The 72,089-nt window shown below is 43.7% G+C and overlaps 2 protein-coding genes and 1 non-coding gene across 3 annotated transcripts; 1 reads left to right on the top strand and 2 right to left on the bottom strand.

Moving 5' to 3' along the window:
* Positions 1-8,124: 8,124 nt before the first annotated feature.
* On the bottom strand, positions 8,125-21,552 carry Ptchd3 (patched domain containing 3). Its single transcript, XM_021178422.2, has 4 exons — positions 20,548-21,552; positions 19,722-19,843; positions 15,314-15,459; positions 8,125-9,954 (listed from the first exon to the last, which is right to left on the bottom strand). The coding sequence occupies exons 1-4, from the start codon at positions 21,502-21,504 to the stop codon at positions 8,459-8,461; spliced, it is 2,721 nt and encodes a 906-aa protein (XP_021034081.1). The 5' UTR covers positions 21,505-21,552; the 3' UTR covers positions 8,125-8,458.
* Positions 14,294-14,436, bottom strand: LOC115032680 (small nucleolar RNA SNORA48). The gene has a single exon (XR_003838309.1). It is a non-coding gene; the product is annotated as a small nucleolar RNA SNORA48 (small nucleolar RNA).
* A 10,499-nt stretch (positions 21,553-32,051) lies between the features above and the next one.
* Positions 32,052-32,936, top strand: LOC110306269 (homeobox protein NANOG). The gene has a single exon (XM_021178447.2). It carries the CDS (start codon positions 32,091-32,093, stop codon positions 32,934-32,936), a length of 846 nt encoding a protein of 281 aa, XP_021034106.2. The 5' UTR covers positions 32,052-32,090.
* The last annotated feature ends 39,153 nt before the right edge of the window (positions 32,937-72,089 follow it).

A 72,089-nucleotide genomic window follows, 5' to 3' on the forward strand; every position in this document is an offset into this window, starting at 1 on the left:
GACCCTGTCACCTTGGGGGACTTTACCTCCTGTATCACCAATGCCTTCTCATAGTTTAAGGAGTGGGCGGGAATTTTGGCCTGGGGAGCAGTGGTCCTCTTGGGTTGTGTCTTTTGTGTCTGGCAAACGAGAGCACGCTCAATATAAGGCAGTGGTGTACCAAGCATTGATGGCAATTAAAGAGGGCGTCTCCCCTGAAGTTTAGTTCCTCTTTTGTAGAGTTCGCCCTAGGTCATTTAGCAGTTACTGTCACATAGCACTGTGGTATCCAGAGACGGGCAACTTTCCTTATGCACAGACCAACCTAAGACACGGGGCCCAGTGGCGATAGGGTAACCCTAGGACAGGTAAGGCTGTGACATGAAAGGATCGACCTAAGACAGGAGCCGTAGCCGATGGACAGACTTGCCCAGACCTAGTCCAGCATCGTATTATTAAACAAAAAAGGGGGAGATGTAGGCAGCCGCACGCCCAAAGATGGCGCCGACCTCCGGTACACCGGCGCCGTAAACAACGCCATTGCAAACAATGCCATTGCGCAGGCGCCAGCCCGAATCTGGCGCCAACCCCTCCCGAGCGGGTGTTACATATCAAAGGGGCCGACAGACTGACAAATCCCAGGAGGACACGTAGCTCTCCCCAGTGGAGGGGTGGAGATAGGAGTCCTCCCGGAGGTTTTCCAGAGTTCCCGAGCAGCATGGAGGGGTTCCAGAAATAAAGAGAGCTGTTGAGAAGAATCCAACCGTGTTGCGTCTTTTCTTGCTGTACAAGGTGAGCACAACAGAAAAATCCGTGGCCTGCCATAATCTATGACAGGTTAGCTCTTACTAGCAAGGCTGTAAGAGACTAATTTTAGGAAAGATTCCTGCTATTAATATGCTTTTGCTGTTATTATTAAACATATATAACAATCACTAAGTAGGAGCACACCCCCTTTGGAGCAGATCTCTGCAGATCTACGAAGATGTACTATCTTGTAGTGATGCTATATAGGCAAATAGATGACTTAAGTATTAATGATGATCCTATAAGAATTCCTAAAATTATATCTGTGATTATTAAGCTCTTTTATTAATGGGGCTGTTATTAGGTCCTTTCCTGATAGTCAAAGCTGCAATGAGAACTCTGCCAGTCTCTCAAGTGTCCCCAGTTAGTTGCTCTTAGATGGTAACCAGACTTTCTCCTACTCAGAGCACATTCCAAGAGGTTGTAAAACAATTACCAAAGGTCACTAAAAGGGAGCTAATGATTTATTATAGGTGCTAGGACAGAAGATAAATTATCAATTATCTATACAAAGCTTCACTAATAACTTAGTTATGGTTTTAAACCTTCAATGAACCTGTGGAGCTGAGACAGGTGATGGATGTTTAGTCAGATAATTACTCCTAATGGATATGCATGTAAACATTCTCTGTTGTAACATTCTATTTCAATTTATGATTTGATTTTTTGTGTGAACTTGTGATGAAATCTTTAACACGTGATCATGTATTCTGAATAATGTTTAAGAGCTGAGGACAAAGAGAAGAGTCAGAACTGAGGGACTGGGGTGAGAGAAATGGAGGTGAGAAGAACTGAGCTGAGGAGAAGTTTTTAGACAGAATACTTTTTAGAATAAAAGGAGAATGCAGAGTGGAGTAACTTAGAAATTATAGGTAACATAAAATACTAAGAGAGCAATGTACAGAATGCAGAGGGAAAGAGGAAAAAAGAAGATGGAGAGAAAGAGCAGGCAGGCTTCTCCTTACCATGGGAAAGAACAGGTCCCATGATAAGGACAAGGCAGGTTTAGTCTATTAAAAGAAACAAAGCTTCTTTCTTACAATCATGGGTTTAATTCATTTAACATTAAAAAGGTAGAAGACTTATCTTTCTCTATGTAACAAAGATTGGAGGTCATTTTTCATCCAGAGTGAGTGAATTCTTTCCGCACCAGTGCTTGGTCTTTTGCTCCATATGCATATGTAAGTATGGATGTATGTGTAAGTATGTAATTGTGAGCATGTATGTGTGTGTGTGTGTATGTGTGTAAGTATGTAATTGTGAGAATGCATGCAAGCTGGGCCCAACTGGGTTTGAATGAAAGTGAATAAATGAGCATGAATGAAGCTGAATATGAATTTATGTCAGATTATGCATATTTGCTTATGTAAAAGCTTTTCCTTCTGCAAGTGTTGTTCTCTTCTCCTGGTTCAATGGAAGTTTATTGCTCCAAACTTCCCCCTAGCCTGACAAGCAAGAGGCATCTGGAACAATAGGGAGAAGGCTCTAGCAATTAATCCTTTACTTAATCTCCTGCTGTGTTAGGATGAGGTGCTAAGTGCCAGAGACTGCAGTTCCTGGCCTCAGAGGATCACAGAAGTCAGGTCAGCTACAATAGCACAGTAACTTAGACTTAGATAAGTAAACTTTGTATTATACAGCAACCTTAAATTTCTTGTAAGACAAAGTCTTACCCCAGAAACTTATAAGGCAAAGTCTTACCCTCTGCATATGTTCCTCCCCCTCCACTGCCTCAAGAAGAACTGACAAGAAAGAAGAAAGACCCCACACTGGGGCTGCCCACAGCACTTGCCCATTAGACAGTACTATGCTTTTCTCAAGAAGAAAACTGAAACTTTAGAGCACACTAGGCCTTAATGTTGATGGTGATCCTGTAATGTCTCAGCTAGCAGCTTGTTAGAGGCCTGCTCTTTGATATCTAGGGGATGGGCCTGGAGGCTGGTTGTAAATCAGGGTTGTTTCCTTTGTTATGGTTTAGACCCATGTTTCAGGACAATCCTGGTGAACAAACATGTGTATCCTAGCAGTCTAATCTCTAACAGGCCTGGTTAGCACATTACTTACTTGTGGGGTGTTTTACAGGCAGTCCTCCTTCAGCTAAATTCTACTTGGTGTGACCTACTATCTCCTAGCATTAGTAAATCCTTTACATCATAATTCTGCTCCTTTACACGACAGCTTAATAGTGGACTGCAACCCAACACATGAGATGCCTTTTACGACCTCCACAAAACTAACTCCAAACGAATCGTACACCTTAATGTTAAATGCTAAGGACAGAACTTACAGAAACTAGCGCTCTCCAAGTTTAGCATCCTGCCAAGGATGTTTCTACACACAAGCCTCTGTTCTAAATGGTCTGGGCAGATGCAGCCCCCAGGGTGAAGTTATTCAGAGGCTACCGCTGGGTCCAGGGAGCGGCTTGGATGACAAGGGTCCTCACAGGTGGCCGCATCTAGCCACAGGTTCCCCCAGCCCCAGGTTAGACCCACCACACCAGCTGCGCTGCTCAGCCCCCTGCTCCTCCCCGTTGTTGGCAGTGGCCTGTACTCACCATGTCGCAACTTCAGCGCTTGTCCGAGCGGACCTCACAGCGCACAGCAGCAGGTCTCACAGCACAACACCAGTGAAGCCGGCTCAGCGACTAAGCGGAACCTGCCGCACCGCACCCGGAAAACCCGCCTCTTCTTCTGACTGGGCAGGTCCGTCTGAAGGCTTTGATTGGCCAGTGTGTCCTGAGCGACATGAGCACCTCCTTTAGGCTCAGATGCGATGAAAGACGCAGCACAGTGATTCCTGGCTTAGACTTGCAGCCCAGAGCCAGACCTTTTCCAGATCTGCAGGGATTTGCATTTCAGTAGCACTTGTGCCTGTCCTCCAACAGCCTACCCAGTCCGGGGGAGGACCCACCGCTCCAGCTTCCACTGTTCAGCAGCCTGCTCCTACCCTTTGTGGGCAGTGACCCTAAGCTCACCTGGTGCAGACTTCAGAGACTGCCTGAGCTCCCTTGACAGTAGGCACTTCCCCTTCTTCCTCCTAGGATCAAAGTAGATAGCTTGCATAGATAGCCCCCTTAAGCAACTTGCAGTGGGAGTTGGTCCGACAGGTGGAAGGGTGCCCGGAATATTAACAGTTAAAGAGATTTTAGGAAACGAGTTTTGTTTAGTAACTTCATGCTGGGTAAACTGCAACTATTTCTCACCTGGTGGGTATGAGACAAGTCTGGGAGGAAAGCAGGAAACAGATGACAAACACTGGGGAGCATTACTGTCCGTTGGCATCATCCTCCGTGGGAAGGTGAAAACAAACAAACAACCCCACAACAGTATTAGTGAAGCTTCTCTAGATGAACAGAACTGATAGAATAAGTCTGTGTGTGTGCAGAAAGTGGATTTACTAGAATAGTCCACAGGCTGTGCTCTAACTAGTCCAACAATGACTGTCTACCAATGGGAAGTTGTAGAATCCAGAAGTGGCTAAGTACATACATGTTGCTGTGTGTCTCAGTTAGTCTTCAGTATCTATGAGAATTCCAAGGAAGTGGGTTCTAATGCCAGTAAAACAAAACAACCTTCCATCACCACTACCACCACAACTAAAAACTTGCTAACCAGATGTAGAACAAGCAGACAAAGAGAAAGAGCTACTACACTGACTGTCCTCTTTACATGTAGGTTACTACCAGAAGCTGTGGCCTAGAGTAAAAGTACATTTCATTGCCTTAAAAAATCCAGGTTGAAGAAGGGATTTCCCAACTCAAAAGCTATTACAAAACAAAACAAAACACCTGCACACAAAATCTTTCAGTTTTAGTCAGTTCCACATGTAGTCAGTTTGACTACCAAGAATTGCCATCACAGCCAAAACAGAAGAACTGAGAAAGATCTCTCACCTCTAGTCGCAGGAAAAGAAATCATGGGAATTGTTTCCAATGCAATGCCTTTCTTCAAAGAAGGGATCACTGGTATTTTACTGAGGGAGTCTAGATACACTTGCATATAGGTATTGCTACTCCCACACATGCTCAGCTAAATCCTCTCCTGAATATGGTCACAATGTCAAAGCAGCGATATTTAAGGGTATTCTTAGCTCAAAGTTAGCAGAAACATATGATCTACACACACACAAATGTAAATGTAAATCCTTTACATCATAATTCTGCTCCTTTACACAACAGCTTAATAGTGGACTGCAACCCAATATATCAATGTATCAATGCAACGATTTTCACATATAAAAGGACAGAGAACACAAATTCAGAAAACATCAAGGAAAACTCACCTATCTGGACACTTTTCTTAGAGCAACAAGTTTGCTGAGTTATTCTAACCTCACAAGAAAGCTGCTCTAGCCTCTCAGCAGGCTGGCTCAGAGGAAGGCCACAGCTGCTTCAGTGCAGGACCAGAAAGCCTTCATTTTAATTAGCTCTGGCAATATGCTGCCTGTCTCAGGGCTGTGACATCACTATATAAATTTGTTTTTTTTTTAAGATTTATTTTCATTATATATACATATGGGTGTTTGCTTGCATGTGTCTGTGTACAGTACCAACATAGGACAGAAGGCAGTAGATGCCTAAGACTGGAGGCCCAACAAATGCTTAGCTACTATGTGATTTCTGGGGATAGAACCTTGGTCTTCAATAGCAACACCAAACTGCTCTTAATTGCTGAGCTATCTCTCTAGCTACTTTTTATTTAAAATCTATTTTTATACATCTTAGTTAAAATATACTACATCACTTTCCCCTTTTCAGTCCTAGCTCCACCTTTCTCCAAATTCTTGCCAGCCAATTTCTTGTCAAGTATGTGTGAATAAGTATACTCAAATATATGAATAAAAGTGGCTGGGTCCATTTCTGTTGGTTGTGCGTATATGGCTTCAGGATTGACAATGTTGCATTGGAGCCAAATGGGGCTCATCTTTGCCCGAGGCTAACTTTACTTGCATAAGAGATCCGCTCCTTGATGTACAACACTTTGTTGCAGGCACAAAGGTTCTTTTATGCACAGATCATTAGGGAAACCAGGAATGTCAAGCACGCAGGGACCTCTTCTCAATAAAGGAAATAAATTGCAAAAGACTGAGAGTGGATTTTCTTAATGACCTAGTGCTATCTGTGGAGGCCAACTTCACCTACCTATATCCAAATTACCTTACCCAGACTCTTTATTCCCTGCACTGTTACCCATCCTTAGGGGAGATGTCACAAGTACTTTATGGCCAGATGACCTCTATGCTATTGATCAGAGATCACATTAAATTCTAGGTCTTTTAGCTATAGAACCCTCATGCTTTGTAAACATATGCACATATACACATACATACACACACACAAACACACACACATACATATATATATATATACATATCTAGTCAGTGGATGGAACAAAGTTCCAAAGACTTTATTTTTTCTCCCATAGCTTATGTATCCCACAAAAACCTTTCAAGCATTAGAGGATTAAAATGTAATTGCATTTTTCTTCTAGTGAATGACTATGAAAAAACAGTGTGTTCCCTAATACCTTCACAAGAAATAACATTACATAGTATAGGTAAAGAAAATAAATTATTCCTAAGAACCCATGTACATTCATAAGTAAGCAACTCATTAGAGATTAACAATGTGAGCAAGCAAGGGAGTTTTCTCAGCCACTTTCTTACTGGCAGGCAGCAATTTGTGGTTACAAAGAAAGGATTATAATATTATTTATCTTTAAAAGTAATCTCATAAGACTCTTAAAAGAATTGCAAATCTAAACTTTTATATGAATATCAGTAATATCAACTTTAAATCCTCTGACTGTATATCTACTCATCAGCAAGTTTTATTAAATCATATCAGGAAGCTGATGGCAAAATCGGTTGTAGAGAGTTTGGGGGTCACTTGGCAGGAATCTGACATTGGTCAAGGACAAGGAAATGGGGTTCAGGCAGGAATCTGACATTAGGCCATGACAAGGAAGTAAGCTCAGGCAGAAATCTAATTTTAGGCTAGAACAGGAAAGTAAGTTCAGGTTGGAATCTGATTTTAGGCTAGAACAAACAAGTAGGCTTCAAGGCATGAATATGACTTTGGGCTAGGACAGGGAAGTAGGCTCAGATATCTCGGTCATCCTGATAAGCCTCACAGGCTGGAGAGATGGCTCAGTGGTTAAGGGCAGTGACTGCTCTTCCAGAGGTCCTGAGTTCAAATCCCAGCAACTACATGGTGGCTCACAACCATCTATAATGAGATCTGATGCCCTCTTCTGGTGTATCTGAAGGCAGCTACAGTGTATTCATATTCATAAAATAAATAATTCTTTTTAAAAAAAGAAAGAGTGATCACAGGAGTGATCATGGGACTTTGCTTATTGCCTTGCTTGCTCCTTCACTATGTGTGTTTATTGTACTGTTTACCCTTATGGCTTGCATGTAATTAAAATGCTATAAAAGCAGATTGGGAAAATAATAAACCTGCCTTCAGTCTCAGAGCTGTCTGGGGTCATGCTACAATGTTGTCTAGTTGTCCTTTTTCTTTTTATCCTCACTACTGCTCTGGAGAACCTGTTTGACTGAGCTGTTTTGGTAAATGGGTATAAGAAATCAACCAACCATAACCAGTCCAGCTTCAGTGACAGTCAGGTCAGCAAGTGCTACCATTGGTCTTGTTCCCTGACCTTAAAAAGTCCTTGGCTTAACTGTACCTTTCTGAACTATGAATTTCTCCATAAGATTTTCTACATCAGAGCCAGTATCAAAAACATCTTAACCTAGCTTCATCAACAATTTTATTTTTCCAAATGCTTTCTAAGGGTGGTGGTCATTTCTTACAAGCTACATTTCCAAGTTCTTTCCTAGGGTGGTGATTGAATCATTAATCTGCCCCAGCAGCAATGCCTGAAAGAGGTCAACAACTTTATTAGTACCAGTGATACTGCCCAGAGAGACGCTGGAAGCCCCTTAGAGTTTTCATACAGTTCTTAGATTAAGAGGGAAGTGAAGGCAACAAGCAGAGCAGAACTGCATAACAGCATGAAGTCCTCAGAACACTTAGTCCTCTGAGCCAGCTTCTCCTAGTGAAACCTATGACTTCGAAAGCCCTGCCACTCCTCTTGTGTGGCCCTAGGCAATTTATTCAGTTTACCATTCAATTATGCCCCTCTCCCTCCTCTCCTCCCAGTCCCATCCTCCCACCACCACTACAAAGGTGATTTCGATCATGGTCTTTACTACAGCAATAGGGAAATAATGGAAGACTTACTGTAGACATTAGAATAAACATAACACTTTTCTTAATTTGGTAAAGAAATTTTAATTTTTCTCAGAATATTTAAAGAACAATTTAATGGGACAGTGGCTATTTTTATTTTTAACACTTTCTATGTGCTTTCAGTAATATATTAATTCATATTTTATTAGCATATACCAATTGCACAAGCTAATGGTTTTCACTAAGACATTTTCATACATGTATACAATGTGCCTTGTTTATATTCTACATTACCCTCCCTTCCCTCTCACCCCTACCCCTGCTTCTTCTTACCCCATAATCACCCTTCTAATTTAATTTCTATCTTTTTCTACTGACCAATCTTAATTAGTGCATTTTATAATCAGACTGGATTCAGGCCATCAGGAATTGTATAACTGGTTAGGGTTATTTGTTAATGTGTATTCAAACAAACTTTCAAAAAAAGGTTAAGAATACAGGAATAAAAATTAGGCCATGGGCAGCCCCAAAAAACATAACAAGAAACATAATCTTAAAAAATGTCCTGAAAATGTAAGCTTTAGCTGCAGATAAAACACACACCCCTATTATTGTTGAAATTGCACTTTGCAACACTGGATAACCTAACAGATATAATGCCTCAATAGACTTTTTGTTGACTGAAGGCTCAGTACTGGAAACAAATGCATAGGAGATGTGTGCAGAAAAATCAAAAGAAAACCCTATACAAATAACAAGATTAATCATGGATATGGAATCAAGATTAACATTCCAGAATGCCATGAAACCTGTCACTCCCACAATCACAGAAGCAATAGCAAAAGTGACCCACAGGGAACACACTGGATGAGGAATTAACAATAAGGAAACAATGAACATAGCTGTTGATGCAATCATGACATTTCTAACAGTGTTTTCGATTATTGCAGCATACTGATCAAAATATATGAATGCTTGGTTATATACCATTAAGGGAACTTCACAGTTTTCAGCTATACTTCGTAACTTTAATAACATTCTTTTCTTATTGCTTGAGGATGAAACATCTACAATCTGGATAAAGCCTCGGGAAGATGTGATTTCATTTGATGAGGAGATATTAATATCATATGTAAAAATGGGGAAAAATTGTAAAAAGCCTGCAATATTATTCATAAAGGTATTCTTGTCATTAGGATTATTTCCGCTGCTATTCATGTATTGCATATATGCCTCCAACCAAAACTCTGTGAGATTTTTATCTACATACTCATTTTCTTCAAATTGTGTCATACATTTGTCCAGTTTCTGTCTTACGTCATTATCCCAGTAGTTAACACTTTCAGTAACAATGACCATAACTCTTGGACCATAATCTGAAAAGTAATCTTCCTCTACATTGAAGTAGGGTGTGATATAGGAATCATCACTTGCCAGGTTCCGAAGATCTAACCCTTCTTGCACTTGGAAGCACCCATATATACTGCTTATGATATAGAAAATGTATAGCAGCACCACAATAAACTTGGCTTTGGAAGTGGTAAGAAAAGGACCAAAATAATCTCTAAAGAACAAATTCATTGGATGGTTATCTTCTCCATGTTTGTCTATCAGTGAACCGAATGGGACACAGCAGGACTTTTTAAGTGAGGAATATTTTTGGTCTGGCTTTTCCAGCCAGCGGGACCATGCAACTTCTCTTTTACCATCCAGAGCCATAACTGCTCCAAAACAGGTAATACTATAAAAATAGCAAAAGAGCAGGGTTGTTCCTGTATAGATGCAAAAATACTGTACAGATCTGAAAGAGCTGGTGATTCCTGTATAGAAAGCAAGGACATTGGTGATGGTGGTGATCGTAATAGACACTGCCACCTTTGAATATGAATTGGAGAGTCGTTCTCTTATGCTCTCTGAGAGGCTGGTCTTCTGCCAAGCAGAAATCATGATAAACATGTCATCAACACCAACACCTGGAACAAAAGAACAGGCCCTCAAATATATTAATAATATACAAGTTAAAACCCGGAGCATTTTCAGTTGCTTGCCTTGCAAATCTCTGCTTGAACACTTTTTGTTCAGGCTGTTTCAGGACTTAGATCAGAATTTCTCACTCATTCCTCTGTAAGAAGTCTCAGCTCTGTACATACCTGTTGTCTGTGCACAGCATACTCTACTGTTTAACCAGGGTGCCTTCATGATTAAATGAGGACATCTACCTGATATCCCTTACATACTAGTTGAAGCAGCATCAGCAATCTTTGATCACATGAGTAATTTCAACCAGTATACAAATACATCTATCAAACATTCTGTTACTTGAAATGCAAACTGGCAAGTATGTTTATAGATAGCATCAGGCCATATTTTTAAAAAAAGCCATTTGGATTAAAGCACCTACTTTATAGAAATACACACAAATCTAGTATCCCCATGTTGTGGGAAATATTTTTAAAATTCTGCAAGTTCCTACGCTACTCTCTGCCTTGCAGTCTCACCACCTCTGCCTCTTGGCTATCCCGTGTCGGCAGTCTTCCCTTCTCTGGTATGCTTACCTTCTTAGCCATCCACTGCCTATGGTCAGCAGTCCCAAATTCCAGTAACTCAGTGAATCAAAACTCTAGAAGCTTATAATTAACCAGTCAGATTTATATATCAATAAAAATCTCAATTCACAAGGTGCTCACACAATAATTTCAGAGCCAATTGATAATGATACAAGCTGTCCATTTAGATTAGACAATAATACTGCAATTATACTATCCCTATATGATATTATAGCTACCTGCTACTATTGAAAGCCACACAGAATCTGCATCATCCTGTTTGTCCTCCATCTTCCTCTTTCTCTTTCTCCTGTGTTGCTCCCCACATCTGCAACTCTTAGCCCCGCCTCCCTTTTCCCTGTCCAATCACAGGCTTCTTGTTGTATTAATATTTAAATTAATCGGACAAAGAAAATTCTGCTACATCCCCACTTGCATTTGACCCCCAGTATGTGGTAGACACAATGTTTCACTGGTCCTGAGATTAGAGAGCAGTGTAGAACAGAAAATTTCAGAATCCTTGCCATGATGCTTGAGAGCTTTGACATTACTAATGTAAAAAAAAAAAAAAAAAAAAAAAAAGGGAGACAGAAAAGGAAGGAGACTAGACAGTCCAATCCTGCTGCAATGAATTCACTTGAGACTACAGCTGGGTCTGCTTGCACTTGTGTGTGCTTTTATTCCCATGTGTATTTTACAGTAAGTCTTGGAACTGCAATGCTGATCTCTACTTCTTTTTCATAGATTACAAGTTAAGGTGGGAGATACTGGGAATCACAAACTGGCCTGTAGTTCAGATATTCATGTACATGATGGAGGGAGAACGATCCAAAACTTGCACAAAGATAGAGGGATTGTCATAGACTGTATAGTGGCACCCCAGGACTAGCAGCTCTCAAGTCTCCAGCTGAACAAAGGGAACAATTAGAGACACTGAGGACCAAGAATGGAATACATCGGTCTCTTAGATGTTTAAGAACCGACTTTATTACTCATAGAATTTTATTCAGAAATTCTCCTCATAGTTCTTAAGTTGCTGGAATCACATATACAAATCTATACATACACTCCTGTAGATACAAACTGTACAAATACAGTGATTACAGACTGACTTGCAGTAAACACATCTCCCTTAACTATAGCTACTGATGACTGTATAGAAGCATCACATGTCAATAAAAAAACCTATGGCCAATGAGCTGAGGCAGGAAATAGGAGGTGGGAGTTCCAGCAGAGAGGGTGAGGGATTCTGGGAAATAGTCAGGCATGGGAGATTCCAAACACTGGAAGAGACTGACACATAAACCTGAGAAAAGGTAACTACTCTGAGAAAGTAGAGTAGAGTGAACTGGATTATTGAGATATGAGCTGCTCGGGGAAGGGAGCCAAAGCTTATGGCCTAAGCGCTTATTCATGAACTATTCAGTCTGAGTCGTGATCTCAGGGCACAAAGCGGCTGGGAGAAAAACCACCAACTATAACTGTGGGCACACTAGCTGAGTGTACAAACATGAGGGTGTATTCTTTTTTATTTTTTTTTAAAGTTACGTGACCTCACAGTGTCACTTTTTTTTTAAAAGATTTATTTATTTATTATATGTAAGTACACTGTAGCTGTCTTCATACACTCCAGAAGAGGGCGCCAGATCTCGTTACGGTGGTTGTGAGCCACCATGTGGTTGCTGGGATTTGAACTCTGGACCTTCGGAAGAGCAGTCGAGTGCTCTTACCCACTGAGCCATCTCACCAGCCCCGAGGGTGTATTCTTAAGAACAAGGTTAAGTTGATGTACAATATAAACCCATTTACTATCTACAGGAAAAACATTATTTCTCTCAAATGTGTATTTGTGTGTGTGCATGCTTACTCTTAAATTCTAAAAACAGCATAAAAAAAAAAAAAACAAACCCTATAATCTCCCTGTCAAGGATAACCCTGAAAAACTTAAATATTTCAACTAGAATTTGCTCTATGTAAATATTTTATTTTTGTTTAACTTTTATTCTTTGTTCTATATCATGCACCTCATTCTTTTTTTTTAAAGATTTATTTATTTATTATATGTAAGTACACTGTGGGTGTCTTCAGACACACCAGAAGAGGGCGTCAGATCTCGTTACGGATGGCTGTGAGCCACCATGTGGTTGCTGGGATTTGAACTCCGGACCTTTGGAAGAGCAGTCGGGTACTCTTACCCATGCACCTCATTCTTGCTCATCTCCCCATTCCCTCATATCTGCCCTTTGGCCTTTCACCTCCCCCCCCCCCAATTAAAAACCACAAAAACAAACTAAAAACAAATCATAGAGAACATGTCATCATGGACTCTGTAGTGTGTCACAGTGTGTCTCACAATATATCCCTCTGTCCACACATTTTCACTTTTAAACTTTCATTGCAACAACTTATTGGTCTGGTTTGAGGTCTCTGGCTCCAGTAACACAATCAATACTGGCTTCTCACCAGGCTTCCTCCCAGTTGTCCTGCTGTTGCCCTGTGTCATGGAGATCCTGCAGCTTTGGATCAGTAGGATTGGCACTTTCAGGCATTCCAACCATTTATAGATGATAATTCGGGGATGTGCCAACTCAGAGCCCTGGGTGGTAGCTGAGTTAATAGTCAGTGTGCCAGTTCTTCCTTATCCATACCACCATTGTGAGCTCTCCAGCACACAATGCTGCTCCTGCTAGGCCACCCAATGCTACATCATTAGTAGACAGGACAGTTCTCCTGTTCATATGCCCTTGAGGCTGGCCCCACCTGCACCCCTGCCTCCAGGGCCAGCTCCATTCTGCTGCCCAATCAAGGCACAGGGCCTACTCTCCCAAGTGCTGCAGCCTGTGAGGAGCTGGACCAGCTCTCCAGCTCCCAAACCCTCAGGTTTGGCTCATCTGTGCCCTTACCATCATGGCCAGCTTCATTAAGCACCCAGGCAAGGTACAGGGCCCACTCACCTAAGGGTTACAGCTGGTAAGGAGCAGGGCTAGTTCTCCCACACTAATAAGCCTATGGGTAGCTTTCACAACTGCAGAAGGTGGAATAGGGTTGGGGTGGGAGGTGGGAAGGGTATCACCTCTGTGCCACCACATAGCAGATGCATCCTCGATTCAGCTCTCCCACACTCAAACCCTTGGGGCTGACTCACCCAAACCCCTGCTATCAGAGTCGGCTCCACTGTGCTGCCTGGGTGAGGTACCCTGCAGGCCCACTCTCCCAAGTGCTGCAGCTGGTGAGAGATGAGACCAGCTATCCAGAACACTGCAGCCAGTGAGGGGCAGTTCTGCATAGCCCCTGGACATCCATGTAGCCCCCAGTGGTTGCCATGACCAGGGATACCCCCATGTTCTCTAGTTGTAATATGAGCCATGGACATTGACACTGACCCCTGCTGCTACATAAGCAAGGACCCAGACATGGCCCACAGCAGCAGCTTGGGCTGGGACTTCACGATGGCCCCTGGTAGCAGGGTTGGCCACTCCCAACAGGCTATTCCTCTCCTCCCTCAATCTCCAGATCCACCTCTCTTCATAACACTCAAGCTGCTCCACTTCTCTCTCTCATCTGCCCACCACACACTTGCACATTGTGGTGGCTCCTGCTACAGGCTGGCCACATGGCTGGCGAGCCCCTGGGTGACATCTTCCAGTAAGTGGATGTCTATGGCCTGCTTGTGAGGTGCACCAGAGGGCAGGTCTTTGGATGGCATGACTGAATGCAGGTCTCTGTCTTCCTACTTCCACTGTGCTGCCTGGATTTGATTTGAGTTTTATGTGTCCTAGGCATAAAACAGCTTTGGCCACTAAGCCAGGCATCAAGCTAGGATGAACAGAGGACTGCCATCTGCTCTGCCTTTGACTGAGATAAGAACACCACGGCCACCAAGGTGCCTCTTTGCTCATTGCCGGGGGATGGGGGGGGGGAGTATCTTGTTTTATAATGAGAAATTTTCATTTAATTACATTTGTATTTTTTAAAGGTTAAATATGGTTTCAATGTTTTAATATGTTTGATTTGACAAGTTCCATATTGATATGGGATCAAGTTGCTTTCAATATTTTCTTATTCAAAACACACCAAAATAAACCTATTTATTCTATTTATGATCAGTCACATTTATCACATAAGTTTTATAGAAGTGAAATTCCTTGTCTATAGCTCTCCCTTTTTAAGTTCTTTTATTTGCTACAAACTTGGGGGAATGAAAACCAATTTAGGGCTGGCGAGATGGCTGAGCGGGTAAGAGCACTGCCTGCTCTTCCAAAGGTCCTGAGTTCAAATCCCAGCAACCACATGGTGGCTCACCACCAACCGTTATGAGATCTGATGCCATCATCTGGTGCATCTGACAGCTACAGTGTACTTATTTATAATAATAAAACAAATCTTTTGAAAAAAAAAGAAAAAGAAAAAGAAAACCAATTTATACTTTTCCTGCAGTAGGCTCTAGAAAGTGCTCATTTACACAACATCCCAGAATGATCTCACTTGTTTTGATGAATCAAGAAAAAAAGAACACTTTTTTGTTTTGTCTTTGTTTTTTAGATTAATGTGTATCCCTTGGTACAAAATATTTCTTCTTGTATTTTCAGGGGTTTCTATTTTGTTTTCTATGTGTGAACTAATGGCCATATTTCTTTCCTCTATTTGTCTAGGGCACTATATTTTCCAACTCTTAAGACAGATAATGTATACTTTCTGTTGTTTGAGCCAGCTAAACAAAATGCATTCCCATATCCACTGAACATATCTACAAATTTAACACAGCTTCATATTTTTTTTAACTCACCAAGAATAAGAAATGGTGAATTTGCAACTATGATCACAAATGGGACCCCAAGGTGCAGCATCAGGCCAAAGCCACTCACCACTGACATGGCAACAGAAAACACTCCAAAGACTGCAACACACATTTTGTTTCTTATACAGTCCAACCTGTAAATTTAGAGGGAAAAATAAGAACTTATGATGGTGGCTTCCATATTGTTTTAAGGCTAGAAATTGCTTCAAAACAATGACTGATACCCACACTTACAAATATAAGGAAAAGAAAACCGGTGAGGACCCTAAATGTGAGGATGAAAACTAGGAATTCAATGACGTTGATCACATTCCAAAAGGTAAAGAGTTTTTTACCTGCTCTCATTCCAGCAAGGAGGCTGCAGTCCAGAATCATCTGGGAAAGCAAAGCCTTGCAACATCTCATAGACCTGCTAGGAGGAGCCTGGAGAGCCAAGCCACTGAGAGATTGGATCCTCAGTCTGCCCAGCGGAGTTCACAGAGAGCTCTAGGATGTGTCTTTCATAAATCATCACCCATGTTAATCTGTGCTTTCTGGTGATGCAGATATTCTTTTTGAGTCATCCCTGCTCCTATAAGTATCCCCAACCCATACTCCTTTTAGGAATCCCATTTAAAAACTCATTACATCAACAAACTAACTCTGTTGCAATCATTACTTTGATCTGTTGTGTTTCCCTTCTGGGTGGATAGATATGTGTTGTGTCTTCCCAAGAAAATAATGTCATACAATAACCACAAATGATGTTTCAGTTAACAAGATTATTTGGGGCAGTGTAAAATGCATGATCAATAGGAGTTCCAGAAAATAAAAATGGGGCTGAAAACATGTCACCTAGTGAGTGAACAGGTAAATATGAAGGAAAATAAAAACTACCACAGAATAATCTTCAAGAAAATTCATAGTGAAGGACTTAGTAGCTATTAAGACCTAAAAAAAAAAACCAACAAAAACAAACAAACAAAAAAAAACCAAACAAATCTCTTCCTTAAAGAAGTTAGAAAAGATGCTGGAGAAATGGCTCAACAGTTAAGAGCACTGGTGGTTCTTCCAGTGGTCCAGTGTTTGGTTCCCAGCATCCACATAGTGGCTCATCATTAGGTGATTCACCACCATCTTCTGTCCTCCATGCACCAGTAATGTATACAGCACATTGGCATACATGCAAACAAAATACCCATATACAAGAAATAAAAAAATTCTTTTAAAATTCACTAACTTATTTCATCAATATATTTATTTAATTATTTATCTTTTGTCCAATATGCCACTTCGCATTCTTTTATTTATTTATTTACCTCTCAAGCACTGCCCCCCTTCTGGTCCCTCCTTCAGTAAGACTCTCCCCCATTCCTCCTCCCCTTCTCCTCTGAGAGGGTGGGGCTCCCCCTGGGTATACCCCCACCCTGGCATGTCAAGTCTCTGCCAGATTAGGTGCATCCTCTCTCACTAATGCCAGACAAGGCAGCCCTGTTGGGGAAGGAATACCATAGTCAGGCTACAGCTTTAGGGAGAGCCTCTGCTCTAGTTATTGAGGGGCCCACATGGAGACTGAGCTGCACATCTGCTGCAAATGTGCCAGGAACCTCATTCTAGCCCACGTGTGTTCTTTTGTTGGTGGCTCAGTTTCTGAGAGCTCCCAGAGGTCCAGGTTAGTTGACTCTGTTGATCCTCCCAGAAATAAACCCACATACCTATGGACACTTGATTTTTGACAAAGAAGCCAAAACAATGCAATGAAAAACAGAAAGCATCTTCAACAAATGGTGCTGGTCTAACTAGATGTCTGCATGTAGAAGAATGCACATATACCCATATTCATTGCCCTGCACAAAACTCAAGTCCAAGTGGATAAACATAAAACTGGATACACTAAATCTCATAGAAGAGAAAGTGGGAAATAGCCTTGAATGAATTGGTACAGGAAACACCATTTCCTGAACAGAACACTAATGGCTCAGGTGCTAAGATCAACAATTGATAATGGGAAACTGAAGAGCTCCTTGTAAGGTAAAGGACACTGATCGTAGGACAAAACAGCAGCCTACAGATTGGGAAAAGATCTTCACTAACCCTACATCTGGCAGAGGACTAATATCCAAAGTATATAAAGGACTCAAGAAATTAAACTCTAATAAACCAGATAACACAGTGGGTGGGTGGATGGGAGAGCACCCTTTTAGAGGCAAAGTGGGGGTGGGATCGGAGGTTTGCAGAGGGAAGACCAGGCAGGGGGACAACATTTGAAATGTAAATAAATAAAATAGCCAATACAAAAATAAAAAAGAAAAAATGGAATACTGAGCTAGACAGAGTCATCAGGGAAATGCAAATTAAAATGACACTGAGGTAAAAAAAAGTTAAGAAAAAATTATATTTAAAAACCCCACAAAACCTAAAACTAATAAGTTTTCATCAAGAGAGGTTTAAGGCACACAATTTACTTGCAAGCAAATCAGCAATTAAATGAAAGAAAGAAACCAAGCAAACATGCAAGGGTCCATCTCACAATGGCAGCTGAACTTCACAATACTGCCCACCTACAACTCATTTTGAAGACAAGAAAGATACAAAATTGATAAGATCACTGCTTTTCTTCCACAGTCTCAAAGAACCACTGAGTCCAAGCAACATATGCCAAGGTCAGAGTACCTGAAAGACCATTGTGTGAAGCTGTAAAGGTGAAGTCTAGAATGTTTTTGGTTTGGTTTGGTTTGGTTTGGTTTGGTTTGGTTTGGTTTGGTTTGGTTTGGTTTGGTTTGGTTTTTCAAGACAAGGTTTCTCTGTGTAGCCCTGGCTGTCCTGGAACTCACTCTGTAGACCAGGCTGGCCTCGAACTCAGAAATCTGCATGCCTCTGCCTCCCAAGTGCTGGGATTAAAGGCGTGCGCCACCACCGCCTGGCTGAAGTCTAGAATGTAATTGAGACTTTAATGTGTTGAAGATGTCAAAACCATAATACATATATCAAGGAGAACTGCATATATTGAATGGAACAAGCCCAAGAGAGGGACTCTAGGCAACATAACTATAATGGCTGAGGCATCCAAGTCCATTGAACCTGAAGTTCCAGATTCCAGACATATAAAGTTTGTGTTTGCACTTCTGGGTTTCAGTCTTCCCTTCCTCCACTGTTTCCTCACTATGTCACTCTGCCTCCTTTTTGGAAGAGTAATGTGTATTCAGTCCCATTTAATAAGGGAAGTATATAATTTATTTTTTTAACAGGGAATCACAGTTAAGAAGTTAACTTGAGTCTCAGAAGAGGCTTTAACTTTTTAACAGTGCTAAAAGTTAAAACTATGGGGACTTTAAATAAAAGATTTGTAATTTTTATTTTATGTGTATAATTTTGTACCTCAGTTATAGTGATGAGAAGGGAGGGTCAGGCCAACTAGAACTGGAGTTACAGGCAGTTGTTGGCCACCATGTTGGGTGCTAGGAACTGCATCCAGGTATTCTGCAAGAGCAGCAAGTCTCTTAACTGCTGAACCATTTATCTAGCTACTACTGTGGGAATGTTTAAAGTAGGACTAGATTTGTCCATCATAAGATGGCCATGAGCCTTTTGGGACTGGGGGCAGAAAGTGTTAGTTAGAATGAAATAAGTCCCCCCATGGGCTTATGTGCTTGAGTACTTGGTCCTCGGTTCCTCAACACTTGGTACTGTTTTGAGGAAGTTATGTAAGGTTTAGGTTGTAGAGCCTTGCTAGAGAAAGTGTGTCACTGGGGCCCAGCTCTGAGGGTTTGTAGCCTTACTCCACTTCTTCTTGTCTCTGTTTCCTATGTGTGGATGGAACATGGCCACCCAGACCCCTGCTCCATGATCAATTGTATCCCTCAAAAAACAAGCCAAATGAAATCTTTATTCTTTAAGTTTCTTTTAGTCATGGTTTCTATCACATGGAAAGTAACTAATACAACACTGTAACTTATGAAATGAAGTGACAAGGCAAATATATGACAATAAATTTCTACTTTTTTAAAAGAGAAAAATTCAATTTAATAATTTGAAATCTGTAAAACTAGGAAAGAAAATAAAAACTAAAGCTGACAGAAGTTTCTTCGTCTTTTCTGCTTTCGATAACAAAATGCCTTAGACCGAGTAACCTATAAAGAGCAGAAGGGTAAAGTCGGCAAAATCAGAGGTATGAAGTAGACTAAAGTTTGTCTGGGTCTCTGGAGAGGGATAAGCAGGTATTGCATAATGAACATGGAGCCGCTGTTAAGAGGGATGGGAAAACCTTGTGAAGCAGATACTAGTGTTGGATAAACAGGATGGATATGGTTAATATTACCAAATTGTTCACTTAAAATGAAATATTGCAAGGTGTATATGTTCTATCACAATATTATTATGAAGTAAGAAGTTAAAAAAAAGTTAGTGAGAGTTTTACCTGGAGCATGATACAACTGCAAAGAGTATGATTAAAATGTATGCCAAGTGAAACAGGGGGATCACGGTCTTGGAGGTTGCCTCAAACTCCAGCTGCCTGGAAAGGGATGTAAAGTAGACCACCTGCAACAAAAAACATGCCCAGGAAATAAAGTCAGGTTACAGATTCTGTCAACGCACGGGCACTACTGATGCTTCAGCCTGTTGATGGGCACACTGTAAAAAGTGGACCATTTGCCTCTTCACATAAAATCTGTAGCATGCTTTCCAATGTCTCCTTCAAAATGCAAACAACTGTGAAACCTTGTCCTCCTTCACAACTGTGGAACGTGTGGCATTTTATAAATCTTGTTAGATTGCCATCTTCTCATATTTTAATATCAGTATCTCTTTAGGAAACACTTGGCCTTCCAGTAAGCATTCACTTTCACTTGGGATTGCTGGCCCAGAGATTTATCAATCTGTCTTCTAAAATAGCATGACAGACCTTGAAAGTTTTGTCTTTTCATTTCGTTAGATACAAACAGGCTTTAAGGACTCCTAGGAATAAGAGGAGGGGTCACTAAAAGAAGTAATTTTCAAGTGACTTAATTAGAAAACCAAACCCTACAGCAAATGTGAAAATCAGTTTCTATACGAAACGGAATTACTGACACAGAATTTGTGTAGAGACCAGAAAGATGCCAACACATTTATGATCTCTGGCACCATCCATGTTCCAATAGGTTTTCACTCTAAGCACAGTAAAGCATTCCCAGCTTAAATGCAAAGGTCACTTTGTCTCTGCCCTTAGTGGCCTCCCTTGCAAACCCTAACCTCCAGAATACCTCTATCTCTTCCAGGGTCAGACTGCTCTTCATGTCATTAAAATGGTCAAGAAAGTGAGTCAGCCATGCCTGGCTACGTTCACTGTCTTCGGGGTCCTCCGTCTTGAGGTAGTACAACAGTCTCATTGCTCGGGACTCCACGAGTCGTTGACTTCTTCCAGTCATTTGGCCCAAAACATTTCCCCCAAAGAAGCCCGCTAAGTAGATGAGCTGGGTGGGCGTGTTGTGGATAGGAAAGGTGAGGTCAGACAGGTTCAACGACGAGTTATGCTGCCAGGAAAACAGCAGAGGGTTGGGCGGCACGCACAGCGTCTTGTACTTGGCACACACCTCTTGGTATAGGATCTGCGTTCCATTTTCCTGGACAACTTTCAGCGCCTGCACCGCCTGGTCCAGCTTGCTCACCTCTTTGAATATTTCCGGCTCCAGCAGTGAGTTGGCGAGGGACACCACCAAGATGGATGCAAAGTTGGTCTCGGAGCTGGTCCTGGAGGCAGAGAAGCGGTAAGTGTCATTGGTACTGAAATGACCCTGCACAAAACGCCGCTCTGCCTTGGCCGGGCTGCCAATCGGTGTGTACTGCTCCTCCAGGTTCTCCTTTTCCTTGGGTAGGAAGATGAGACCGGTGCCCAGGGAGGCTGTCAGCAGTGCAGGCCCGAGCAAAAACAGCCAGGGGTTTGCGCCCACTGTGGCGCCAAAGCGTTGGAAGCCCCTCGACAGCGGTGCTTCCAAGCAGTTGGTGTGGCAGCGACGCGGCGGAGGTGCCTCCTGACCCAGCGGCGGCAGGCGCTCCAGTGGCGGCCCGGTGGTCCAGCTAGGGCCCGCCTCATCAAGTGGCACGGCTTCCAGTTGGCCTTCCGACGGTGCCCCCCGCTGCTTCTCCGCCTCTCCAAGCTCCACCTTGGAGGGCGACTCCCCCTGCTCCTCCTCTCCGGGCGCCACCTTGGAGGAGATCATGTTGCCCACAGCTGTTCAGAGGAGCTGCTGCAGAGCTGTTTTCACCCCAACGGTTCAGGACCCCGGACCGTTGGTTGCTCCTGTGCCCGGATGCAGAGGCGACGGTTGGGAGCACGTGGGCGAGGCGCCTTTCCTGGTGCGGGTCTGTTCCAGAGTCAGAGTTAGTACTAGATCCTCCTTGGCACAGAGCATCTCCTCACGCTCCGCTTGTGGAGCATCCCTCTTCCCCTGTACTTACCAAAGCCCTCAGTGGGAGCATAAATTTAACCCTTCTACTTTGGCGGCCCAGTGGCTGGGACAACTTCACATTTACTTTGTTGTCATGTGTCCCTACTAGACGGTCAGAACCCCGAGGCTGAGGATTATTATATCTAGTTTTGCTAACAAATTTAAATGCCAACCAGAGGAACATAAGTATTTCTTAGAGGAAATACTGCTCATACTACTTAAACAGTTATCTATCAATCTAAAGTTTACACAGTTCCCAATCTAAATGAAAAGTGCACCAAGACAGATTTGGGGACCATTATGAGTTAGCATCCAAAGAAGGAAGTGTTTAGATGGCTGCTTCCAGTTATTTCCTCAGAAGCCAAGTAAGATGACTGCTACCAGATAGTGTTTATTGGAGACTGGTTAAGACCACTTAACAAAGTTTCCTCTAAATGTGTTGCTTGTGTGTTTGTAGAGTCTATGAAACAGAACGAGTTGCTTTCACCACAGCAGAAGATAAGTTCTTTGGTCATTTGCTGAATTACCATGCCCATCCTGCATGTTTCTTTACCCCAAAGTAGGAAGGGCCTAACAGATTAAAGATGCTGCTCCCTCCATTTTTAAAATAAATTTAATGAGTATTAAGCGATTAGGATTACTTACAGGAGCAGGGGCAACCCACAGACAGCTGTATCCCCAAAAAGACCCACCCTCCGTCAACAGTGTGCCTCTTAGAGTTAGTCCTTGCCTACAGGAAGCTGGGAAAGGTTGGAGTATCAGGGGAAGATTTTGTGAAATTCCTTCAGAGATCCAGTTAAGAACCCAATTACATTCAGAACTAGGTATCTTCTGTATATTTTTGTTGATTTTGTTGCCATAACTGTAGGCTAAGATCTCCTGTGGGTCATCACAGCTGTTCTACCACATGGCAGCAGTGGATGTGTTAAGAGGAGTTACCTATCACTTTTGCTTAAACTGGTCAGTTTATGGTTTGTCATAAATTACAGCTGATGCCACATACAGTGGTTTGCACTGGTAGCCCTAACTATTCAGGAGGTTGGGACATAGATATAATATAAGTTCAAGGCTAGTTTGGACAGCATATCAAGGTATTGTCTCAAAACAAAATATTGGCCCTGAGGAATGGGGCTGTAGTTCAGTGTTGAAGTGTTTGCCTAACATGTACAAGATCTAGGACTTCATCCCAAGTACCACAAAAAATGCAGCTGGAAAAATTCTAATAATGCATGGACTAACTATTGCTCTATCCTGTCATGCTTAGGGATAGAATGCAAGTGATGTTCAGGGAAGCACACCTAACAGTAGCATCCAAAGTAAACTGGAACAAAAGATAAAATGAATAAATATAGTAAGTACAGAGCTCAGACATTAGATAATAGTTGCTTTATTTAAGGCAGAAATTGGGAAGACAGCTTGTGGTGATCTGAGTATGCCTAGCCATGGAGTGTCACTATTTGGAGGTGTGGCCTTGTTGGAGTAGGTATGGCCGTTTGGAATAGGTCTGTCACTGTGGGCTTGGGCTTTAAAACCGTTATCCTAGCTGCCTAGGAGTCAGTCTTCTCCTACTGGCCTGCAGATAAAGACGTAGAACTCTCAGTTCCTCCTGCACCATATCTGCCTGCATGCTGTCATGTTCCCACCTTGATAATAATGGACTAAACCTCTGAACCTGTAAACCAGCCTCAATTAAATGTCATCCTTTGTGGGAAGCCACATGTGCTGTTGCAGAGTGGCACAGGCTTCTGCTAGCCACCACGCATACATAGGCAGAAAAGTTTTTTGCCAAGATGAGGTTTTGAGAATTGACCAAAATTGACCAATCAGAAGAGAGAGAAATTGACCAATCAGAAGAGAGAGAAATTGACCAATCAGAAGAGAGAGAAAGTAACCAATCAGATAAGAGAGAAAGTAACCAATCAGATGTAAGAATGCAAATGAGGTAGTAAGCATCAACCAAACACAACACAATCCGGGTGTGAGACACGCCTCTCCTAGGCCTATATAAAGCAGCACCAGGGCTGGGCTGAGGGTCTTTTCGCCTCTACAATCAAGCTCTCCCAATAAACGTGTGCAGAAGGATCCTGTTGCAGCGTCGGTCTTGCTGGTCGGACGCGCGCAAGAATCCTTATGAGAGTTGCCTTGGTCATGGTGTCTGTTCACAGCAGGAAAACCCTAACTAAGACACAGCTTTAAGCTTTTTTTTTTTTTTTTTTTTTTTTTTGTCATTTTGTTTTGTTTTTAAAAGACCTCCTTTTAAAGGAAAAAAATCACTTATAGGCTGCATCAAAGCCAGAAAGTCAAAACTTCCCTAAAGGAGATTCAAGTTGAATTCTTAGTACCATAGAAAAAAAATAAAGATTGCAGAACAAGCAAGGAATGAGCCAGGTGGAGAAGATACCAGGTGGCTACTTCTAGGAGCATAAGTGAGGAATTACTTATAGTAACCCTGAGTGTGACTGGCGGTGGGGTACTTAAGAAAGCCTGGGCAACTCTGGAGTTGCTATTTCACCAGAAAGTACCATTGAGGTTTGGTCTGTTGCCATGTATTATAATGCTAAATACTGGTCCCCTCAAGGATGAGAATAATGCTATGTGACCTTACTTCTTAATTTAAAACTCTTGGTTGAATAAAGATGCCGAAAGCCTATAGCTGGGTAGAAGAGTGGTAGATAAGGCTTTGGTTCTGGGCTTGGGGGTCTGAGGAGACCACAAAGAGAAAAGAGAGAGAAGAGGGAGAGAAGAGAAGATACCATGAGGTAAATGAGTCATGAAAACATGGCCAGGAGGGCTGGACAATTGGAGTTAAGAATGGCCCAGATGAAACATGCAAGTTATAACTAGGGGTTATTGATAGGAAAGTAGATACTAATAGTTTAGAGGATTGATATCTGTCCAGCTCTAATGCTTTAAAGACTTACTATAAATATAAAGGTTTTGTATCTTTTACCTGGGAACTGAATGATCAAAGGTGGAGTAGAAACCCCTGACTGAGATTAAATGCTTACCACCACAAAGTACACTCCAGCATCGTGACAACTGGAATGAGAGCTGCATCCCTGAAGCTATGTGAACAACCTTCACACAGTTTGGCTAATCAGTCTCCTCTATCTGTAGCAAGGTTTTACTATACATAAAACCTTGTGGAAGTGAGGGTCTTGTGAATTTCTTTAACTTCAAAAACTTTCTGGGCCTTGCTTTATTTACTTCTTGAGCCTTTCCATAATGAAGATGTTCTCCAGGATTCCTGGCAGGGGCGTGGGGGAGGAGGACTGCTTACCCACATTCAACACACCCCAAACAGAGAGGATTTAGTGTCACATACCCAAGGAGCTGGGGCTCTCTAAGATGTTTCTGAGTTAGAAAAGTTGCACAAAGCATTGCAAGGAGACTGGAGACCATCACTGGAGGACAGCAGTAATATTTTAGACTAAGTCCCAGCTGTAGCCTGTAGCCTGAAAGATGACACCACCAGCCAGGAAAAAGAATTCTGAGGTAAGAGGTAAATCTCCCCAGACTCAAACCTAAGCAAAAGTCCCACCTTGGGCCCCTACAGAAAGATGAGTAGCTGATGTCTAACCTGCTCTTAGCTAACCTGCAATAACCTTTTTCTAGTTTCTTACTTTCAACCTTGTTTTCTTTCACCTTTGTTTGTTTGTTTGTTTTTAATTTCCCCACTTTGCACTGTAGAATTACAAAGTTTGGCTTTGAATTCTAACAGTGGTCAACAGAAACTTGAACAAAAATAAACAGAAACAAAATCTTTGTTCACCAAAGCTGTAGAAAACTAGCCACAGTCCTGGGTCAGTAAATATTCATTGAAAATGTAATTTCCAAAGACTTTATTTCTCACCTCAACCTTTGCTGATGTGACACAACTGGACACTTTCAAAAATTTAAAAAGTGGAGCTGGCGTTTCTTTTTATAAGGCAGCTGATGTCAGGAAACAGATGCGAGGAGTCAATAATGAAGAAAAAGCAGGTCAGATGGCTGAGGTCACCAAGAACTTGGTCTTACTGCTTTGGCTCAGATCCCATGTCCAGGGCTGGTGACAGGGTGGCCAGTTCAATCTACCTTCTGTGTAACCTTTCAGCTAACTGAGTTGTCGTTTTAGAATAGCTTTTAATAGCCACATCTCTAATGGTTCCTGGCAAAGTTTAAGCGACAGTCTGGGGGTAAAGTGCTTCTTTACATGAGGACCTGAGTTAGGGTCCTCAACCCCATGTTTTGTTTTGTTTTGTTTTGTTTTGTTTTGTTTTGTTTTGTTTTGATTTGATTTGGTTTTTAAAGCGGGGAGGAGTGTGTGGTATCAAAGACTTACTAAATCCCAGTGCTAAGCTAATACATAACTGCAGAGGAATGACATCTAAGGCTAGCTCCAAACATACTACTATACATACATGCACCCACACAAACAGATTCACCCATATGAACAAAAAAGTTATTTGTTAAAGTATTAGACTGCTGATCAGGACTGAGGCATTACCAGATGTTTTTTTCCACATTTGTCACAGTTCAAGGGTTCTCACCCATTTGAGTTCTCTGATGCTGAAAACAGAGAGTGCTCTGGTTTCAAGCCTTACCATATTTGTTGCTTTTGTAGAGGTTTTCTCAAGCATGAAGCTGTTGATGCTTAATAGTGGATAAATTTTCAGGGAAGCCCTTCCCACATTTACTACATGTATGTCATTTTTCTTCAGTGTGAACTATTTGGTGTTGCATAAAGGCTAAGTGGGCAGTGACTGTTTTCCCACAATCATTACGCTCATAGAGTTTTTTTCCCCAGTATGAGTTCTCTGATGTTGTGTAAGATATGAGACATCAGTGAAGGATTTCCCAAAATCAATTTAGCCATAGGGTTTTTTTCTGTTATAGCCTTCTCTGAATGTTAACGAAGAATAAGCAATAACTGAAAGCTTTTTCATATTCATTGTATTTTATAAAGTCTTTCACCTGTTTGGATTCTCTGATATTGAATAAAAAGTAGTTAGTGAACGATGCACACATGCTACATTTATAAGGTTTCTCTCCAGTATGAGTTCTCTGATGGTCAGTAGAAGATGAACTCTGTCTAAAAGCTTTCCTACAACCATTACATTTATAAGGCTCCTCTCTGGTATTAATCCTCTGAAGACAAAGTTTGAACTGTCTTTGGATTTTTTTGCACATTCACTATGTTTATAAGTTTTCTTTCTAGAATGTATTTGCCTTTTAATTGGACATAGTGGTATCTGAAACTATTTCAAATATGTCTAAATCTATGTTGTTTCTCTCCAGAATGAGTAATATGCTGTGGAATAAACTTGGATCTTAGAAAAAAATTTCTCTCCAAAGTCATTAAATATATACTTTTCTTCAAAGGCTATTCCTTCTGAGAAACTATCATTTGATGAATAAGTGGTCAGGATAAGAGAACCTTGTAAAATGATGTCTATGGCATTTCACCTGTGCTTTTCTACTCTGAACCTTTTCATGATGAATGATGAAGGTGCTTGTTCAAAGGTAGATTCTAAATTCGTCTCTTTAATATCTTTACTGGCCTTCAAATCAGAAAGGAATAAATAAAGGCAATTTTAATGATGAAATACAAGTAACTATACTGAAATGTATACATATTAGAAGAGACTTATCCTATGGGGAAATAATGAGTCAGCAGAATAGAGGTAGATGCTGTAGAGAAGAAGTTGGTCCAATTGATAATATTATAAACTCTTAAATATGTATAAAAAAAGTCTCAAAGATGAAAGTTTAAAAGATCCACTGTGTGGATCTCTGTGGCCACCATGGCCAGCAGAGTAATAATCAGAGGCAAGACGGCACTTTGGTTCATCAAGACAAAGTAGGCACTGTTGGTTCAAACTTTGCGAGTCTGGCCTGAAATGGTTTATTTTAGGCATATTTAAGCACATCACAATTTGGTGGAAACTTTTCTGGTGATAATTAACTCAATCCTGTGTGTAATAAAGCTTATGACATGTCTATGTCAAAACTCTTTGTAAAGTACATGTGACATGTACTTTATATAGGATAAAGATAGGTTCTATAGATTGAAAAGCTCATGATATATGTCTGGGAGAAGATCTTCTGTGGTCTTGGTTGTACAATACAAAGACCACCAGGCTATTGATAATGTCTGTTCCCAGCCTTCTGGGCAGATAACTGGTTACACGTCCTTCCCTTTGAAAGGACAACTCTGAGTGTTTAAGATTCCTGGTTCCCCTAGTGCTTATCTGTGATATACTGCCCACACTTTTTTAGATGAACAAGCTTAGAGAAGTTATAGGACTAACCAAAAGACACAGGGTGTATTATAGATGAGCAGAACTTAAAACCCAGGTTTTATCTAAAACTAAAGTAAAAATTAGTCCCTTACTCCATAGCCTAAGAAACTTAATGAAGAAGCTACTTCTCTGTGTCATAAAATGAACAAGAAGAAATGCTAAAAACTACAGCAAATGAGAATAAGCTACTGAGGACTGTAAAAACAGAAGCTAGAGAAACAAGTGTAAAACCAAGTAACAGCAGAGTGTGCAGAACACAGCCCCAGAAACAGAACTGGCAACACTAAGAGACATTATCTGGACATTTTAAACCAGATACTCCTCCTAAAGATTCGTCTTTAAATTGAACATAGATATTTATAGATGTTTATTAGGATAACAAGTGCCTTGTTTGCACAGAGAAAGAAAAGGCTTGTACCCTTTTATTGCTAAATGAATTAAACCCAAGTCTGTAAGAAGAAAGCTGTGTCCTCTTTAGTAAGACTAACCCTGCCTTGCTGTTAAGAAAAGACCTGTTCTGTCCCATGGTAAGGAGAAGCCTGCCTGCTCCTTCTGCTCTCTGCAGCTTCCTCTTTGTCCCTCTTTCTACATTCTGAATATTGCTCTCCTAATTTCTAATTCCCCTTTTAATTTCTAAGATACTCTGTTCTACTGTCTTCTCCTAACCTTGCTCTCTTCTCCTGCACTGATGTGATAATGCCTTTTGTCTTAGTCAGGGTTTCTATTCCTGCACAAACATCATGACCAAGAAGCAAGTTGGGGAGGAAAGGGATTATTCAGCTTACACTTCCATACTGCTGTCCATCACCAAGGAAATCAGGACTGGAACTTTAGCAGGTCAGGAAGCAGGAGCTGATGCAGAGGCCACTTAGGGATGTTCCTTATTGGCTTGCTTCCCTTGGCTTGCTCAGCCTGCTCTCTTATAGAACCAAGATTACCAGCCCAGAGATGGTCCCACCCACAAGGAGCCCTTCCCCCTTGATCACTAATTGAGAAATGCCTTACAGCTAGATCTCATGGAGGCATTTCCTCAACTGAAGCTCCTTTCTCTGTGATAACTCCAGCTGTGTCAAGTTGACACAAAACTAGCCAGTACACCTTTTAATGCAATTGTTCCTAGTCTTTTGTACCTTTTCTAGGAGAATAGATCACATGGTTTTCCCAAGTATTCCTTTTTCCCCAAAAAAGTTCACTAGACAATCAATCATAAATTCAAATCATAAATTGAAAAAGAAGTTTACAACAGAAAATGTTTACATATGTGTTCATTAAGACTAGACATTCATTATCTGTCACTAGCTTTACAGGTTCATGGAGAACTAAAGACCATAACTAAGCTATCATTGAAGTTTTGTATAGATAAACACATTCAATATTTTATCTTCTGTCCTTGCACCTACAATAAATCATTAGTTCCCTTTTATGACCTTTGGTTAATTGTGTTACAACCTCTTAGGATGTGTTCTAATATAATCACCAGAACATCCCAGAAGGCCTTGCCATTCCCTTGGGTGTGAAACACTGAGGTCTTTCATATGGTCATCCTCGTGTCAATAATACACATTCGCTTGGAACTTCATCCACTCCCCACATCTCCCCATTTCTTATTTCTTAGATGTCATGATGAATCTTCACATTTAGTCCAGAGGAAATTTGCTGCAATGTTGGACACCAGACTATAAAAATAATAAGAAGGAAGAACATAACAGCCTTTTTGTTAAAGGGATTGAAGCTTCAAAGCTCCTCAAAGACTTATTTTTTTTTGGTTTGCTGTTGTTTTTGCTGCTCTTGTTGTTGTTTGTAATAGTTATATTAGCAGGGTAAACATCTGATAATATAAGCCTTTATCATTTCTAAGTTGTGCCAACATAACTGGGCCACATCCACACTATCATTGTATGTCCAAAAACTTAGGTGGTAGGTCTTTGTTGTGGATTTGGTCTAATGTTTGTATTATGTTAATTAGGTCCCCCAAATTGCATGAGAATCCACACATAAGACACTGAGGGACCCTGCTCCTAGATGGTTTTGGTTGGTAAATAAAGTTGCTGGTGGCCAATGGGAGACAGAGGTGGGACTTTAGAGGTGGGACTTTAGGATTCCCAGGCAAGGGGACCGAGGGAGGAAGAAGGAAATAGGACAGCCATGCTGAGGAAGGAGTAGCTGCCATGTCTGAGAAGTAAAGGACACAAAGACAGCCAACATGTAAGAGCCAGGGAAGAGTGTCCACATCTGTTGGGTCTAGAGCAGCAAAGATGGAATATAGACTTTAATAAGTAAAAACACAGGAATATCGGAGTGGAGATGTCAGCCAGGTGGAGGTTTGGAGTGACCCAGCCATTGAAGTGTTTAAGGCATATTAAAATATAAGGCTGCATGTATGTCTCTTTCATTTGGGAATCCAGAACATTGGGGCAGGTACATGCAGCCACCACTGGGTCAATTAGAGAAGTTAATTGGAAACTGCAACAGGTCTTAATTAATTTTCAGTTATATTTGCTTTCATTATAAGGAGCTACTGTCATACATGTGCATTGGTAATCTTTATGACATATTAAATCCTGTCTAAATAAAGAGGCTGCAAACCTCTTTTATCCTCACCAACTCTACTAAAGTCAGTAGTAGATCAACTGGTAATACTAAAAATGTTGTTGACAGCTATCAATTTTCATAGGTCCGTATGATAAAAGGTCCTTCAACTAGTTTGAGATCTGATCTATGCCAAACATTGTATTATTACATTCTGTGGAGCCATTGGTGGGCCACTGAACAATGCTAATGTCATTAGCATTGTGTGTATGACTGGCATCAAACAAACAATGTCTCCAGGGAACATAGCCAGGGGGCCCATTAAACCTTATATGGATCTACATTTTTTTTTCCTTTGGATGGCTATAGGAGGCCTCAAATTCTTTTAGTACTATTTTTTTCATCTTTAACATGGATACATTCACTAGCAGAGTGGCTGTGCTAGATAGTTTTATGTCCAACAGCACAAGTTAATGTCATCTGAGAGGAGAGAACCTCAATTAAGAAAATGACTCTATAATATTGGGCTGTAGGCAAGATTTTTTTTTTTTAATTAGTGATTGATGGAGGAGGGCTCAGCCTTTTGTGAATGGTGCTGTCCTTCAGTTGGTGGTTTGGATTTTATAAGAAAGCTAGGCAAGCAATGAAAAGTGAGTCAGGAAGCAGCACCTATCCATGGCTTCTGCATCAGCTTCTGCCTCCAAGTTTCTGTCTTGAGTTTCTGTCCTGACCTCCTTTGATGATGAACAGTAATATGGAAGCATAAGCCAAATAAACCCTTTCCTCTCCGAATGAGTATTCAGTGGTTGATGATTTGCTCTGTGGGAGCCCGGAATATACGAATGTTGAAGACAATGTGGAAGATAGAAGCCTGGGTTATGACGTTTCAGAAGGAAGCTTAAAGACTCTATCAGGGCCATTCGTTATTTTGAATTAAGATTCTGTGGTTCTGGTTAGCTGGAGCTGAGGAACCAGCTGTGATTAACAAGAAACCAAAACTAAAGTAAAACCTAGCATTGTTGAAGTAAAAATCTTGGGAAATGTTTCCTATAGCACACAGATATTGTATTCCAAATGGAGCCAAGGTTGTACCTCATGCTGGCAGATGAACTTTGTAATTTAAAAGTCATCCAGGTGGTACTGGTTTTGAAGGCATGAAAGCATGAAGGCATGAAGGGACATCGGTGAAGGTGCAACCTCAGTGGCAGTTGAAGACCCACTAGTGAAATAGAGGTTTGGCACCATGAAGAGAGCCTATGAGAAGTTATTGGTGAAAGTGAAGCCCAGTTGCAGCAGAATACTCCAGCATTTTGGAGTGGCCTGTATCAGAGGATGACCACCAAGCACAGCAGCTATGGAGTAGAGCTAGCTGGAGCTTAGAAGACAAGCTGTGTGTGTTTCAGAGGGTGGGTCAAGAGATGTGACCCAAGCCCCTTGGAGGAGGCAAGATTAGGAGTAATTCCCAGACATTAGAAGTTGAATTATTGAGATAGGCTGATTTGTCTGCCTAATTCTGAGGAAGCATCGAATTCTGGGGACACCTCACCAATGCCTGCAGTTTTTCATCCCGAGAAAAACTATTCTTGCTTACAAGGGTCTGCTACTGAGATGCTCCGCACAGAGGCTGCCTCTCCTCGCCCTTCCTCTGAGGACCTACCTCTTCAAGGCAGCCCTGATTCTTCTACTAGTCCCAAACAAAAGCTGTCAAGTCCTGACGCTGACAAGGGCCCTGAGAAGGAGGAGAACAAGGTCCTTGTCAGGAAGCAGAAGATGCGGACTGTGTTCTCTCAGGCCCAGCTGTGTGCACTCAAGGACAGGTTTGAGAAGCAGAGGTACCTCAGCCTCCAGCAGATGCAAGAACTCTCTTCCATTCTGAACCTGAGCTATAAGCAGGTTAAGACCTGGTTTCAAAACCAACGGATGAAGTGCAAGCGGTGGCAGAAAAACCAGTGGTTGAAGACTAGCAATGGTCTGATTCAGAAGGGCTCAGCACCAGTGGAGTATCCCAGCATCCATTGCAGCTATCCCCAGGGCTATCTGGTGAATGCATCTGGAAGCCTTTCCATGTGGGGCAGCCAGACTTGGACCAACCCAACTTGGAGCAGCCAGACCTGGACCAACCCAACTTGGAACAACCAGACCTGGACCAACCCAGCTTGGAACAACCAGGCCTGGACCGCTCAGTCCTGGAACAGCCAGCCTTGGAACGCTGCTCCGCTCCATAACTTCGGGGAGGACTTTCTGCAGCCTTACGTACAGTTGCAGCAAAACTTCTCTGCCAGTGATTTGGAGGTGAATTTGGAAGCCACTAGGGAAAGCCATGCACATTTTAGCACCCCACAAGCCTTGGAATTATTCCTGAACTACTCTGTGAATCCAGCAGGCGAAATATGAGTCTTATGCAACAACTGGGCTTAAAAGTCAGGGCAAGGCCAGGTTCCTTCCTTCTTCCAGAGATTTTCATATTGGTTTATTTTTTTAATTATTATTTGCTTTTTGTTTATCAAGACAGGGTTTCTCTGTATAGCTCTAATTGTTTTTGAACTAGCTCTGCAGACCAGCCTGGCCTCGAACTCAGAGATCTGCCCACTTATCTTTGCCTCCTGAATGCTGGGACCAAAGATGGTATACCACCACACCTGGCATATATATTGTTTATTTCTATTTCTATTTTTATTGGTGCCAGAGCAAACCTAGGACTTAGAACATGCTGGGCACCAACTCAACTTCTGAGCTCTATTTACACCTCGGTGTGTTAGTGTATTTGTCTTAGTTCTGAATTTGTCCCTTTTTTAGTGTTAACTCTAGGCTTTGGAGACAGTGAAGTGCATATACCCTCTCCTTCCCAAGAAGAGCTTGAACACCCTTACCCACGCCCACACACCCACGCTAGTCTTTTTTCTTAGAAGTGTGGGTCTTGGTATACACTGTGGGTCATTTTGAGGGGTGAGGTTTAAAAGTATATACAAAGTATAACGATATGGTGGCTACTCTTGATTGAGGGTAGCTCAGATATGCAATAAGTTCAAGGCCAACCTGTACTATGTTTAAATAGTAAGACAGCATCTCGATAGAATAATAAAACTAAAGTCTCAATAAAAGCTTTCACCTGTTAAGGTGCTTTGATTTCCTCCTTGTCCTTGGAGTTCCCCCAAGAGTAACTGCTATGTTAATATCTGTAGAAACGGGGCTGGAGAGATGGCTCAGTGGTTAAGAGCACTGACTGCTCTTCTGAAGGTCCTGAGTTCAAATCCCAGCAACCACATGGTGGCTCACAACCATCTTTAATGAGCTCTGACGCCCTCTTCTGGTGCATCTGAAGACAGCTACAATGTACTTAGATATAATAATAAATAAATCTTCTAAAAAATAATAACCCTTAAAAAATATTTATAGAGGGCTGGTGAGATGGCTCAGTGGGTAAGAGCACCCGACTGCTCTTCCGAAGGTCCAGAGTTCAAATCTCAGCAACCACATGGTGGCTCACAACCATCCGTAATGAGATCTTACTCCCTCTTCTGGTGTGTCTGAAGACAGCTACAGTGTACTTACATATAATAAATAAATAAATCTTAAAAAAAAAAAAAAAAAAGAAGTTGAGTTATTTACATTTTTGAAGCTTTGGTTTTTGTTTGATTTGATTGTGACTATGCCCCGGCTCTTCCCTCTTAAAGTAAGAAAGTATTTATTATATTTATTATTTTAATTTTATAGGACCATACAGTTTGGATATTTTGGATTTTAAATGGGTTTGGCTATTTTAAAGAGATTGAAATTTTCATGTGTTTGAATTTGTAAAGACTGAGACGTTTTTTGTTTTTGTTTTGTTTTTTGTTTGTTTGTTTGTTTTTCTAGACAGGGTTTCTCTGTATAGCCCTGGAACTCACTTTGTAGACCAGGCTGGCCTCGAACTCAGATATCCACCTGCCTCTGCCTCCCAAGTGCTGGGATTAAAGGCGTGCACCACCACCACCTGGCAAGACTGAGACTTTTAAAGTTATTTATATTTTTAATGTGAGATCTTGAGGAATGATGAAAAGGAAAGGTTGAGGCTTAATGGTGATGTGTTTGTGTGTAAAGATGACAAGGAGTCAATTGTGTTGGATAGTTTTATGTCAACTTGACACAAGCTTAATCATCTGAGAGGAGGGAACCTTAATTAAGAAAATGCCTCCATAAGATCAGGCTGTAGGAAAGTCTTTAAGGCATTTTCTTAATTAGTGATTGATGGGAGAAGGCTTAGCCCATTGTGGATGGTGCCATCCCTAGAACAGTAGTCATATAGCTTATCTGTCCTCTTTCTGCTTTCCCTCGTCTGGGACTATCAAGACTTTGAAGTTCCAGACCTGAAGATAAGATTTTTGAGTCTTCTAGAAATGGAGTTCTTTGTCTAGGATCATTGGAGCACATTCAGGGTCCTTCATAAAGTGTCTTTATTTTCCTAAAAGGAAAGCTTTTTTTTTTTTTTCACATTAAGCAGATTCTGAATAGGTTACTAATATGTGGCTGAAGGAAATTATACTTTCGGTCAGTTCCTCTGCACAAGCCCTTGGTGCCAGTAGAGTAAAGAGCAAGTCTGAGATCCAACTCACAACTACCAATGTGACTACAAGGCAATTTTTCCTCTTGCTTGGTAGTTTCTCCAGCTGTGGGCTTTGTTGGGAAAGGGTCTGACCGTTCTAGGCAGCTGCATTTGGTGCTCTAAGAGGCAACCAGACATAAATAATTCATAAAGTGTGACTGCTGGCTGGGAGATTCTGAGTGAGCTATCAAACACCCCCAAGATGCTTGTTAACTGGAATTGTAATCCCTAAAAAGCAAGAGATCCTGGGCAGTAAACAACTGAGCCAGGATCCATACCATTTCCCTGGCTATACCTGTTCTTTCCCTGGCCCACAGCAGGAAAAACAAGCTCTGGGTCACAGTGGAACAAAAGCTCCCAAAGCATATGCTGCACAATGGCTGTGCTGGGATCTAATGGCACTATTGGTGCTAAACAAGACATCTGTCATACTTGGATTCTTAAGTTGTCTAGATCACAACAGAGAAAAGAATACAGATCAGCCTGCCCACTAAGATTCTGCAGCCTGAGCATGTCACAGGAGACAAGTGGGAGGAGGTCAGGGTGGGGGTACTTAGCAGCTGGAGGAAAAGAGACCATTCTCCTAGTGAGGTATAGGACAATGGACATCAATGCTGCCTACTCATTGTCTCCCTTCAGCATACATGGCTGGATATAGAGACACTATCAACACTAATACCTAACAAAGGGGTGCAATGTTAAGATTCTTCCTGAACTGAGTCTAAAGTTTGACTTCTGCTTCTCAAAGGCCTGATCAAAGAGACCCATCTGGAAAAGCTACCCCAACATCCTCTAAGACTTTATTGACAGCTTTACTAAAAAATAAAAGGTGGTTGGAAGGAAAGAAAATGGGGTCTATGAGAGGTCTGGTGGGGTTTCACATGCCAAGATCTAGTTCCTGCAGCAAAACAGGGATGGGCCTAGGTGAGGGCCCTGCCTAGATACATGATCTCAGGACAGGCTCCTCAATTGGAATTTGGACATCTGATGTTTGTGGGAAAACTTTGCTAATTAAGTCCACTGTTGACTGGATAGCCTTCTGGGGCTTGGTGTATAATGGAGGACTCCTTCGTTAGCAGAGCTTTTCCTTCTCTAATCTTGTCTGGGGAGTTCTAAGCCCCCATACTTGCCTCTACCTGAGGAATGTCATGTAGCCTTAATTAGATTTTCTCCTGACAAAACCTATTCAGCTAGCACCTAAGATTCCTGAAGTGCTTCCTCATGCTAATGAGCCCTCAGCCAATGACCTTTGCTCATCCTGGACATTCCTGCCCTCAGCCCCCCAAAACTTTATAAGCCTTCAATCACCCTAAGTAAAGTTGATTTGCGTACTAACAAGCCAGTCCTGGTCCTGGTATGGTCATTCACCATAGATACTTACATAGGCCTCTGAAGTCCCTGTTTGATTGGTGTCTCTGCTTCCACTGCCCTTGTGGATTTTATCAGCCAATGATCCACAAGGGCAGAGAGACCCACAGACCTTGGGCACATAAATATCCTACTGAAATTCTAGCCACTCCAACTTACTGATTCTCTGCTATTTGCTCATGACCACTCTACTAAGAAGTGGGAAAACAGGATACTCATATTGTCTTGGGTGTCTTCATTTTGTGAGGAGGCTGGGCTTGCAAAAAAAATGGCAGGAAGCACTTTCTAGTGGGTGAGCAAAATGGTCAGGCCTAGAAGAGGCTCATTACTGAGGGGGGCTTAAGACCAAGGTGTCAAGTGGTCAACAGGAACCCCCATTAAAGGTCTTCTGGTGTGATAGAGACTATGGGTTTCTTTAAAAATGAAATGAGAGAAGAGTGTCATGACCTGGACTTCTTTCTAAAGTAATCCTTTGGCTGCTTGGTGGGCAGTGGGTAAGGCAATGAGACACTAGAAGCTTCACAGAGTCTAAGCCAGGTAAAATGCTCAGAGAATAGTACAGGACTGAGGGGCTGAGAAATCAGGGACTTAGAATGTACTATGAATATGGAGCCTTTAGAGATAAAGGATGAATGTGGTGCTCATGAGAAGAGCCAAGCTGAGCAAGGCATAAATTAGACAGGGATACTGGGGTGGACTTTTGTTTGTTTGTTTTATGGACTGGGGAGGATTTCATTTCAGACATAACACATGTGAGGTTGCATTAGATATCCAGGTAGAGAAAAATCAGGGAAGGAGTTAATGTTGTGGGGACAGACCTTCTAAGAAGATGATATTCTAACATCCCAGCATCCAGAGGTAGAAGAATGGGAACTTGCAGCACCAGAGATCACAAAGAAGCTCTAGGGACTAGACTGGATTCAGCTCCAAGCACCAGAGCTTAGTTCTTCTGTGTACTCCCCATGCCTGAGAGATAACTGATGGCTCTGATTCAGGAAGTTGCTCAGGCCTGAGTCTCCCATGTCCCTTTGCCATCCTTCCTCCCTTTGCCAGCCCTCGCTGCTAACGTGCCCCTCCTCGCACACTTCTCCCTGTCCCAGTTCTCTCCTTCCTGCCACTTTTCCTCTCCTACCTATTGGGTCTCTGACTTCATTCCCTGGCTGGTACAACAGGACAGGCATGGAAAACTGGCCCGGTTACGATGAGGCAGTTTCAGCTTTTGCATTGCAGGAGAAATTCCCTGGCCATTCACCAGCACTTCTCAAGGAAAAACTTCAATAGCTGTTATTTAAGCTGATCTGAAATGAAGGCAACCATCCATTTGTTAAAAGCCACACAGGGGCCAAAAACAAAAAACAAAAAACAAAACAAAAAACAAAACAAAACAACAACAAAAAAAACCACCCACAGGTTCCAGTGCTAGTTAATTTTGTTGTTTGCATTCTTTATTTTAAGAAAAAAAAGTTAAGTATTCTGCTCATCTATAAAATCATGCACATAGAACAGAGGTGTGTCCCAAATACAATCAAACCTGGCACAGACGTGCTGAGAGCTGTGACCAGTCGTGGCAGAGTAGGAAGAGGAGTCAGACCGTGCAGTTGAGGGAGAGTCAGAACAATCACATGGCCAACAGAGCCAATGCTAGTGGACAGGAAACTCACAAAGAGATGGGAAGGAGGTTGAGAAGGAGGAGGAGGAGTCACAGTGGAAGTGAATATATGGCCACAGAAGCCAGGATTTCTGGGTTTCTGAGTTTCCAGTAGTGAGTCATGATCACTGATGTGCCTTCTGCTTTTTAAATCTGTGAGCCTTCTGCTGCAACATGGACAGTATTTCCCCTTTTCTGCAAGTCCTTGTCTGATCTGAACCACCTATTTAATTGCCTATAAGAAAGTCACTGGCAGAAGACAAACCCTTCCTGCCAATCCTGCCCGAGCTTTTAACTGCCCTCTTCTGAGCCTGCGAAGCCTGAATGCCACTTGGATACCTATGAAGTTCTTATCTCATCAACAGGCAACTGGGTTGCCTTACTAACCCCATTCTTTTTTGTAATTTTCTATCCTTTCTTTCAACTTTCCTGGTCAGTTGTGAAGCCACCCTTAACTATATATATTGTGTTCAGTTTTCTCTTCCTATTGCAAGCATTCTGAATAGTCTTTGTGGCCATTTTGAAGGAGCATTTATGAAAAATTCTAACCAATGTGTCTGACAATTCCCTAACAATCTTAAGAGGAAGAGTGACAGCAGTGCCTGCAGTGTGAACTGTGATGCTTGGCTCCTCCTGTCGATGTGTGTGGCTGTCCATGTCGTGTGCTTGTTTTCTGAGATTTCTTTAGCTCTGTGTGAAGTGGAAATACCTGTTTTCTTTGGAAACTGTTATGTTAAATGATGTTTTACTAGGACAGACAGGTGAGAGGATGTTTTGCTGAAGCAGACACTCAAGAGGACACATGATGTTTAGAAAGAATATAACTATGACCCCACAGGCAGGGTGGGGGCCTTTGGCATTGGTTCACCTTGCTCCACCTCACTAGTCTTTGCTGACAACACTCTTGTATTGGTTCGCCTTATATCACATTGTTGATCTTTGCTTGTCATGACTTCATAGAGAGCAACTTGTCAAAGAACTTCTCGTGATATGCCAGCAGCTTCTTGCCACTTCCTCGGACTCAGGCCAATTGGTGGAGCCTCGCAGTTTCCTCTGGATTGAACTGCCATTGCTAATTTGTGAGCAGGTGGTGGTTGCAAGTGGACTGGACTTCTGACAAAGATTGGAATAGCCCCAAAGAACTGTTTCTAAACAGGTCTACAACCCCTGTCTCCCATTAACCTTTCTTTTCCAGGTAGGCTAGAAGGGAGGATCAAGCACTTAAGAATCCTTATTAAAGTAGGTTTTGAGAGATCTAAGCCTGCATCTGTGACTCGGGCTGACAATCTCAGTAGTCTGCCAGAAGGACGATGTATGCATGACCCTGGAAGTGAAGGTTGGCCAGAGGCTGACCCACGGGGTCATTGCACAGGGTTTGCTCTGGGACCCTCGCAGTGGCGTGTAGAAAACGACAACAGCCAAAGCCATCAGCTGCTCTGTCAAACCTCAATAAACATAGCAATATCATGTCTCCATACCAGAATTGTGTCCAGGAAGGAAAAGTAAAATTGAGAGCCAGATAGTTCATATCTGAAGCAGAAATAAGAATCTCTAGAAACTGAGCTGTGCCAAGGCAGAGGAGTGCTTTTCCTGAATCTGTTCAAGAGGCACCATAGGCTCTAGCTCTCAACACCCCATGCCTGTGGCTTCAGTTTCCACTTAGCAGTTAGTTGTCTGGAGAGGAAAGGACATCTAATACATTGGCCTCTCAGTTAACCCCTACTCAAAGTGGCAAAAGAGTACAAACATAATAGCTAAAGGCCACTCTCCCTAAAACTTTGTACTAAGTTATATGTGTCTATTTTTAAGGATTTGGGTACCTATTATACCTGTATAGGGCTTAAGCCTAAATGAAATTTTTTTAAATAGTCCAATGATAAAAAGATATTTTAACATTTCAGGTTAGTGATGACAAAATTAAAAATTTGTATTTACAAAGCAAGAAAAGTATCAGTTGCCAACTGAACTGACGATGTCAAAACCCATATCCAGACAGCACACAATGAAACCTGGGAGGATATAAGCAGGAACATGCAGCAAGTGGCAACAGTGACAGTTTTGAATTATGAACACTAAATTCTAGTGATGTGAATTAAAAATTGATGGACAGTCTTGAGTTCCATACAAATATAAGGATAACACAATAAGAAATAAAGATTTTGTAAATTAGCATTCTCCTAGCAGGCTCTTAGGAAGTATTTGTGCAATAAATAACATAAAATATCACTAAGTATGTTGCTCAGTGGTAGAATATTTGCCCAATATATAGAAGACCCTAGGTTCAGTCCCTAGTCCAACAGGAAAAAACATGTATCCCACCAGCCTCAGAACTGGGCTGCTTTAGTGAGACAATGCAAGCTGTACTAATAAAAAATAATACTAATAAATAATAATCTGGACTCATGGGGCATCCTCCCAAGAACAAAGCAAAATAGGTCACAGTGTTTGAGAGGGAAAGGACAGAGTCCCTACCTTATCCCAGTTGCTTTCTGTAATGCACACATATATGTGGGCATGCTCAAATCCATCCATCTGTATGTCCATCCAACCAATCTCAATGTTTGATTTAAAGCAGTGACCTTATAAATAGCAAAATAAGGAAAAAGACGGATGTAACTGTAAAACACAACCACTGAAGTACACCAGTGTGCTACTATCCACACAGCCTGGTAGGTACTGGGTCCATTTCACTGTGAGGCAATGTTCTGGTCTTTTCATTCTGATAAACCTGGACAAAGAGAACAACAAAGATGACCTAAAAAAAAAAGGAGAACACAACGCACGTAGGTGAGCAGAAGCAGCCCAGAGACCTGCTGTTGTGTGGCCCACTTACAGCGGGAGCCACCACAGTGTGCAAGCATGTGATACACAGAGCGAAAAGAAAGAGAAGTAGAACAGTCTGAACATCACTGAGATGCAGAACTGGAGACTCGAGGGTGGGAAGGAATAGCCTGATGTGAGTAGCCTACCCTGCTACCTGAAGCCTTGGTGGAGTCCCAGCCTGTGCTGCCTCTGGGGGCCATGTCTGGGTCTGTGGGGCTCATGATACCACTTAAGACAACACGGATATTCCTGGCTTGGGCTGCTGCTTGGAACCATGTGGATATCCAAGAGCTGTGCAGAGCTGGCTCCCCTCCTCACCAGCTCTGGCATTCTAGAGAGCAATCCCTGCCTCTCACCAGCTGCAGCACTTGGAAGTACGGGCCCTGCACCTCACCCAGGCAGCACTGTAGAGCTGACCCTGGTGACTTAGGTGTAGGTGAGCTGACCCAAGGGTGTGAGCACAGAAGAACTGGGCCTGCCATTTGTCTGTCATGAGGCATCATAGGTTTGGGGGAGATGCCTTCATGCCCTCCTCATCTCACCCCTCGTCATCTGAGGTAGCCTGGAGAGCTGGCCCTAGAGTCATGAGAGCAAAAGTGCTATTCCTTCTCCTCACCAGCAGCTGAACTCAGGAGAGTGGGTCTCACCCTGGCAGCACAAAAGAACAGGCTCTGGTGGCAAAGGCTTAGGGGAGGGCATCAGAACAGGAGAGCTGGCACAGCCTCTTGACAGCTGTGGCACTTGGGAGAGTGAGATGAACTGTTGGGTGATGTAGCTGGCACAATGCTAGAGTCTAAACGTAACTTTTATTCACCTGTTTTAATTGTTGTCTCCAATGCTTACAGCCTTTGTCTACTAAAGCAGGCCTAGTGTTAGGGTCTGGGAACTACTTCACAAACCACTCAGACACCAATCTCAGTCAAATAGGGATGGTTTACTGAACACCACACCTTAAATATCTCTTCTTCCCAGTCGGTTTACCTTCAAGAGAGAAGCCAGAAAGAAGAACAGCCGGGGCATGGTCCCCAGCATCAGGGCTTTCAGAAGTGGCTCTCCCTCCCTCAGCGAACTCTGCAAAGTCAGTAACACCTCGCTGTTTCATACTTTACCAGCCTTGGGCTTTGGAATTGTGCAGCAATGCCCTTCTTCGTGCATCCTAATCAACCACAAGTTTCATCAAGCAGAGTTGCACTGATCACCCATATGGAGGAGGCAGCTAGCTGCAGGCTCTCATACTCCCCTTCATGTGTGTCTCTGGCATGAAGACTTGGCTATGGCACAGGACAGGCTTCCTTCAGTCAGCAAGGACCCTGTGAAGGGACCAAGAGGACATAAAAATCAAGCCCTGCATGTAAGAATGTCTCAGAGAAGAAGATATGGGCCAGGTGAAACAGTTTATGGGAATAACATGCTTGGGAGAAAAGAGATCTAGCTTTAACACTTGGGTTCAAAATCAATGAAACTGTCAAATAAGGAACAGTGTCATGCTTATTCCAGGGTCCTTGTTTGGTTTTATCATCTATAGATCAATCTGTTCTCTAAAATCTTACTTTCTATTCCAGCAAATGAATGAATGAATGAATGAATGAATGGGGCCGGCCACAGACTCCCAGGCAAGAGTAAGATGATGCTCTCAGGGACCAGCCAACTGAGAGTAGAATACTGGCAGGTAACCATGTCTAACCAGAGCCAATTGGCCAGTGAGACTTTTAAAATATAATTAATTTTTTTGTTCATTGATGCTTTGCCTGCATGCATGTGTGAGAGTGTCAGAATCCCTAAAACTGGAGTTACAGACATGTGTGAGCTGCCATGTGGGTACTGGGGATTGAACCCAGGTCCTTTGGAAGAGCAGCCAGTGCTCTTAATCACTAAGTCATCTCTCCAGTCATGTATATAGGGGAATATTAGCACATAGGCAAGTGCTGGGTTTTCTACTCCAAGAAGTACTTCAGGCAATGAGGACAGCTCTCCTGTGACTGGAAAGACTCCATTGGTTAAAGAAATTAATGGAAACAGCTCAACATAGTATCAAGCTGAGTCTATGCATCTGGAGACCTGGTACTGGTCTGTCATTCTCTAGGGAGACAGTCCCACAGACACTCTCCAGCAAGAGCCAACTGTCATGGGGAATTGAACAATGTTCCTGGCACCCAAGAAAGGCCAGATGCCACATATGGAAGGGCTTGGGGCCAAGCAATGAGGTCAGAATGAAGCAGTGAGATGGAAATTGTGGCTAGGGAAAGAAGCAGTGCATGTCTCCAGCAAGAGTCACAGCTTACAGTTAAGTCACAGCATTTCAGCAGCCTCCTAGAGTATGTGCAGTACCTCTGATCCCACAAGGGTCCAACCTGCTGTCTCTGCCTCACAGATGAACCTGTTCACAGCCTCTGGTACAACCCAAGAAAGACATTTGACCTTCCACGGACTCTACATTACCAGGGAAAGGCAAAGGGAGAGGCTGGGGCAGTGAGCAGGGTGGAGCAGTCTACACAGGTCACTAAAGATTAGCACTCCTACATGCATCTACAGCCTAGGGCCAAAACTTTGCCTCTGCTGGAGACCATGTCCTGTTCTCCCACTCCAGACCATGTGGGACCCGAGTGCAGTAAGCTTGTGCCAACTGGTTTAGGAGCTCTTCGGAGATGAAGGCAGATGAGACCCAGTAAGATGTGAAACTTGAGCCTGGGAAGATGACAGATGGACAAACTCCAGTTTCAGGGGTTCTGACACCCTCAGGCCTACAGACTTGCATGCAGGCAAACGCACCAATAAACACCAGTAGCCAGCAGGTGGCGCTGTAGAAGCGTGAGAAACAGCGCTCAGGTTCTCATCAAATGATTTTTCTTTCTCTTCCTGCACAGCTGGCTGCTGCTAAGATTGTCCTTTAATCTTCCTCATAGCTGCAAAGTTTGGAGTCAGGCTAGGGTCAGAGAAAGGCTGTGGCCATGGGAGAGTGTCAGAGGATGCTGGAACTTCAGTCATCTTCCATCACTACTTCAATGGTATATTTTCTCTTCCTTCATGCATATGAAAATCAGTGTTTCAAGTAAAAAGGCACTAAACAGCCTGGTCAACCGCTAGCACCTGCTTCATAAAGGCAGAAGTGGAGGGTAGGAGTTGGCCCAGGGAATTCCAGTTGCTGCTGGAAGCCACATCCGGGGTCAGTGTCCACCAGGCCTCCGTATGTGAGAATGTGTATGATGGGTATGTCTTCAATGTGTGAGTATGTGCACATGATGTGATATGTTCTGTGTACAAACACATGTGCCAGATTTCTCTGCATGTATCTCTTGCCATGTATGTGTCAGGTATGATTGCTCTGTGTCCTGTGGTTGTGTGTATTCTCGAATATTTCAACAAACTTCTTCTCATCTGTACACTGTAGCTGCAAGCCACTTTATCTACTTATGAGGAGCAACAGTGTCTGCTCACTGAAGTGCCCAAACCCTGATATGCCTGCAGAGCTTCCCTCAGTGAGGTTCCATCCCATAGTGCTGGAAAGTGGTGTACACAACAGGTCCTGGTTGGCACCTAGCCCTTCTCTCAACTTTTTTATTTATTATGTGTGCATGCATGTGCACACTTCATAGTGTGCATGTTGAAGTCAGAGGACAACGTGTGGGGACCTGTTTTCCCTTTTGACCATGTGGTTCAGGGGTCAAATTCAAGTTGTCAGGTTCAGCACTGAGTATGCGTCCTTACCCACTGAGCCATCGCCTAGCATGGCTTCCTCCTCCTTTCTGCTCATTCTTCAGATACACCCCAGCCTGGCAGGAAGCTTGGGTGCCATCAAGAATTCCCACGAGATATTAGGGAGAAAACAACACCTGAAGGGGCTCCTGGAGCCAGAGGCTTGCTGACAACTTGTATAAAGTATCCTCCCCATCTCAGATTCAATTGGAAACTATTCTGCCCAAAAGTTCACTCCAAGGAAGACCCAGTCCTTTGGAAGCCCCTTATGAAGAAAAAGGAGCCACCTATTTGTTGCTTCCTAAGAGTCTTCATGGGGATGATGGAGATAATCTAGAGCCTGTAGCTTAGTGTTTGCAGAGCAAGTGCTGGTATGTACTTCAGAGGCTTTCCAAGGACTGTAAGTGAAAACGAACTGGACAAAAAGTTGGTCCAGCATAAGTCAAACAAGGCAGAGAAGAGTCCTAGGCCTGATCAATGCTGAGATGGTGCCTCCCTCCCTCCCTTCCTTCCTCAAAGCCCCTCTGTCCTGTGACTTTACACCCCAGGACCTCAATGTCATCCTACTGACCTAGAAATTCTGACCTCCAAATGTTCCTCCGCTTCCACAACAGCAGAGATGGCTCAGACTCGGCAGAAAATTCCTCAGTGGAAATGATATGAACATCTTTCCTGGAGTCCAAAGGTGATGCATCACAAGAAAGACCCCAACTGCCCTCCACCCATCCAGTCCCTTAGAGGTCGGCCATGCTCAGGGTGCAATATAATCCCTATAACCAAGGTTCAAATGCTACAGTTGATCTTGTGTTCCTATCTAGGGCTTTCTGCTTCTTGGGATCTGACAGGGTACTTGGGCTGGCATTGGGAGGTAGGACATTAAGACACCCAGTAATCTCATTCAGGAGAATCTTGAGGGCTTTCTGAAGTGGAGGTGATTTATTCCAGCTAAACCATCTGGCTTCAGTGATCAACTCAGTTTCCAGTGTTCTTCCCTCTTCAAAGGTAGAGTTGAGACTAACCTTCTAAGGAAGGCTTGGTCTTTTCTGACAGACCTATTCTAAGCTTTCAAGAGTCCAAGACCCAAATGACCATTTAATTAGTATCTAAAAGACACTAGTATCTGTAGAGTTCAAGAACTGTGAACTGTGATATGCCAAGAACCAGAAACAAAGAGCAAACATATGTTTATCTTGTCTCTAAGCAAAGGGGTATATACTGTGGAGGCTAAGGTGAAGAGCCAATGCTTAGGCAGGCTTGAAGGAGAGTGGAGTAAGGATCTAGGAGTGACAGAAGAAAGAAGAGCAGAGGATGAGGGGGTGGGGGTAGGAGGGACCACAGTGGGTAGAACTACAGATCAGGAAAAATGCAGAGGTGGCTAGGGAAGTGAGTAGTAGGTGGATCCACAAAACAAAAAAATGCCGGGGACCTCATCCTAATAAATCTCTTAATCTCACCTAAGTAATAGGGACAATAATGCCCATACCACAGCTTTGTTAGGAGGGTGTGTAACAAAGTCTCTGGCACAAAGAATGGATGGGGGAACCATTACCAAGCCCAGGCTCCACTGAGCCCACGCTTCCAGCTCCAACCATGCTGGTTCAGCCCTCACACTACCAACTACAGAGCTGGGACCTGCCCTCAGGCTATGCTCTGAATTTACTTAGCCATGGCCTATGCACACCTGCTGGTGCCTAAAGCCAGGTTAGAGACATTTGAAGAGAATGAAGAAAGCAGCCTTCTGGTGTTATCTAGTTGTATGTGGACATGAGCATGGACAGGCTTGTGTATAGTCAAATGTATGGGACAGTCCTGTCTGAGCATGCACGTACAGGCATATATGCGTGGGTGTGCATGTATAGAGGCTATATGAGTAAATGAATGCATGTGTACCTGGGGGCAGGCTCATGGTGCTCCTGGTCCAGGTAAGCAAGCAATCCTTCTTCTGAAAAATACCAGCCAAGCAGAGGGTCTGAAGCCTTGGTTCTTCTGACAATCAGAACCTAAAGCTCACTCAGGGCACAGAGTCCATGAGCTTCTAGGAATCTGAAAAAAAAAAAATGAACCTAGAGAAAAATAACTTCCACTGGCTCAAAATATAAAAGAACATTGATTTTGATCTCTATTATCACACCAAGATTTTGTTTGGGGGATTCACTATAAAGTATGCACTCCTAGAAGCCCCTCCTGTTTACAAACTCTTCACATCAGCACTTATCCAGCCAAGAGAACCAGGAAAGAAGGGTCAGTCCAGGGTGAGCAATCTCCAGCCACAGCCTACCGCAGCAGCGGCTGGTAGTTCTGCATGTCCTCTTAGGGACATCACTGCCATTTTTCTAACACCTCACAGTCAAGCTAGTTTTCTAGCAAACTGGCTGTCTGGGCTCTTTGCTGACCCTTCTACCCAATCCTAACAATGGAAACTTGAAGTCAGAGAGTTCTAAGGGCCCTCAGGCTCCAGGTAGATGAATGAGCCGTCTCTGCCCACAGAACCCAAACCCAGTAGAAGCCACAGGCTCACTTTCCTCTGAACATATGGTAACCTAGTAGTCTGAGCTTCTAAGGTCTCAGCACCCGTTTTCCTAAGCTAATACAAACCAAGCAAGCTTCTGACACAGTCAGAAAATGTGCCAGCAGCCTTGGGTGACTGCATAGGACATTGTGAAACATCGGTGACCACACAGGCTTTGCTTCTTCAGAAGTTAAACAGAAGCCAGACCATGGATTGGCCATGCTGTACATGATACCCACAACTTCCCAGGTAAGGGGAAGCATGGGCCCAGAGGAAGCTTGAAGGCCGTGGAGTATCCACACACACACATATGTGCCCCCCTCTTCCCAGACCAGCTCTGGTTAGTCTGAATCCAGGAAGCAACCCCAGCCTTCAAAAGGTATGGAAGCCACAATGTTAGGTGCTTCCTTGGGCCAGGGTATAAGGTAAGGTGAAGAACTTCCAAACAGCCGAGAAAGAGCCCCAAACCCATGGACTGTCCACATCTTCCTGTGACTGATTCATGTGTTTCCCGTGACAGCCACAGCAACATCACATCCGTTCTGAGGACTATTTTTAACTGACTTATGTATTTCTTATATGAGGAAGGTATCAGCTCATTTCTGCAAGACTTCTGCAATGTGTTCACGTCGGCAGTATTGACACCAGGATGGAGCCAGTCGGGCCTTCAAAAATCATGCAAAATTTATGAACTTAGAAGTATGAGTCAGGCTTGCAGGCCACTCATTTTGAAAAAGGAAACTCAGTTGTCAGGTCTTTCTGATTAATAAACACATCCATTTTGAGAGAGAATGCACTGTTTCTTTAAAACCTTTCAGAGATGCCAGAGTTTATGGATGGATACTAGCTCTATCCACTAACAGCTGATGATCTTGTATAGGTAGGCAGGGCTTCTGAACAAGAAAGGAACTAAGATTTAACTTTCTGGGCCCTAGAAAGGTTCCTTGAGGCCAGAATATCTTGAGGGCACATCTCCCTTTCAAACAAATGTGCACTCAGGCCTGCATGAACATCTAGGTCCAAGTCAAGCCTGGGAGACTTGTAGAGATTGTCTGTCAGTGCCCTGGGTAGCAGTGGCCTAGGAGCATCAGGACTGTCCCACTGACCTGATCAGTGGTGCCTGTCCTCTTAATACCAACTCTAAGCCAGCTCCAGACAGACTCCCTTCTCTTCTCTGGTCTCCATGCATGCTCTCAGCAGGAGGCTGCCTACCCAGCCTTTGAACAATTAGCAGACAGCTACAACAAGCTAGGGGAAGAGGACTAAGGAGACCCAGAGGCTCACAGATGCCTCCTAAAGCTTTGTAAAGTCGAGTTTGGGATTGTGCAAGTTCAGGCAGCCCTGATAGGCCTGAATGAGAGCAAGAAAAAGTGCTACAGAACAGCAGTCCAACTAGAGGAGAGTCTAGAAGGGTGTCCCTCAATGCCTAGCCAGCAAGGGAGACCATCATGTGCCTCCAGAGCCCAGTGGTAGTCACAGGACTAGAAAGGCCTGTGAAGTAAACACAGTTTCCTCCTCATCTGGGTGGTGTTATATATTATAGAATAACAAGGAGCATTGTGAACTCTGCTTAGCAAATGAGAAAGCTGAGACGCTGGGCTACACATCTCCAAACCTGCTCCTAGAGCCCCCCAGCAAGCATGGTAGTTTCCATCTTAGAAGCCCCAGGCTGGCCAGAGTCTGAGTCTCTTAAAGCCCTTGGCAGCCTGAGGCTTATCTCTATCCCAGGACACTAGGATGGAAGGGCCATGGGTGGAACAGGGACTAAACTAAGTTCTATGTTGTTCTCACCAAGTTTCCTAGAGGCTTTGAGAAATCAGTTTCTCTCCTTGCTTTCCTCTCTGCGGGAAGAAGTAAGATGACAAACCTAGTAAATGGTTGGAGGCAGGACCTGAGCCTGCTGATAGTCACCAAAGCTGAGACACCGGAAGGGTTTACCAGAGGGTATTGTTTTGTTCGGTACAACCATGTACTTGGAGAAGAAGGAACTAGAGGCTCAGCCACCAGCCAGCACCCAGCCTTAATGCAGGCTGGACTCCAGCCCAGGAAGTTGGCCCCAGTCTCTCCAGCCCTCTAGGCTATAATTTGTGTCCTCCAGGGCTCAAGATAGCTAAGGTTTAATGTGGAAAAAATGGTTCCACTCTGTCTCACCCCATACCCCAAAATAAACTTAGATTAGGGACAAAAAGCATAATTATAAAAGTTTTGGAAGAAAAACACTAAATGAAGTCTTTGCCCTCTCAGGAGAGCAGGCAAGAGGCAAGTTCCAAAGCCTATAGGAAACAACTGACTAATTTGGCTTTATAAAAAAAATAAAAAATAAAAAAAGTACTTCTGTGTGGGGAAAAAATAGCACCATTAGAAAGGTAAATTGGCAACATCAGCAATATAAACACAAAGTCTTGATCCTCATTGTACACAGAGAGCTACCACAGATCAACAGAAAGAAGCAAACTCCCGACAGAAACAGTGAAGGATAAACATGCAGGACATTAGAATGGATAGGAAAAAAATATAAGACTTCCCTATTCAACATAACAAAACTTGAAAAATATTTAAGGACAAAAGGCTGAGATGGATACAAATGGCTGTGGAGAAGCAAATTGGAGCCTCCTCAGGGTCTGGAGATCACACCAGTTCTATAGAATGACACCCGTGCAGAGGCTGTGTGACATGAAGACCTGAAGAGCACTTTCTTTTCCAGAGAAACCAGGGCCTTAGGGGACTTGGTGAGGAGGGTAGTGGTAGTATATGGTACAGGGGTGGCCATCTTGGACTGCAGGTCCTTGTCTGACTGCCCTAGGAGATGTGGACAGAGAGTTTGGTGAGGCGACCTTCCCTAAACTTCAAGGAGTCCTGTCAGCCTACTGGAGACACAGGCTGGTGACTGGGCCTGGGATGCTGTATGACTGCAGCACTCTTCAAGAAGCAGTCGCCCACACCCCATCCAACTTACTTCTAATGTTTCAGGGTCTCCCACTGCATCCATTCCAGGCTAGACCCCCACACCCAAGACTCTCTTCCCTTTGGGGGTCAGCCTTCCTACACAGCAGTGTCATCTCTCCCTTCCCTTTCTGCACCCAGTGAACTGAGGGTGGTGGTATATGCAACACAGTGGAATGAGTAGGGGTAGTTTATGCCTTCCAGAGAGTTCCTGCCTCTAACTTTTTTTCCCCAGCATTGATTTTCATTGATTCTTTGGGAATTCTACATCATACACTCCAATCACCTTTGTTTCTTAGTCCTTCCCTGTCCTCCCCTCACCCTTGTTACCACCTCCCTAGGGAAAAAATTATATATATATACACACATACATACATATATACATGTGTGCATACATGCATGCATGAAAACATACATACATACATTCACTGGGGCATGGCCAAACTCTCAGGGACCTGTCCCCAAATATAACTGTCTTTCCCCCCACCCACCACCATTGGAAGTCATTTGACACCCCAGTATCCTATCAGTTTTTAAGAGTTCTCTCTGATGGCTTTCTGTCTAGGCTGTTACTGTTGGGGCTGGGGGGATAGAGGTGTGGGTTCTCACAGAAGTCTTCTTTGTTCATCTTTCTCACAACTGTGTGTCTGAAGTCATAGATATCATGGAGGAAGTAGTTTATTTCCTCTTTATGAACACTGGGAGCATAGATTAAGGGCTTCCACACAGTTTATGGCATCAGCGCAGACTTTGAGCAGAGCTCCCAGTTACAGTAGGACCATGGACTAAATAAGACACCTACAATGAAGCTGGAATCACAGACATCAACATGGCTTCTAGCTACAGCAGAAACCACAGACATCTGTGGGATATTCAATGTCAACACTGGCCATGGACATCAATGCCAACCCACTGCAAAGGACCACAAGCCCAAACTTGGCCCTCACAAGCCCAAACATCACCATGGACCCAGGTGGCAGCACAGGCTACCCACATTCATGCCCCGCCCCCAACATCAACATGGCTTCAGACTACAGCATAGATCACAGATACTCCTGTAGCCTTTGGTGGTAGCATGCGCCACTGACATCAACATAGACCCAAACATGGCCCTCAGTAGCAGCCCAGACCAGGTCACCACTATCATCTCAGGTGGCAATGCAGGCCACTCACATCAGTATAGGGCAGCATGACCTATGGACATGAACACGGATTCAGGCCACAGCACAACCCATGAACATCTGCATGTAGTCAGATGACAACATGATTCACAGACATCAACCCAAACCTAGTCTACATTAGGGCCACTGACACCCATGCATGGACAGCCCTTAGCATCACAGAACACAGGAGTGCTTCAGGGAGGTCTAATCTAGAAAGTAGACCATTCGTCTCAGGTGACCCAGCGTCCAGGCTGCTTGTTTGAGGTCTGGATCTGTGTCTGTTTAAGCTCCAAGCTCATCAGTTCAGCCTCTCTACAGTACATGCTCCACTCCACACCTCCATCACCCATTCTTTCCTCACTATGATGCAGCCAGGTAGCTGGCTTCTGGCTTCTGGCTTATGCTAGGGCAGGCACCTGCCCTAATTTCATTTGTGACATGAACCAGTAATTTGATACAGATGTCTGTGAAAAATCACAGCTGGATACATGGGGTGGATGGTGGTTGGCCACAAAGGGCTCCTATCTTAAGAACCAGGAATAAAGACTGAAGGGTCTGTCCCTGGGGATCAACCTGGACCATTCCAGGCTCTCAGAGACTACATGATACCACAGGGACTACACGCTGGAGCCAACATCTGTGCTGTGGCATCTCAATAGGAGGAGAAAGGAGTGGTTTGGGGACAAGTCTCGCTCACATTAAAGCTATCTCCCAGCTTGGGGCTACTGCTCTTCCTCACTATACCACCAGTTACTGCAAATTTCCACTGCCAAGGAGGAACCTGGGCTCATCTGATTGCACCATGACATTGGGTCATCCTCCTCTCCCTCCCCAGTTCCCACCTGAGCTTAGAGCACTTCAGGAAGTCTCCTCACGTATATATGTATACCTCAGAGCACCTGCCTACCACACCCACCAGCAGTTGCAGGCCAAGGTTTGGGCACAGAGGACCAAGGATCACATATAAGCCTTGGCACTGAGCCCGCCAATGGAAGCTGTACCCTCCTGTGCCCAGTCTTCACTTACCCTGTTCTGTTTTCTTACAAAGCATTCTTTCACACTCCTCAAACAAGACATGATTTACTGACATGTGTTTGCTTGTTCTCTGCAGAGTTTCCCAGTAGTGAACAGCAAGGGTGTCCAGCTCTACCACCTCAGAGCTAAACAGCATAAGGCATTCACTCATTGGAGTGTCCTAAGAGAAGCCAGCCCTGAATCCCAGAGTGTCCAAAGGCAGATAGGATCCAAGCCTGGCCTCAAATTTAAAGCCTGAAAGTTAAAGAACAAATACTACTTGGTGAAATGTCAACAGAGCACGTGTCTTACCCCAAACCAAGGCCCACGGAGACCTCTCTTCCCCAGCTGAGAGAGTGCCTACCAAGAACAACAACAAACTGGGGTCATTTCCAAAAGACATGGCCCTAGTTTCCTACAGGGGCCAAGGCTGAGGGGATTGACTAAGAGAGCTGGGAAGGCCCCAAGAGGAGGTTGGAGCACAAACTAAGCCACCCTGACTGAAATGGGAGGTTGCTAGGAGAGAGGCATGGGTGTCAGGCCCCTGAGTCTGTTTCTAGGCATCTATCAGTACAAGAGCATCCATCCTGAGCCAGGCAAAGAAGTCATCCTGGATCCTCACAGACCCAGGTCACTGCTCTTCATGAGGAGGTTGCTAGCATCCTTACCCTGAACCAAGCCTCTGTGTGGTATGGCTAGCTCACACCCACAGTGCTGAATTCCAACCAATATCTATAAATCCCAACTGCTTCCAAATCTCTCCACATGAAGAAATCTCAGATTCCCTGTCCCAGATTATACTACTTCCTGCCCCATGGGACAAGGTGAGGCCACAGTTCCTCTTAGCCACGACACACTGAACAAGAAAAACTCAGCAGGGCTAATAGCTGACCTACTCTGGCTCCTACCTCTTCCTCCTTAAATGGCCTGAATATGCTTCCTGGCTCCTGGGGCTTGGTGAACCACACTTAAAAATAGTTGTTCAAATACCCAGACAGCTTACATCGAAACTGTGTGTCTCCATATAGCCATAGCCCTGGTGGCAGGTCCTCTTCTAACTCAAAGACTTTGACCCTTACCAGGAAATGACTCCTGGAAAGACTCTCTATATCTGGACCTTGGCTCAGTCCCCAGCCATAGAACTCCCAGGCCAGTGGTTAGGGCTCCTGACACACCCAAGCCTCTCCCAAAGGAGCTGCTATATTAGCAGCTCAGAGCTCAGAGGCATGTAGGCCCACTAGCTCTGTATTCCTGGGAGTCATAAACAGTAGTGGTCAGTAGATAGTGACATTACACAAAAGGACCAAGAGTGTATGGTCCTTATGAGACATTAGTGCCACCCCAATGAGCCCTTCACCCTTAAACATGGGCACATGAATTCATCTGGTCAGTTATAGGACTTTGCCTCTGCACATAATATAAGTCTGTTGGGGACACTATAAGGACATTCATTCACTGTTCTTAGAGGGGGTGCTTCTATACACACACACACACACACACACACACACACACACACACACCAACTCTGCAAGGGCCTGAGAAAAAGTGACTGTTGTTATGATCTTGGTGATGGACACCATAAAGTCACACCATGCGACAGATTTCACATAAGTTTATGGGGGAGGGGTATACAGAGGCTGCCTCTGGGCCAGGCTGGAGGCAAAAAGAGGGGGAGAGGAGGGACTGGCCTTTTATAAGGTGATGTGGCATATGTGCAGGGGGACGTTACGTGACAGTGGGAATGTGTCCCATCTTGGCAGCTAATGATAATGCATCCTTTTGTCGCTAGGTCCCTGGGGCAGACGGTGGAGATTCTTGGTTGCTAGCAACTGTGTAGGACAAAAGCAGTGTGAGGGACAGACAAGGCTGACCTTTGCTCTTACTTTACTCTGATCAAAGGTCTACCTAGCCTTGAAGAACTGACAAAACATAAGGTCAGCATCTTGTCAGAAGATTACCTGCTGTAATCTAAAGAGATACTTTGGATGTTCAGTATCTTTCTCTGCTTCTTGGGACCAGAACCTGAGTGCCTGGGGCCCCAGACTCCCACCATGTAGAGAAGACAGTCCTGGGAAGGGTTTCATATCTCCCCAAACAGGCAGTGGGGTAGAGTTCTGACCTTAGCCAAACCTGCTTGACACATGAGAAGTCTTGCAGCTTTCACTTCAGGATACCCACATAAGTTAAAGTAGGAATCTGAGTATGTGAGAAACAGCATCCCCATATATGCATGGGAGGCTCTTCTTCTGGTCTTATGTCCTACCTGCTCCCGTACAGCAATAGAAGGGATCTGCCAGGCCCAGTGTACTGCATTCCTCTGCCCCCATTTCTGGGATTTTTCTCTGAAGCTGTTTAAGGAGAACATATGTGCATATGCAAGCATGTACCCATGCACTAACAATGTGTGACCTCTAGCTTCTGTTTTTGTTTTGTTTTGTTTTGAGACAGAGTTTCTCTGTGTAGCCCTGGCTGTCTTGGAACTCGCTTTGTAGACCAGGCTGGCCTCAAACTCAGAAATCCACCTGCCTCTGCCTCCCAAGTGCTGGGATTAAAGGCGTGTGCCACCATGCCTGGCTGACCTCTAGCTTCTTACTCCATACTCAGCTGCAGAGCCAGGGCTGATATGAGAGAGAGAGAGAGAGAGAGAGAGAGAGAGAGAGAGAGAATATGAATATGCTATGAATTAGTCCCACTTTGCAGGCTGATGAAGTGAACACAGAATACCGGCCTTCACCCCCAACAGCAGAGCATGTTAGGCTGTATCTAGGTGCCAAAATGTCAAGATCAGGTCAGGATCTGACAATCACAAAAGAATCCTAATATAACTCAATCAGTGGGTGGTTAAGAATGGAGTTAGATGTATGAGGTTATACAGATGAGGGGTATGAGATTATATCACTTGGGGATCTGCCATCATGTCTCCAGCACTGGCCCTACTCCTGAGAGGTACTCAGATCTACCAGTAACACTCCACACAGAGGCCAGTGCTAAGCAATCTAGGGAAAGCTGTTAAAGGAGAGGCACTTGAGTCAAAATCATCTGACATGGTCCTAGGTATGGATACTAACTACATCTTATCCATAGCTGTTCAACTATTTATAGATGGGACCAAGGCAGAGTAGTTGTTGCCCAATGCCCTACAGCTAGTGATTCCTTGTCTATCTGCACTCAAACCAAGTACCAGTCTGGCACCTTCTTTCTCAGTAAAGCCACTAATTCTGGTATGACTGTAGAATTCACATCCATCATTAGTTTTCAGAGGAATATGCCATCATACCACCAAGCTCACATCTTTTCTCGGGGTCTGTCAATAGAACCAGACTTTCTTTTCTGAGGTTAGGTTCTCAGAGTGGACAAGTGTGTCTGGCCCTTTGTCCAAAGTCTCCATTGACTCTATAGCATGAAGCCATCCTCCCCAAGTTACCCAGGAAGATGCCTTGAAGGTCTTTGGCTTCAGCCTCATCCCACTGATCCTTAAAGTACCTATCCAATGGCACTGTCCACAGAGAGGCAGGCACTAAATCAGGAACATGAGGACAGGCCTTACCCAAGAATGAGGTTAATGCAAGAGCTTATAATCTACAATTGTCACTCTCACTATGTGGCTGTGTCCTAATCTATTTACTGTTCCCACTAGGGTGACCTTTGGCCTTATGGGTGCCCCCCCCCAACATCTTGGTCCTTCCTCTTATCTTGGGTGTGGACAGTGAAACCAGAATTTCCTCCTTTGACTCACATAGCTCTACTTCACCATCTGCAGAACGGCTTCCATTGAAGGTTGCCATTTGAGTTGCTTGTGTGGCTCATGGATTGGAGTTGATGGGAGGGCAGGAAACGATGAGCTCAGCTTCTGACAGGGAGGCTGTGGTTAGAGAAGACAGATGGTCAGTGGGCAATACTGTGGGGTTGAGGGTGAACAACTCCCTGAATTGTTCATAGATGGGCAGGAGAGAAGGAATCATGAACGACAGGACAGATGGACTTTAGAAAGACAGGAAGACAGACGCACGTGTCGATATTCTGTGAAAACCAGAGAACTGCTGTGGAGTGAATGAAAACATGGGATTTGTCCTACAAATATTAGCCATGTGACTGTGAACACATATCCAGACCCCAGTTTCCTGATTTTCAGAGTGATCTATTTATACAGTGCTATAGTAAGCACAAAACAACCTTCTTTAGGTGATCTACAGTCACTTAAGGGGCCAAAGCTTATTCTCATTATTCCCCATCCATATACTGCACATCAGTGGGCAAAGGCACTGATCCATAGGGTACCCAAGTCAGGATAGTGGACCATATATAGAGAAGGGCAGCTCGTGAAGCTCAGTACCCAGCACCCACGAGTCTATCAGCAAGGCTGGACCATAGATTTGGTGGAAGAGTGCTTGAGGAGGCCAGGGAAAGAGAGGACCCTAACATTAGAAAAGCAGAAGGCCAGAACAGAGGCAACGCAGGGTCTAGATGGTCCTTCTAGATCAGGATAAGGTGACCTGCAATGCCTGAGTTTCATATTTTCATCATTGTAGGGAAAATGGGACTCCAATCTGGCTTCAACTTGACTATAAATAATAAAGTAAAATGCTACACTTATATTTCTGGCCTATTGGAGATGTGAAGTGAGATTTAAGTTTGCTTTGATGTGTGTTCAGGGAACCAGTACATAAGAAGTGAAGCAGCTCACTCTAACACTCTACAAAGGTAGACAGAGGAAGCAGGGAAGCACTGAGCATGTAACCGAAAGCAATCTGAGTGCAGAGAAGTATCAAGCCGAAAGCCAATATAGCTCACCTCGGAGAGCCCATTGATGCTTATGTGTCTCAGTCCCTGCACAATCTTGGGAACAGCTGAACTGTACCAACAAACAGGTGGGACCCTGCTGCTTAGCTTGAGCCAAAGTGTATAGCATCCATCATCAGCTTTGCAAACAGCTTCCAGGGCTGTGAGCAAAACAATCCCAACCTTATTTTCCACAAGCACCAACAGATGTTTAAAATTGGGGAAGAATCTCTAGACTAAAACATTTCTCAGGCAGGGCCTCTGGAATAGCTCCAGGGAGCTGCACGCCCATAGCTTGTGCTGTTGTTCTAAGCCGCCCTTCACACATCAGGAATGTCAAACAGAGCTGACCTCAGCACCCTGAGAGCCCCACTCCAAACAGAGCCCTGGGCTGTGCTCTCCAGCAGCAGGCAGACTCTGGAGTGTTTGTCTAATTTAAAACAAGCTAGTTGGAGGGTGTATTACTTCTCCAACCAAATACTATTGACGCTGCATGCGCAACAATCTCTACTGCTCCTGAACTGCATGCATCCCTCAAGCCTGCTCAGCACATTTAGCAAGTGGAAAAGAGACAATTGTTTCCCATTTCACTGAGAAATTAGGAATCAAAAAAAGATTTCCATGTGTTTCCTCCAGGCATCTCCTGATCCGTAGCCAACTCTGTGAACACACCCAGACTAGAACTTCCTTAACACAGGAGCTTGACAGTGATCCTCCTCCAAGCTGGGTCCCTACACACCAGTCAGGTCAGTTGAGTCACCATACAAAGCCTGCAGGCTTGGCCACTGCCTGTCTCTGCCCTTTACTAGGAACAGTCAAGATGAGACAATACATACAAGGAGCCATGCAGGATGTTCAGTCCTCTGCCTTTCAGATGAAGTGTGGGTAATGGCCAAGAGGTGGTGCCTATCAATCCTATAACTAGCTCTTGTCTGGACAAAATGATCTTCATTTCAGCTGCAGCTCAAAGAAAACTAATGAGAGGCTGTAGGTCATAGGTCATATAAGGAGTAGCCTAGCTGACCTTGGCTGGAGACCTGTCCTCTCTACAAGAGGGAGCAGGATGCTTATCCTGTTTTTACCTTGCCTTAATCCTTCAGCCACCCCATAGGAGAAGATTGTTTTCCTCCCATCCTCAGTACCACAGATGGCCATGATACCTGGTGTAAATATTGGAATGTGGTCAACAGAACAAGGAGTTGTTCTGAGCAAAGGTTTCAGAGGCAAAACACATCCTGCTAACCCTCTTGCAGTTTCTGTCTGGAACTTGCCCTATCACGCTTCTGCATCTTCCACAGGATCTTAGAAAGAGGGATGAGGAGTGACTCTAATATGAGATGTTGTGGCAGAAGCAGAAATTCAGACACCAGTGGGATCAGCAGGGCAGTTAGTGTACAGCACTGTTGTAGCAATAGCTGACTAGAAAAGGATCTGGGGCCCAAAGCAGGGAAACAGCAATTTGTGTTATGCAATTTTTGTTTTGTTTTGTCTTAAATCACAAAAGTGCCTCCAATAACCTAGAAAACAGGAAATGTACCTAATGTAGCCCTGGCTTTGCAAAGAGCTTTCCAAACAAAACATCACCAGAATGAATTAGTTGTTTCTACTGTGATCAATAACATACCTTGAAGGGGAAAAAGTTAATCCACAAAAGAATAAGCAAATTGGCAGAAGAACTGAGAGAAAATATAGGCGTCCCAGAAGTATAGCTTTTGTGAGACAAAAAACTGTGATTCTTTCTTCAGCTGATAATTGAGGAATATGCAATCAAGGGCCTTCAACTAGAAAAGGCTTCCAGCATGTAAGAGAGCATCAGGGATGTTTCTGCAATATTGCGAGTCAATTCAGGGACAGAGAGACAGAGAAAGGCAGAGAGGCAGGCAGGCAGGCAGGCAGAAAGATAGACAGACAGACAGACAGACACAACTCTCAAAGAGCAAGGCCAGGGAGTGAACACTTTGCAGTCATAGGGATTTCTGCTTTGAGGGGCTTATCTCAGTGTTTTCAGTAGCTGGAACAGCCCAGGGCAGCAGCTTTGTCTGCCATCCTGTTATGAAGGAAGGGAGTGTGACTGACACAGACAATAACAAAAGTGAGCCAAGAAAGAACAGGACACCCAAGAGGCTAAATCATGGCTGATGACACCACTACCCTGCCCTGAGCTAACCTTCATGGTATCTGAGCCTCTGCCAACATGCGTTTAATTTCAGACCAAACCAGCCAGGTCACCCCAAATCAGGATTAGCTCTGGTCCTTGGCCCAAACCCTTACCCTTGTCAGGAGACTTGCATAGCCTCCGCCCCCAGGACCCTGCCAAAAACCTGCCAGTGCAGATGTTTGTGAGGCTGCTCCAGTGAGCCAGGGTTACACTGGGCAGGGAGGTACTTTTTGAAGCTGTAGTCACTGCATTTGGTGTACAGAACATGACAGCAAGGAGGAGAAGTTCTGGGATTTAGAGCCAGACTTGGTCCAAATCCTGGCTGTTTTGTCATAATCATGTGGCTCTGAGCAAGTTGTTTATGCTCTTCGAGTCTCAACATCCATTCGTGCGAATCAAAAATACCACTACCACCAACTGTGGAATGTGATAGAAAAAGCGAAAGATACTCATCATCGGGCAGGCTGCCTGTGATGATCAGTGTTAATTGTCAACTTGGCAGAATCTAGAATCATCTGGGAGATGGGACTTTGGGTGTGCCGTGGAGGAATTATATTGATTATATTAATTCGTTTGGGGAGACTCATCTCAGCTGTGGGTGGGACTGTTCCCCGGGGAAGGCATTTGGACTATATAAAATGGAAAATGGAAACCAAATGTGCATTCATTGTACTCTTATGACTGTAAACATAACTTGCCATCTTCAAGATCCTCTTCATTGATGTCCCTGCCATGATACCTTGAACTGTGAGCTAAAAAGCCGTTTATCTCTTCAGTTGCTCTTGTCAGGGCGTCAAGGCAACAGGAAAAATTTAAAAGACAACAAAAGTATGTTCCTTAAACATCTCATGAATGGAGTCAGTACAAGATGAGGAGACCTGTGACCCTGACAGCATTATAAAGGGCCTGAAGCCAGTGCCCACAGAATCTGTGCCCATAAATGTATATTAGGCATGGATGAAAAAAAAAGTCATCAACATTTCTGGCCAGAACCATACAACAAGGCAAGATCCAAACATGGCCTTGGTATCACAAGATTCAATTCATCTTCTTAGGAAAACAAAAAGGCAATGCAAAGCCGGCAGTCTCAGGAGTGACTAAAGAAGGAAGCAAAGCCCCAACAACCAAGCCATGGAGACATGTACAGAAGCAGAGGGGAGCCAGTGCCTGGGAAGGTGCTGGAGGGTACCACTTGTGCTGCCTCCAGAAGAGAATGGCAGCATTACATCTGTGAGAAGAAACCCCAATACAACTTTTCTTGAGCATCAGACATTGCATAGCCTCTACCATGGTATGCTTCTGCTTGACAACAAAAACTAAGGTTGGTTCTGGTGTCAGTAACAAGCATTTTTCATATTTTTAGCCTGTGCAGCTTCTCTCAGCTCTGCTTCTCATAGCTGATACAGAAGACAACTCTGAGCCACTCTTCTGAATTGCCACAAATCCAAAGGAGAGTAAGATTGAGGTCAGAACGCTTTCTCCCTCTTTCCTGCCTTCAGTGTCACTTTCTCAAACAGTGCAAGGACTTCTTTTTGGACCTTGGACTTTCTTGGAGATCCAGAAACTGGAGCCTTCAACACAGAGGTTTGTCTGGCCCTGACTTGACTTGAGGAAGTTTCATTATTCCTTTTCTATGGATGGAGCCAGACTTCAAAGAGACCACCTGTCGAGATGCTCCCTGCTCCAAGATCATTTCACCTGAGGACCCAAGCCATCTTCCAAGGCTTTCTAGCATGCTCCACTAATTTGCTTAGGGTAAACTTATCCCTTTCCAAACTGACTAGGAACCTACAGGCTCTGTGAATTCCAGCCTGATGTCATTTTCGCCATCAGCAATAATGCTGGCCAGGACCATCCTCCTCCCCTGGAAACCTTAAGCTCTCTATAGAGTGTTGTTCCGGGCAGCCATGTCCTGTCTAGCTCTTTGTACCCATGCTGTCTCTAAAAGCTTCCCACCAGACATCACAGCTCCTCTGGCAGGGACTCTGGTCTTACTGCTATTTTAATTTGAATTTCACTGAGAACACCATGGTTGAGGAACCACATGCACACTGCCTGTTTGTCTCAGTTACTCATCTTTCCCTTGAAGATGCTTTTTTATATATATACAAGGAATGACTTGTATATCCTAAACATTAAACTGATGAGGCTTAGAGGTTGGAAATATCCTGCCCTACGTGCCACGTATAATTAAAGTTGTGAAAGTGCTTCTACATCATTTTTGTAGTCACAGTGAATAAACAAAGTAAATGCCTTCACTAGGCCCCACCCAGTTTTCAGAAAAATAAACTTGGGTTCAGAGATACTGCTTCCCTGGACACTCTCAGACAGAGGTGAGAATCAAACTCAAGACATACATTCCGACTTGTGGAATTTGTGCTATGATGGTACTCTTCAAGACTTAACCCTGTGAAACCTTGATAATTGGTGGTGCCCTGAGTTCACACATATTAAATCTGAATTTAGGATTGTGAAAGGAAGGAGATTCTATTTTATTAAAATTTGCCTTATAAAGTCAAATTCAGAGGGGAAGTATTTTAAGGTTTTGCTCAATCTCATGTAATCATATATACCAAGAGTCTCTCTTTTTTTCCATTCTATTACTACAGCCTGAACTGCTTGCCCAGAACACCTGAGGTCACCTTAAGGCCTATGCCACAGTACACACCCCTCCTATATCTTCCTGTGGAGTTTGGAAACATGGCATCAAGGAGACCCAGGCCCTGCTTTGTCTTGCAGAAACTATATGGAAAAAACAAACAAACACTGGGAGGGCTTGGAGAGAGATCTCAGCTAGTAAAGCACTTGCCATGCAAGCATGGGAACCTGAGTTTAATTCCCAATACTGGTGTGGAAATCCAGTTATGGAACTGTGCACCTATTAATCCTACCATAGGGATCTCGGTAATTTTCTGGTTAGTCAATTTACTGGGGTCCAGGTTCAATGAGAGACACTGTCTCAAAAATAAATATGGTGTAGAGCAAATTGAAGACATGTCCTTGACCTCTGGTTTTCATGTATATACATGCACACATATGTCCACACATGTACACACACATAAACATACGTGGGGAACCTAGAGCTCAAATCCAGTCTTTACTAGCAGTGAGTAACTGGGGATGAGGAAGCATAGGATATCCAGCCCACCACCCAGCTGAAAGCTACCATACACATGGTAGGGTCCTTCTGGACAGCTGCCAACTGCCTGAGAATCCCTCTGGAAAGGACAGCTAGGAGAAAGACTCTACCTATCTGACCTGCATATGTGAGTAAAATCTCACAGTCAAAGCCAGCTAACCTAGTTTATCCAAATCATGGATCTTAAAGGCACAGTCACACCACCACCCACTGTGAACATCACCTAAGCCTAACCATGAGTGCACAGAGGTTATGTGAGACACTCGTCAGATTGCTCTGAAAATAGTTAGAATAACAACAAAAGTAAAGAGCCTTCAAAGACAGAAAAGAGCCTCTCTAAGAGGGAGCAGGGAGAACATCAACCTCTCCTATCACATGATACATTTGAGGAACTAAATAAAAATGAGGACAACGATACTTGAGAGACACAGACCTCTTTCAGCATTTCTACTTGTGTTATTTGTGTACCCTTGCAGCTGACTGCTTAGAAGACCTACTCGGGGAACCCTAAAACAGCACAAAGATCTCAACTCTAGAGCTTCCTACCAAAGAGGAGAAAGGCCTTCAAAGGATAGTATCTCTGCCCAATGGATTTCTCTCTCTACCACATCTGTTGGAAGCATGCTCTAGGGCAGAGAAGGTGAGAACAGGAGTCTAAGGATTTCATTTCCCTCACTGTGTCTATAAACAGGGTGCAAACAGCATCAGTCATACAGGCACCCAAAACACAGTCTCAGTCTCGTTATGAGAGAGCCCCTAAGCATGCTGTTGGGGGTGAAAGGTCACAAGTATCTAGCTTGAGCTGCAGTCAGTGATGCTTTCTGTACTCTCTCTATTTCCTGCTAAAGGAACATCTTTTATCCCTAGGCCTGGCACAGTACATAGACTATAATCATTGCAGAAATAAAAAACAACCTAAAAAGCACCAACCAAAGCCCCTCCCAAATCTCCACTGAGATGAACATGTACAAGACTGCCTAAAATCTGCTCCCTAGTCAGTCCCCAGGCCTATTGACAGAGTTATCCCTACCTCATCTTTAGCTGTAACTATAGCTATGAAATCTATACTTTATAAGCTAATTACCAAGACCAAGTCTGCCACAGAAGATTGGCTTATTATGAAAGAAATGGATGGCATCTTCCAGACACCCAAAGCATACCTATGTTGTTTGTTGCGGCTTTGTTCCTGCATGCGCACATCTGGTTCTGGGAGCCCAACCCCATCCCACACATAAAGTATGCCACCCTGCAAAGTGTAAATTACCCAAACAGTACCTATACTGGGGACACACAAACCCACCCAGAACACATCACCTACACAGTGTTTGCCACCCTGCATAAGGCTCTAACAGGTCCTGGTGCAAGGGGGATGTGGGCTGGAGCCACTCAAAAGGACATTGGCATGGCACTACTTAACTCTAGCCCTCTAATAAAGTGGAGTGTGGATATGAACCACATGGCAATTTTTAAGAGTCCAAATATGTCTCAAGCATCCCAGATGCAACTCTGAAACTAGCTGTGCCAGGAACTTCCACTTCTGCGCACAAACCTTGCCATGGTCATGTCAGAAAGGGCCAGGTAAAAAGATGGAAGAGACTCCTGTTTTAGGAGACACATGTCCACTCATAACAAAACAATATCAACGAACCACTGATAAATGCTCATAATTTATTTATCAAGATCTACAAGGTGGATGTCTGGGGCTATGAACCAATGTGTATGGATTCTGGAGTGGGCTACCTTCCTAGCTGATAGGCAGTGTTGTTTCACAGAATCCTAACTTGGTCAAGGAAGCAACGGAATGCTCTGAGGCTTCTTCACAAGGACACTAATTCCACTTGTGAGGCCCTAACCTTCCTATCAGAAGCTCTGGGATTCAGCATGCTTTGCTTTGCTATGGGGAATGCCCTGCAAATGGCAGCTGTAGAGGACAAGCATCTGCTTCTGTGGTTAATTTCGGATGTCCAAGTGCCCCGTGAAACCCATTTTCCTGAAGCGACACTCCTATAGCTGGCTTTCAGAGCCTCGCCTGGCTCTGATAGTCTTACAATGTCTCTGACATAAATCTTGCTGCTTCCTTCCCGCATCATAAATATCACATCTAGACAGGCCCTGCCCTGCATGGTACATAGAAAGAAAATGGTTTTCTCGGGCTGAGGAGCACCACAACACTGCTGGACACAAGCACCTGAGAGCCTATAGAGAATGTAAAGGGTAGAAAGTTAACTGAAGAAGATTTAAACCTATGCAGCCATAGAGATGTCATCATCAATGCTGGGGTTAGACTTTTTAGTAACGTAGCTATTTTAGGGTCACCAATACTCCTGTAAATATGCCCCAACCCATGTTCCTCTAAAAACAAAAGGATGCACTGATTCACTAAGATAGATTTAGTTTGGATTGTAGTTTATTATCTATAATTAATGTCCTATATGGGGTGAGGAACCATGTGTTCACATATATCCAGGAAAAAAAAATAACACAACAGAAAGCAAGCTAGAAACCACCCCTTAAAACTGCCCTATTAGTGTAGAATTCTATCTCCAAAGAAGACCTAATACCAATGCTTCTCAAACTATCCCACAAAATAAAAGCAGAAGGAATACTACCTAAATCATTCTATGAAGCCACAGTTATGCCTATACCTAAGCCACACAAAGACTCAACAGAGGAATAGAACTTCAGACCAATTTCACCTGTGAATATCAACGCAAAAATACTCAATTCTCACAAACTGAATCCAAGAAAACATCAAAACCACCATTCACCACTATCAAGTAGGCTTCATTCCAGAGATGCAGGGATGGTTCAATATAAGGAAACCCATCAATGTAATTTTTTTTAGTTTGTTTATACAGTGGATTGTTTATACAGTGTTTGTTTATACAGTGGATTGTTTATACAGTGGATTGTTATACAGTGGATACAGAGGGATTCTTCTGTCCCTCAACAGAAGAATGGATACAGAAAATGTGGTACATTTACCCAATGGAGTACTACTCAGCTATTAAAAATGATGACTTCACAAACTTTGTAGGCAAATGGATGGAACTAAAAGTATCATCCTGAGTGAGGTAGCCCAGATCCCAAGAGACACACATGGTATGTACTCACCAATAAGTGGATATTAGTCTAAAAGTTCAGAATACCCAAAATGCAACTCAAAGACCATATGAAGCTTACGAAGAAGGCAGGCTAAAGTGTGGATACTTCAAACCCACTTAGGAAGAGGAACAAAATAATCACAAGAGGCAGAGGGAGGAGGAACCTGGGTGGGAGAGGGGAGGGGAGGAAAAAGGAGGGCAGGACCAGGTATGGGAAGAGACAGAAGAGAAGTCTAGTGGGTCAGGAGAATGAAATAAGTAGCAGAGAGGGTGAGGAACTTGGGGGACCACTAGAAAGTCCCAGACATGAAGAATGTAAGAGGCTCCCAGGATCCAGTGGGGATGACACTAGCTGAAACACCCAACAGCAGGGAGATAGAACCTGAAGAGACAACCTCCAGTAGATAGACATGACCCCCAGTGGAGAGATGGGACATCCATCTCAAAATTTTTAATCTAGAATTGTCCCTGTCTAAAGGAAATGCAGGGACAAAAATGGAGCTGAAGGGAAGGCCATCCGGAAATCACCTCACTGTTTGATCTATTCCATCTGCAGACACCAAACCTGGACACTATTGCTGATGCCAAGATGTGCTTGCTGACAGGAGCCTAGCTAGTATGGCTGTCCTCTGAGAGGCTCTGCCAGTGCCTAAGACAGATGCAGATACTCACAGACAACCATTGGACTGGCATGGGGACCACAATGGAAGAGTTAGGGGAAGGGCTGAAGGAGCTGAAGGGGATTGCAACCCCATCAGAAGAACAATATCAATTAACCAGACCTCTTGGAGCTCCCAGGGACTAAACCACCAACCAAAGAGTATACAAGAGCTGGTCCATGGCTCCCACTACATATGTTGCAGAGGACTGCCTCATCTGGCATCAGTGGGAGGGGAGGTGCTTGGTCCTGTGCAGGCTTGATGCTCCAGAGAAGGGGGATGCTAGAGGGGTGAGGCAGGAGTGAGTGGGTGGGTAAGTTGGTGGGTGAGCATCCTCTTAGAGGCAAAGGGGAGGAGGATGGGGTGAGGCATCCATGGAGGTGAATCCAGGAAGGGGGATAAGATTTGAAATGTAAACAAATAAAATGATTAAGAAATAAATTTTAGAAAGGAAAAAAAAACCCTGCCTATTCTGCCTTCAAGATAGCTAGGTCGATAAAGGCACCTGCTGTGAAGCCTGATGATCCGAGTTCAATCCCAGGGATCTACAGTGGAGGAAAGAGCCCAGTTTTCTGATCTCCATAAACACACCACAGAATACACATGCTCATGCATGCACATGCAAAAAAAAATTATTTTTATTTATTTTTTTACAGTCCAGACTTTATCCACCTCCCAGTCCACCCTCCAACTGTTCCACATCCCACACCTTCTTCCCCGCCACCCCTTTGTCTCAAAGAGGATGTCCCTACTCCCCACCAGACCTCCCACTCCCTGGGGCCCCAAGTCTCTCGAGGGTTAGCTGCATCTTCTCTGAGTCCAGACCCAGAAGTCCTCTGCTGTATATGTGTTGGGGGCCTCATATTAGCTGGTGTATGCTGCCTGGTTGGTGTCTCAGTGTCTGAGAGATCCCAGGGGTCCAGGTTAATTGAGATGGTCTTACTATGGGGTCTCCCTCCTCCTCAGCTTCTTCTAGCTTTTCCTAATTCAACCACTGAGGTCATCAAAAATAAAAATCATACTATGTACAACAGGCAACAATTCCTTCAAATCATTGTAAAGGAGACTCCATTGGTGTGCCAGCCATCTCTGTAGATTAGCTGCATGCAAACCTAAAAGGTCTTGGAAGGAATTTAGCTCACCTATTCCTGACTCCAGTCAAATTCAGATTGTGTGTGCTGAAATGCTCTGTTTACCTCTTTAAAAACACAAAACTCACATGACTCTGAGTCATTTCCCATGACTCCCCTAAAGCTGCCATCTAGTTTCCTCACCAATTTAGCTCATCTCCTCTCTAAACCATAGAAGTTCCTTTTTGTGCCATGCACAGAACCTCAGGCTTGAGAAGTTCACGTAGGGTCAGAAGCATCCTAGGTCCTAAGTTTCTGCTCATCGATGTGGGCATCAAGAACCCATGAAAGTTGCTGGACCAGCACAGTGATTGGGATCAGGGCTCCACGCTGGCTTACAGGGAAGCTGCTCCTTCACTGAGCACAGTAATCACAGGGTTACCTCTGCTGCTAGGCACAAGGTGAATTATCTCCCTCCTAGACTCCACTAATCACACCAAGCATTCTGGGAACATTTTACAAAGAATATACAGGCCGTATCAACCCATTTGCAATGATGAAAAATAATCTTATGAATAAACATCATACATTGAGGCAAGTTTTGGTACTACCCAGTCACCCATGTGTGTGGCCCTCAGAGCTAGAGAGGGATCCCACCTGGACTTATCTATGCTCTCATATTGGCTGAGCATCTTCCAAGAGGGTCACGGAGGGACAGATGAACTCAGCCTCTAGAGCAAGAGGTAGGAAGATGGAGAAAAGAAAGACGAGGTGGTAGAAAGGGCCTTTATTAAGTAATCGCTCCCTTTGCTAGTTGCTACCTTGCACTAGAAGTTCATTGCTTTAACTTGCAGTGGGTCCCTAGTATTTCCTATTCTGTAACGGTGTCTGTTTGAGGAGAGTAGCACGGTGTTATCAAGCACAAGTCACTCTATGGACTTTGTTTGGACAATAACAAACCTTGGAGAAGGAGCCAAGTGCTGTGACAGCAGTGCCCTACCAAGTGAGAGGGTATCCAACATTAAATGCAGCAGCTGAGAAAGTGGAAAAAGCAGATATCAATAAGCTAACACTGGGGACACTCCCAGAGAGTAAGGCACCAGAAAGGGGGCTGAGAGAACCATAGTCAGCCCTGGCAGAAGAGATGGGCTGTATTACTCAGTCTTCTGACAGTAGGACCAAGACAACTTAGAGAAGAAAGGACTTATTTGAGATCATGATTCCTGAGAGAGAAGGGTCCCTCATGGAATGGAGGCATGGCAAAAGGAGGAAGGAGCTGAGAGATTTCATCTCAACCACAAACACAGAGAAGAGAGGGAGAGACGGAGAGATGGAGAGAGAACGAGAACTGGAAATGATGCTGAGCTTTTTAATTTTAAAATGTGCCACCAGTGACATACTCCCTCCAGCAAAGCTGCACTACCTAACCTTCCCCAACAGTACCACCAACTAAAGAATAAGTGTTCAAATGTCTGAGATTATGAGGGAATTTTCCATCTAAACTACAACCGTTCCTTTACCTCCACAGGCTCATGTCCATATCATAATGTAAAGTCCCCATTACCCTTTATACTCTCAACATGAAGTTTACAATTCCAAAATCCAGTCTTTTCTGAGACTCAAAGAAATCTCTTAATTATAACTCCTGTAAAATCAAAACAGCAAATTACATCTTTTCAACATTTAATGACACAGAATATACACAGTAATTCCAGAAGGGAGGAATGGGAGCATAGAGAGGAAATACTGGGTTCAAGGTTAAACCAGAACCCAGCAGGGAAGGCAGAATTATTTACTTATTCACTTTATATCCTAATGTCAGGCCCCCCTCCACCCAGTACCTCCCTCTCGAAGTTCCATCCCCCATTCCTCCCACCCCTTCTCCTCTGAGAAGGGGGAGCCCTCACCCCATATCACCTCTCACCCTAGTCACTGAAGTGCTAGGGGCATCCTCTCTCTCTGAGACCTGACAAGGTGGTGCAGTTAGGGGAACTGGATCCACAGGCAGGCTACAAATTCAGGGATAGCCCAGTCAAGTTGTTGGAGGACCCAAATGAAGACCAAGCTGCACATCTGCTACATATGTAGGGGGAGGGGCTAGGTCCAGTCCATACTTGCTCTTTGTTGGTAGTTCAGACTTCGAGAATCCCCAAGGGGCTAGGTTAGCTGGCCATGTTGGTCTTTCTGTGGAGTTCCTATTCTCTTCAGCTCCCTCAATCCATCCAACACCTCCACAAGACTCTCTGAGCTCCGTCTAATGTTTGGCTATGAGTCTCTATCTGTCTCGGTTAGCTGTTGGGTGGAGCTTCTCAGAGGACAGTTATGCTAGGATCTTGTCAGCAAGCTTAACAGAGTATCATTAATAGTGACAGGGACTGGTTCTTACCCAAGAGATGGGTCTAAATTTGGGCCAGTCATTGGTTGGCCATTCCCTCTGTCTCTGCTCTATTTTTGTCCCTGCACATCTTGTAGGCAGGACACATTTGAGGTCAGAGATTTTATGGGTAGGTTGCTATCCTCTCTCCAATGGGAGTCCTGCCTGACTACAGGAAGAGGACACTTCAGGATCCATAACCCCACCTCTAGGAGTTTACAGAGCTCTGGGACAGGGTGGGGACAGAGAGATCCAGGGTGGATATGGGGTCACTTTAACTGACACCAAATCTTATATATAGCTCCATGTCCAGTATTAAAAGGCTTATATGGCTCTGTTCTTTCCAATTTGTTGCTTGCAACATACATCTCTCTCCTTGTATATAGGAGTTCCACTCCCTATAATCAACTCTCCTTGTTAGATGTTTCATGGTTCTGGCATCTTCAGACCTTCATAGCTTCATGTAATGGTTTTGTTTTGTTTTGTTTTGTTTTTTGTGGCCTCTAACCCCCACAACATAGCTATAAGAAAGATCTCAGCCCAGAATTGGTTACACCATCTGCATTTCAATTCAGTGTTCAAAGGAAGTCTTTCTGATCAAGAGAACATTGTCCAACAGAGCATCAGAGTTCAGAGTGAGAGTCCTTTATGCAGATGCACCTCATGGAGCCTGATTTGGCCTGGAAGCCACAGTGGATTTCCCAATACATCTCTGATACTGACCCAGACCCATGAGTAAAGCATTCATACTCCTTGTTAGCACTATTGCTCAGCAAAAAAACAGTATATATCTAAAACCATTCTAAACTCTGAAGCCAATCTGTTTCATACCAGACATGATAAGTTTGTTCATCCGGCAGCAAAAGCCTCCACCTAGCTCCAGGCAGAAGGAAAGGTGAGCATGGAGTCTCAACACCCTCACTCCATGCCTGACCTCATAGAGACTACAGTCAGGAAGTGTTTTGGAGTCCTTATCCAAGCCCACCTGTGAGGCAGTGGCTTGGAGCACACAGGCTTTCCTCACTCCAACCACTCTTCCATCCTCTCTGCTGCTCTACTCTGGCCACCACCCAAACAGACACACCACTGGGTATACCATTTTAGAAAATGTAACACAAAGCACTTAAGTTTTCAAAAACACAAAGCAAAACCTTTGCCCTATGCTACTGCCTGCTCTCCATGAATAATGGAATGAATAGTTGGTTACACCATCTGCATCTCTAAATGGGTTGTGGCAGTGAGATGACTTAAGCTGGTTCCCCAGACAAAAGAAGAAACCATTAGCACCTTCTCTCCTTCTGAGTCAGAGCCGTAAGCTGCAGTTGTGCCGGTCTGACCTGCAGGAATGATGCCTCTACCCACGTGAGCTGATCTGACAGTATCTGCCCACCTTGTACTGCACAGCTGGGGAATCTGGGTCAGTACCATGCCCAAGGACATTCTGAGCTGGCATAGCCTCTGCAAGAACAGGCCTGACAGGTCCTCAGGTATCCCTCTCAGTGGGTGTTAAGTTCTGGCTAGAACAGGTATTTCCCTACATGCTCCAGCCCCTTTAGAACCTCCATTTTGATAAAGACAAATTATCTCTTCCCCTCAGACTTTCCAACATTCACTTAGACAATTGTATTGCTCTCATCAATGTCAAAGAATAGCAGCTATTTAACAAACATTAAATTCTTGGTGCTTTCCTATCCCATCTTACCACCTTAAAGAAAAGAAAAGAAAACTCACTGCAGTTCCTTTGCCTGATACTATCAACTCTTGTCTCTCACCAGAAAATCATCAGGCAGACAGAAAGGCAAATGGATCCAACAAACTGAAACTACATTAGAGCCAGAACTGATCTTGACAGGTGGTTTGGAACAGTCAGAACAGGAACGGCTAGAACAGATCTAAGCAAGCAGATAATAGAAAATTTCAGAAAGACTCAAACTGATCCCAAAGGTCAGAGCAGAGCCTGCTCTGGCATCTGGCAAAACCCTCCCCTGCATGTAGACAGCAAACACGTGGATGGTGAAGGTCTGAAGGGACCATCTTCAGAGGCCATGGGTTTTTCATACCTGACTTCCCTAGATCCCAGCAAACTAGTCCACTGATTGCTCCGTCACTCCAGCGATCACTTTCCCATCCTAGCAAGAGGCTCAAGGGATGGTCATGCTGCCTTCTGAGAGCTCAGCCAGACGTCTGCTAGTTGGTGGCCCAGATGACAGGAGAAATGTATAGCTCCAAGGCCATAGGGTAATAGACAGGAATCTGCTTTAACACTATAGCACAAACCACCACAACATGGTAACACTTGTGATCAAACTACTGAGATCAAAATACTATAAGGGAAATGAAGACTTCCTTCAGTGACTTCATTAGCTCATAAGACAAAACTAATAGAAGAATACTTGATTTTACATATATGACATTAGAAACTATCAAACTTGAAAAGCAAAGTGGAAAAAGACTGAAACCAAAAAAAAAAAAAAAGTGCTGAAACCCAAGATCTTTGAGACATCTGCAGAAGGTGACTCAC

Source organism: Mus caroli, unplaced genomic scaffold (genome assembly GCF_978045245.1).
Source record: "Mus caroli unplaced genomic scaffold, Mus_caroli_1 scaffold_13, whole genome shotgun sequence".
NCBI classification, from domain to species: domain Eukaryota; kingdom Metazoa; phylum Chordata; class Mammalia; order Rodentia; family Muridae; genus Mus; species Mus caroli.

Bases quoted from the DNA above. Each gene is read 5' to 3' on its own strand.
- LOC110306269 (XM_021178447.2), top strand. From the start codon at position 32,091: ATGCCTGCAGTTTTTCATCCCGAGAAAAACTATTCTTGCTTACAAGGG.
- Ptchd3 (XM_021178422.2), bottom strand. From the start codon at position 21,504: ATGATCTCCTCCAAGGTGGCGCCCGGAGAGGAGGAGCAGGGGGAGTCG. The intron at 19,844-20,547 runs GTATTCTGGAGG...TTTTTGTTGCAG, and splicing joins TGACCCTGGAAGAGATAGAG to GTGGTCTACTTTACATCCCT. The intron at 15,460-19,721 runs GTAAAACTCTCA...CTAAATTTACAG, and splicing joins GCAGTTGTATCATGCTCCAG to GTTGGACTGTATAAGAAACA.